At 46.2% G+C, this 71,292-nt stretch overlaps 1 protein-coding gene and 1 long non-coding RNA gene across 2 annotated transcripts; both read left to right on the top strand.

The window, feature by feature from the left end:
- The first annotated feature begins 40,782 nt into the window (after nt 1–40,782).
- PIM1 (Pim-1 proto-oncogene, serine/threonine kinase) lies at nt 40,783–45,627 on the top strand. Its single transcript, XM_032862328.1, has 6 exons — nt 40,783–41,188; nt 41,300–41,406; nt 41,516–41,566; nt 41,658–42,024; nt 43,573–43,749; nt 44,738–45,627. The coding sequence occupies exons 1-6, from the start codon at nt 41,107–41,109 to the stop codon at nt 44,893–44,895; spliced, it is 942 nt and encodes a 313-aa protein (XP_032718219.1). The 5' UTR covers nt 40,783–41,106; the 3' UTR covers nt 44,896–45,627.
- Nucleotides 45,628–47,431: 1,804 nt separating this feature from the next.
- Nucleotides 47,432–49,521, top strand: LOC116870597. Its single transcript, XR_004383254.1, has 2 exons — nt 47,432–47,495; nt 49,149–49,521. It is a non-coding gene; the product is annotated as an uncharacterized LOC116870597 (long non-coding RNA).
- The last annotated feature ends 21,771 nt before the right edge of the window (nt 49,522–71,292 follow it).

The following is a 71,292-nucleotide window of genomic DNA, read 5'->3' as shown; positions in this document are numbered from 1 at the left end:
TAACCAAGTAGGGTCAGGATTGTTCCCAAGGGGAGAGCCCTCGGGTGCTGGGTGGGGCAGGAGGAGCCTCGGATTGGATTCTTGCCCCATGTCTGCTTCTAATTGGCAGTGTGTCCTTGGGGAGGTCGCTTCTCTCTGGTCTCACTAGGAAGTGAAGGGGTGTGGCGGATGGCACAGGCTCAAAACCTGACTGACATCTTGCAGTTCAAGCCCTGGGATGTGAGATTTTACCCACATACTCTGCTTTTCCTCCTGCAGTTTGGGGATAAACCGTCTGGCTCCTATCTAAGGCAAACACCTTCACTGGTCCCTGGATCCCATCCCCTCCCACTAGCAATGCTCTCTCCTCGCCCCTGCATCATCTGTTTTTCCCTCTTCGCTAAATCATTTAAAACACAGCATATCGATATATTTAAATGTGGGCAACTGGGTTGCTCAGTCAGTAAGGTAAGCAATATCACTAATCCCTCATGCCTTTCAGCTCAGGTCATGATCCTGGGGTCCTGGGATTGAGCCCCACGTCGGGGTCTCTACTCACGGAGGAGCCTGCTTCTCCCTCTCCCCCTGCCTGCTGTTCCCCTGCTTGTGCTCTCTCTGTGTCAAATAAGTAATAAAATCTTTAAAAAATATTTAAATGTGCTATAATTCCACCCATCTTTAAAAAAGTCTCTCCTGGGGTGCCTGGGTGACTCAGTGGGTTAAAGCCTCTGCCTTCAGCTCAGGTCATGATCCCAGGGTCCTGGGATCGAGCCCCACATCGGGCTCTCTGCTCAGCGAGGAGCCTGCCTCCCCCCCGCCTCTGCCTGTCTCTCTGCCTACCTGTGGTCTCTGTCTGTCAAACAAATAAATAAAATCTTTAAAAAAAAATAAAAATAAAAAAGTCTCTCCTGATCCTACTTCCCCTCCAGCTTCTCTCTCGGGCAAGTTCAATCACTATACAACTCTGTTCAAACTGCTCTTTGTTAAGGTCAACAGTCCTACCCCCTGCCCCCTCCCCCGCCCTGCCCCGTCCCCCAGTGTGGTTAAACCTAAAGGTCATTGTTACTCTTCATCTTACTTGACTGACAACAAGGATCAGCTGATCATTCCTTCTCCCTTTGACACTTGTTTCTCTTGTCTTCCAAGACACTACATTTCCTAGGTGATTCTTTAGGGTAGGTTCTCCTCATTTCCTTCACCTCTAAATGTTAGAGGCTCCTGCGGCTCAATCCTGGTATCTGTACTCAATCTTCACCAAGCCACCGATGATCTCATTCAGTCCCATTGTGTTAAATGCCATGTGGCTTAGCCTAGGTTCCTCTAGAAGCAGAACCCTAATCAAAGGTTTGCATGCAGGTAGTTTATTTGGTTTGCATGCAGGTAGTTTATTTATTAATAAAATTCCAGGGAGCAGAAATGAGGGACAGGGTGACACAGAAAGAGAGAAGAAAAGATAAATCAAGTCAAGAGTGCATTATTGAGCTGACTACCACCACTATAGGATATAGACTTTTTCTCCACAGACGCTTCTAAGGAGATCCAGAACTGTCTGTCAAGGGATAAAAAGGGATCCACACTCACCCATCAGCTTCCTTTCACCACTGGTTAAGGGCGGCCCCATGAGCATCAATGCCCTCATAGTTCTGAGTTATACATATGGCGGCACTGAGGGAGTTTCCAGGGTTATCTTACAGTCACGCTTGTACAGGTAGCAAGAGGTACACAGAGAGGTAGGGGTGAGGCACTTGTCCATTCATACCCGTTGCAAATCTGCATGATATCAAGCTGGAGGAAGACTCAGGGCCAAGAGAATTTAAGGAAATGTCTGAAATGCCACCTATAACGCAATGGCTCTCAGCTTTCTATCTCTAGCTGGAGCCTCCCCCCTTAAATTCCAGACTCATGTATCCACTGCTTACTCCAGATTTCCACCTGGTTGTCTCCTCAAAACCTGCTCCATTCAGTCTCCCCCTCATTCTCCACCCCCCACGCATTTTCATTAATGGCAACTCTATCCTCCCAGATGTTCCTTCCTTCCAAAGCAAAGACCTTGGACTCATCCTTGAATCTGCTCTACATACAATCCATCAGTAAATTAAGCTAGCTTGACCTTCAAAATATACCCAAAATCAGACTACTTCTAACCTCTACTCCTTGACCAAGCCACACCGCCAGCCCTTGAGGGGATTGCTGTCATTATCTGCTCATGAGCCTTCCTGCTTCCTCACTTACCACTCACATCTCTTCTCCATCCTCAGCAGCGGCTAGTGAGTCTTCTAAAATACAAGTCAGATAATGTCGCTCCTCGCCATTTCCTTTCCTCTTCCCTGCTCTGTATTTCTCCATCACACTTATCACTATCTGACATAATACAGACCTTCCCTATTTACATATTTACTCTACTGTTGTCTCCTTCTAATAGAATAACAGCAAGCATTTTTGTCTATTTTATCCCCAGGACCTAGAAAGGTGCCTGGTACCTGGGGGGAGTACAATAAATATTCATTGACTAAAGATCATCTAGTTTAAGCCCATGCACTTGGCACATGAGAAAACTGTAGCCCAGAGATATGACTAGGCTAATTACACTGCACAGCCTTTTTTTTTTTTTTCTTTTTTTTGCAAGGCCTTCTTGATGCCTCTACTGGTGTTCTGAATAACTGGTCTCCATTTTCAGCAACATTAATCCTTAGTTGTTATTATTATGGATGTTGCCATCTAGCCAAACTGAGTAGCAGTCTGTAGTCAGGCTCAAATGCACCTCCACGAAATCACTAGAGAACAATCCCAAGGCATTGGAAGCATAAGTAATCCAAGATCATACAATATAAAGGCAGCAAGCAACAACTGAGGGGATTCAAGGTGAAGGAGAGTCTCAGGGGTGTTTTGAGAGAGAAGTGCAACACTGAGATTCCTGAGGGAAAAAGTGAGCACTTCAGGTGTGGGAGAAGCAAGAGCAAGGAAGACAATATCACTAACCCCTCATGCATGCCATTATCTGCCCCTCTGTTCAGCAGGGTGCAATGGCCAGTGTGAGATGACTTTGGCATTGAGCTGGCGGGTTAGTTCTACTCAGCTATGTTCTAGCTGTGTGATGTGGGCAAGTTACTTAACCTCGCTAAACCTACAAAATGAGGATGATGTTCCCGACCCCATTGTGCTGTGAGCATTACATGGAATAACATAAAAAGGTACTTAAAGGGGCACCTGTGTGGCTCAGTGGGTTAAAGCCTCTGCCTTCCACTCAGGTCATGATCCCAGGGTCCTGGGATCGAGCCCCACATGGGGCTTTCCGTTCAGCGGGGAGCCTGCTTCCCTTCCTCTCTTGCTCTCTGCCTGCCTCTCTGCCTACTTGTGATCTCTGTCTGTCAAATAAATAAATAAAATCTTTTTTAAAAAAAGGTACTAAAACAAAAAAAGTACTTAGTAGAATGACGTGGACAAGCAGTAAGTAAGTAATATCAAGGTTCTTGCTACGACTCTTTGAATGGAATCATGGGAGTGTGCAGCAGTGTCGGGCCCAATCAGAACATTGTGACTGGCATCAGGCACCATTAAGACGCAGAGGCCAGATAATGGAGGACACTGAATACCAAGCTGGAGTCTTGGCACTGTGATGTTACTAAAGGATCTTTTTTTTTAATTGCACAAGGACTTTTTTTTTTTTTTAAGATTTTATTTATTTGAGAGAGAGTGAGCGTGAGCGGGGGAGAAGACGGGCAGAGAGAGAGGCAGAAGCAGACTCCCCGATGAGCAGGGAGCCTGATGCACAGCTCGATCCCAGGACCCTGGGATCATGACCTGAGCCAAAGGCAGACGCTTAACCGACTGAGCCAGCCAGATGCCCCCATTACTAAAGGATCTTGACCAGGGAACACACAAGACTCAGTACGGGTAATAAAGACAACCTGATGTCCAGAAGACCAACAGAAAGGAGCAGCCTGCCGTCACCTAGTCCCCCGCAGGGCCCTGTTCATCTCCACCACTGTTCTTTCTCATCTTGTTGCAGGGACAGGTTTCAAGTCTTTGTATCTCCTGAAGTTCAGGACACAGTCATTCCTACTGTCAGAGCACAAGGCCTGGCCCATAGTCGGGCTGCCGGAGCATTCATTCTAGTCTCACTAACCTACACTGACCGCTATGGGAAAAATTCAAGTGTGTGATGATGGAAGCCTGAGTGGGGATTGTGGCCATGAGAATGGGCAGGGTCAAATCACAGAAAACCCGGGGGAGAGACAGTGATTGTTGCAATTCTTTTTACACAGAAATTCAAGAAAGCACAAGGGCACGTGTGTGTCTCAGTCAGTTGCAGAGTTAAGTGTCTGCCTTAGGCTCTGGGATGGAGCCCTGAATCAGGCTCCCTGCTCAGTGGGAAATCTGCTTCTCCCTCTGCCTGCGGCTCCCCCTGCTTGTGCTCATGCGCTCTCTCTCAAATAAATAAACAAAATCTTTTAAAAGTAATAGGCTTGTGATTAATTCCCCCCATCCTATTCTGGTCAATTCTTCATTTAAAATTATGAGGGGACTGTCTCTGAAGTTTTCCCAAGCTAAGTCACTTCATAAACACTTATACAAGTTTTGTTTTTCTTTCTCTGTAAAGAGAAGAATCAAAGACCTCAGGGCCTTAGGTCAAGTGATTGGTAGACAAGTGGCTGGTCTGCAGCTCCCAGGCCATGACAGAGAATAATAGCAAGAAACTAGAATGTCTAGGTGCCTGAGTGGCTCAGTTGGTTAAGTGTCTGCCTTCGGCTCAGGTCATGACCCTGGAGTCCTGGGTTCAAGTCCCATCTCAGGCTCTCCCTGCTCTGCAGGGAGCCTGCTTCTCCTTCTCCCTCTGCCTGCCTGCTTGTGTGCGCTCTCACTCTCTCTGTCAAATAAATAAATAAAATCTTAAAAACAAAACAAAACAAACAAAAAAAACCAACCAGAATGTCTGAGCCAGGCCTTCACCCCCAAGGTGAGTGAAGGTGCCCGTGGTGAGATTTCGCCCCCTTGCTGCTTTAGGAAGCTACCACCAGGCGCTCCACTCCTCATCCAGGGACTAAAACAGAAGATTGCCCATCTGAACATTAAATTATAAATTACCATTGTCAGAACTAGAGCAGAGATAAGAAAGACATTCTTTTAAAGGGCTCAGTGGCTCTGGGAGGCTAGGTAGTCCTGAAGGAATTTGGGCATACATTAAAATTGCAAGTTCCCAGGCCCCACCCCAAACCTCCTGAATCCCGATCTGTATTTAACAAGATTCCCAGGTGATTCTTGTGCAGATTACAATTGTAAAGCTGCCATGAAAGGGAGGGTCAGAGGCAAGGAAAAGGAGGCATTACGAAGGCTCAGGTGGCCCGTGTGTATCTAAGCACCACCTGGCCAGAGAAGGGGGTCTTGGCCAAAAGGCTGGGGATATTAAGGTCCATTGGCAAGGTCATCCCTGTTGTGGGGATGGGTGAGTGTAAATACCCAGCCCAATGCTCTTCAGCTTCCAGGTCATCTGACCGCTCCTCACAATCAACCTGTGCTCCCCAAACCCTACTCCAGTTACCACTTGGCTTCATTCAACCCCTAGGACACAACGTGCTAGGCATGTTGATGCAAAGATATTTTTGCATCTGACAGACATTTTTCTAGTTGAAAACTAAACCGGCATCTTCGATATACAAATCAAACCAAGTCAGAGGAGGGCACACTTCTGGAGTCTGATCAACGAAACTGGGTGATAATTAGACAGCCCGGTCCCAAAACAGCCCAGTCAGCCAGCAGGCTTCTTCCAATAACCATATCTCATCTCCACCCTGCCCCGATCCTAGAATTTCTACCTGTATCACATAATTTGGCTCAGCTAGTCCTCTGGCGTCACTGGGCTGAATTCTGCACTACCATCTGCTAAGTTCCCTGAGGGCAGCCAAGGTCCTCCACAGAAAACAAACCTGAAAGGATCGGTGGCCTGGGTGCCAAGAACTTAAACCCAGAAAGGAAAGGAAGTGCCTGCAATAGAAGAAACCACCATTTCTTGTCTGGGGAGTATTTCGCTGAGGTTTTGGCATGGAAAAAAACGGGAAGCAGAGTAAATGTAGACCAGTGAGGGAATCGCTAAGTGAATTAAGGCATAGGTATACCCCGAATATATCCAACACGGTGCTATGCAGTTATAGTCCACGCAGATTGCGTGTAGTAATCTGGAAAACACTCCTGATATATATTCTGTGACCATCAGAGTCTCAGCAGGAAACAGATGGCGCAATCAAAATGGGGAACTTTGGAGAGAGCTTAATAAAGGGACTATTTGCAAAGGTGTGAGCCGCATTTGGAAAAGCAACAGAGCAAAGGGGAGCTGTTTCCACTTCCAGGCAGTGTCTGAAGGGGTAAATGGGGCCCTTAGAGGAACAGGGAGAGAGAACTACCTGGAGAAAAGCCTCGCGGGGCCCCAGCCAGGAGCTGTGGCCTTCTTCCGTGGACTCAGCTCGTCTGCGGGGACCTGGAAGGGAGGGAGGTGGGGAAGGAATAGGTCTCAAACCCAGCCAGAAGCCAAGGAGGCAAAAGGGCACCCAGCAGACCGCTGGAGTGCAGAGCAGGGTGAAGGCGTTTGGTGAGAAAAATCTGCAAGAGCAAAGGATGGAAGATGCCCAGCACGGTGAACTTCTGGGGAGGGAAAGCAAACCACGAGGCGAAACTGCAGTCCGGATACTCCAGAGATGTCAACACCACATATGCATCAGAGAGATCGAAGGGAAATCTACCCAGAAGGCAATCATTACCGTAGGAAGGCACTGGGGACCGGACTGCGGATTTTGGTAAGATGGAGAGTTGTTGACTTTCAACGACTGAGAACGCGGCTACGTTCCTTTTTTAATCAAGCGCAGTCAATAGAGGCGAGCCGAGGAAGAGTGTCTAGGGAGGGGGTGGGGTCAGGCAGCCCCTGGGGGCACCTTCTGGTATCCTTCCAATCGCTTCGCTGAACCAGAGGGAGAACGGACTCGTGCAGAGTCAGAGAGCAGGTTAATGGCAGGCTGGGAGGCAATCCGGATGGGCTCTCCCCAAACCCACGCAGGCTTCCAAGCGCTCCTCGCCTCCATTCGGCCCCACGCCACCCCTCCGCGCCTACCCCCTCCTCGGCCCCCTCCCCCCTTCCTCTGCTGCAGCAAATCCTTGAGCTACTCGGAGACTCAGAGACTCGAAGCAGCTCAACAACCTCACACCCTTAATCTCACTGTCTGAATGATAAATCCTGCAGGACAGCTCGTTCCATTTAAGCCCTTCACACTCTCCTTTGAGTAGCTGGGTGGTCTCTTCCGCCGAAGCGGGGGCTGCTTGCCCTTCCTTCCACTTAGCATTCCCCCAGGAGTCGAGGACTTCCCGGGAGCCAGGCATTCGCCTCCAAAACAATATCCAGCTACGACACGGCCCTCCCAGCCTCCTTTCAGGGCCAGACCATAAAATAAAGCCGCGTGGGCCTTGCACCCCTGGACAGAATCCTTTGTCTGGGTTGGAAACAGCCTGAAAAGATGAAAGGGGGCCTCCACTCCGACCTCTTCACCTCTTGTTATCTTGTGCCCACTCCGTTTAGACTCTCTGAGGCAGACAGCAGCATTTTCCCATGGTCGCCGGGGTTAACAACGTCTTAGCAGCTAGCAGAGAGCGGAATGTGAGGAATGTACCTGCCTAAGGGGCGATTATTTTCATCAAGGACAGGCTGAAATGGATAATGAGGTCAAAAACAAACGCCATCTCTTTCTCAAAGCACTCTGTAAAGAGAGGCTATTAGATATAGTTCATTAGCTAGGGGGGTGGGGGGATAGAGAGCTACTTTTTCGACTGCCGCTTGAAGAGAGAGGAAGGCATTTTGCCAAGCTCAGATTCTTTCCAAGTGGGGGGGGGGTAAGTTTAGATGCAGATTCAAGCCTTTATAGATCCGAGTTTCAGGTACCGGCAACAGGTGACATCTGGACTAGAAGGGAAGATTTGCGGAAGAATGTGTCACAATGACACAAGTGGGGTCCATGGTAAAACACACACACACACACACAAAAAACACCTAATACCCCAAAATTGAATTTGGAAAACTGACGAACCAGAGTTTACGTGTCAAAATACATGTATCATGTGTTAGCATCTTCCTACAATGGTCCCCTTCTCCATCATCGCAATTCAGGCACTAACTCCCCACCCCGCACCCCCAGATTTTATCATGACTTGTAAACTGGAACCTCCTCAGCCCTTTCCCTTCCAACCCATCCTGCATCCCCACTCAGGCTCATCTTAAACCACATGTTATCTGCACCCTCAAAAACCTTCATGGCTCACCAAGGCGGAATATGGAAAAATGGTATGTGCTTCCCTTTTTCTTGATATCACCATAAAATGGAAATTTAAACTCTAGATGCCATGTAAAGCTTTTCAAAATCGGAGCCTAAGTAACTTTCAATTTGGAACAGCACCCCCCCGCCACGCTATCCCTCCACCACACACATATTTCAAAGACCACTTGCCCATAATACTCCCCAGCTTTGCGACCGAGTTCTCAAGGCAAATGCCCTGGGCTGTGTCAGTGGACAATTAACTCTTCTTTGGGGTTAATTTTCCCATGGCAAAAAAAACAACACACGGAACTTCAGGCTCGGCTTAATTTACGCACATTCACTTGCTGGAACGCCGTGGGGAGGTAAAGGCTAAAACCAAACGGGGTGGCCTCCCAAAACTGGCCCTTCAGACAGGAGGGGGCCTGGACGTGAACACACAAACACACATGTGAGAAAAATGTGCACACCTCCAAAATACAAATCCACAAAGTAAAGGGAAAGAAACCAATCAGGAAGATAGGCTGCAGTGGGTAAGAGTGCAGGTGTTTCCTAACCTGGGCGAGTCTCTTCACGGCTCCTGGGCCTCAGCTTCCTCACCGATAAAATGGATTGTTGTTTTAAAATAGGAGATGTAGGGGACGCCTGAGTGGCTCAGTTGGTTAAGCGGCTGCCTTCGGCTCAGGTCATGATCCCAGCATCTTGGGATCGAGTCCCACATCGGGCTCCTTGCTCAGCAGGAAGACTGCTTCTCCCTCTGCCTCTGCCTGCCACTCTGTCTGCCTGTCCTCACTCTCTCTGACAATAAATAAAATAAAATAGGAGATGTAGGAGCGCCTGAGTGGCTCAGTCATTAAGCATCTGCCTTCGGCTCAGGTCATGATCCCAGGGTCCTGGGATCGAGTCCCATATTGGGGTTCCTGTTCTGCGGGGAGCCTGCTTCTCCCTCTCCCACCCCCTTGCTTGTGTTCCCTCTCTCGCTGGCTCTCTCTCTGTCAAAAAATAAAATCTTAAAAAAAAATAAAATAGGATACGAGTAAAGCACTTAGCAGGCTGCCTGACATACACAGTCGGTAAGTTCTATGAATGTTAGGTTTGATGACGATGATATAGACGAACACTTGCAAAAGTTCTTTGCAGAAAAAAACAAGTTCCCTGACCAGGCTTGTGCTCACTCAGGCTTTGTACCTTTGCCCCAGCTCCTCTCTGGGTTTGGAATGTACTCTCCCCTCCTCCTATCTCTGTTCAAAGGACACCTTCGTGGCCCAGCCCCTCACTCCCAGACCAGCCAAAGGAATTCCTCCCCCTATTAAGGGACCATAGCTCCATGATGGCATTTCTCACTTTGTATTAATAATGACTTGCCTCGATGTTGGTCTCCAGAGTTAGAATATTAACCTCTAACCCTATTATTAGCTTTGGAATTCTCAGTGTCCAGCACAATCCCAGATCTAACTCGCCCATATGGGTGCTTTGAAAGTATCTGTGGAAGGAATGCACAAAGAAAGAACAAAGAAGTGGCCGTACATTGCGTGGTATCACACCAAATCCCAGCCACCTCATCTCTCCACTGTCAGATTCCTGCAGACACCTGTTTGAGAGAATTCCCGCTCCTAGAGGCTCTCTGGGACCTAGGAGGGCATGACTGCATTTTCAGCTGTTGCCTCCACCCACCTTGCGTGACCTGCTGACCAGCTGGAGATGCCACAAGGAGCATGACTCAGGGTGGCCAAAAGATGGTTTTGTCCCAAATGACAGAATTCAGTTACAGGTTAGTGCCCAAGCTGCTACTGTAGGAAGTGCCTGCAAATCGATCTGTAGAACGTAGTTTACCAACACCAACAACTCGGTGGGCTGGCATTCTCTTTAGCTCCCAGAAGGCTCAGAGGAAGAAGGTGATAACTGATCGCTTTCCATTTTTGTCCACTAGTCACGAAAGGCACAAACGATCCTGGTTCTTCTCCCTAATTCCAAGTATTCATCAAATTCAAGGGGACGGACAGTCTGTGGTCTTGCAATAGGACAAAGATACTGGGTCCTCACGGGAATAAAGCCAGTGACCTCCAGCTCATTAGCACCTGTGACATCAAAGCAAACTTAATGGGCCCCAGCCAGAGCTTTGGGGCTGCTGGAGACCTAACACAGGGAGGTAATACTGGAGAGGGGATATAAGAAATGATTATTATGGGACACCTGGGTGGCTCAGTTGGTTACGCACCTGCCTTCAGCTCAGATCATGATCCCAGGACCCTGGGATCAAGTCCTGCATCAGGCTCCTTTCTTGGCAGGGAGCCTGCTTCTCCCTCTGCCTGCTTCTCACCGTGCTTGTGTTCTCTCTCTCTCTCATTCTGACAAATAGATAAATAAATCTTTTTAAAAAGAAAGAAATGATTAGTTATGAAATTATCCTGTTAGATTCACTTTGGAAATTTACCACATATTCACTGTGGGAATATGCAGGTATGTAAAGGTAAATCAGAGGATGGCGGTAGGAGGATTAAATGTGACCATGTAACCTGCATGTAGTGAGTGACACCTTATTAAAAGGTAGTGGAAAGCTCCAGACATACAGCCGGAGTAGTGGTGGTCCAGTAAATAAGCAGAAATTAGGAAATGTGCATGCCTGTGGGTTGGGAAGGGAAGGGAAAGGGGAGGATCCCTGCTCTAGGAAAAATGTTGGTCTCCAGGCAAGGCAGGGGGAAGGACTGAAGTGAAGAGATGGGTGTCAAAGGTGATGAAGTCATCTGTCACAAAGTCTGGGAGTTCCCTGCTCTCTAACAGTCCCCACCTTCCTCTTTTTTTTTTTTTTTTTTTTTTTTAGGATTGTATTTGTTTATTTATTTCTCAGAGGGAGAGAGAAAGCCCAAGTGGGGCCGCAGCAGGCTCCCCACGGAGCAGAGAGCCCGATGTGAGACTTGATCCCAGGACCCTGGGATCATGACTTCAGCCAAAGGCAGACACTTAACAGACAGACCCACCCAGGCGCCCTATATTTTAAGTTCTTGAGGGAAATCTTGGACATCATTAAATCCCACCACACCATTTTTTCAGGGAGAGAACTGGGGCCCAGAGAAAAGGATGAACTTTGCCCCAGGTCATGGTTCTAGTCCTACCTCTGCCACCAAGGAGCTGTGAGGCTTTGGGCAAGTCACTTTCCCTTTCCCAGCCTGCACTTTCCTCCTCAGTAAAAGGAGAGGTTTGCAGTATTTAGAGATCGAAGTTGCCGCCTACTGACTTTGGCTGTATTAAAATAATAGTTCTGGGGTGCCTGGGTGGCTCAGTGGGTTAAAGCCTCTGCCTTTGGCTCAGGTCATTATCTTAGGGTCCTGGGATCAAGCCCCACATCGGGCTCTCTGCTCCACAGGGAGCCTGCTTCCTCCTCTCTCTATGCCTGCCTCTCTGCCTACTTGTGATCTCTGTCTGTCAAATAAATAAAATCTTAAAAAAAAAAAAAACAACAATAAAATAAAAAATAAAATAAAAGTTCTTTCTACCGCTCTCAAGTGTAGACATCGGATCCCTCCCTCCCTGTTCCCCAAACCCCCCCCCACACACACACCCATCTCACACACAAAAAGTCAAGAAAGACATGTCTGGATACCTTTTGAGCTTAATTTTAACGGAATGATAGTTTTCAGTGGGGGTAAGGACAAGAAGAGAGTGGTCCCAGAGAAGAAAGTGCCAGATGCTGAGGGCTCCTGGGCGCGTGCCCAGTCAGCGTGCCCAGCCCCTGTGATCCGGTCCCCGCAGGGCCAAGTGCCGGCAGCGCAGCGGGGATAAATAAGGCCAGCGATCACCCCTTACATGGCCATCCCCGAGCTGCCCGGAATCCCTGCGATTACGCAGACTTCTGGAGGACTTGGAGCAAGTGCACATCACCTGCTGTGGCCACAAGTGTGCCTGGACTTCGGCAGCCTCCGTCTTGTGACTGAGGAATCTTTAAATGGAAGCTCTGAGCTCACAAAAAAAGAACATGTCTCCCTGATGTCACACAGTTGCTGCCAATTCATCAGCTCCAGTTAAAGGTCAGAGAGGGGGAAGCCACTGCTCCAGGGTCCTGCGGCTGCTCCCTGGGATGGGGCTTCCCTTCCAGCAGGCTTCCCGCCAGCCACCCAGGCCTGGCCAGCGGTGGAAGCCAAGCCGAGGGCTGTTTGCATTTCCAGGGCACGCACAGAGGCAGTCCTAAGGCCACTTAGCTGCTGCTGCTGCCTGTCGTAGTCCTGAAGCCCTTTCATCTCCACTGGGCCGCCCGGCCCGCTGTGCTCTCCCACAGTCAGGGCACACCCTGGAACCTGAGGGGCCTTCCCTGGGATCACTTCAAGGATAAAACCAATTTGGCACAGAAGTTCCTGGGGTATTTGAATAACTGAAGGCAGTGTTCGAAGAGCAAAGAGTAGGAGTCCCCGGATTTCAGGTGACAGCTCGCTCCCATGGCTTCCAAGGAGCGAGCTCTTTGCAAGTTCCTTAACCTCTCTGAGCCTGCTTCCTGACCTAGAAAATGAGGCCAAGAATACTTAACCTCACAGGGTTTTCCTGAGGAGTCAATGTGAAGCTTGGCTACAGGGCCTGGCATGTTGTAAGCGCTCAACAGATGTCAACTTGGAACCGAGACACGCAGCGAGAACTGGACAAATCATTTCATCCCTGAGTCCTCACTTCCTCATCTGTCCAATGGGGATAATAAGCATATGTAAGGGACAGGGTCGCTGCCAGGATTCAGGGAAACAAACACACAGCAATGAAGGGGTTAATAAGCATATGTAAGTGAGAGGGTCGCTGCCAGGATTCAGGGAAATACACAGCAATGAACAGAGCACCCAGCACTGAAAACAATAGACGTTGGAACTCGCCTCTCCATCAAACTGGGATCCTCAGGGAAGGCCTACTGTAGTCATGATAAAACACCTTCTCCATGCCTGACACAATCCTCGGCCCCCTACGAGTCATAATCCAGAGTTAAAGATGAGACATGGAAAAAACATGTATATGGTTCAATCATGGGCACAGAAAAAAAATTTTAATTCGTTTTTAGAGTTTTCCCTTTTGGGGGGACTGTTTTCAAGTGTGGCCCAAGTTTCTAAGGAGAAGAGAAAGATGATAAAACTTACATGGGTGCAAGAGAGGATTCAGTGGGGCGACCACAGGGAGCCGGTAGATGGAACCGCAAGTGACATCAAGGAGGAGGAGGAGGCTAAAATAACTAAGTAATAAGATAGCAGTAGATTTCTCTAGAATTGGAAGGGACCCCAGACTAGTTCTCTACTTCAAATGTAAAGAACGGGGCACCTGGGTAGCTTAGTCAGTTAAGCATCTGACCTTTTTTTAAAAAAGATGTATTTATTTGAGAGAGAAGGAGAGAGAGAAATAATGAGCAGGGGGAGGGGCAGAGGAAGAGGGAGAGAGGGGAAGCACACTCCCGGGTGAGCAAGGAGCCTGATGTGGGGCTTGACCTCAAGACCCTGATATCAGAGGGCACCTGGGTGGCTCAGCTGTTGGGCGTCTCCCTTCGGCTCAGGTCACGATCCCGGGCTCCTGAGATCAAGCCCTCCATCGGGCTCCCTGCTCTGCGGGAAGCCTGCTTCTCCCTCTTCCACTCCCCTTGCTTATGTTCCTTTTCTCGCTACCTCTCTCTCTTTGTCAAATAAATAAATAAAATATTAAAAAAAAAAAAGACCCTGATATCAGGACTTAAGCGAAAACCAAGAGTCTGAGGCTTAACACACTGAGACACCCAGATGCCCCAGGCATCTGACTCTCATTCTCAGATCAGGTCTTGATTGCAGAGTGGTGAGTTCAAGACCTCCCTGGGCTCCATGCTGGGTGTGGAGCCTACTTTTAAAAAATATGTATTTTTTTAAAGTAATAAAGGTAAAGAACAGACCTGGAAAGACAATGACAACAGCCACAGCCTGCTCAGAGAGGGTCACCGTGCTTACCCGATGCTGACTGATTGTGGTTCTCCTTCTTGGGCACCCTGGGTGCCCCCAAACACAGACTGCTGCCTCAGTGACTGACTGGAGGCTGCCCTCTCCTAGCCAATCTGCTGCCAACCCGAGATCCCCCTCCTCCCTGGCATCTCCCATCCTTCGCTTCTGGCACAGGGATGTTCTGGGTGAGGCTTTTCTTCAGAGCTCCTCAGTCCCTCTCAGGATGCTCTCACAGTGTCCCCAACAGGTGAGCCCTGGCAGTCTCTTCCCGTGTCTTTCCTCTCAGCCTTAAGACAAAGGCATTCAAGGCTCTTGGTTTCATATTTCCACAGGCTATTAATATTTTAATGACAAGACCTAGAGAGTCAACATAAATATATCAAATTCTGTAAACATTTCTTGAGCCTCTGCCTAATTACCAGACACTACTCTAGTCCTTCTGCTTTCTCACAGCTAGCCTATCAACTTCCCAGAGGCCTCAGATAAGAAGCCCTTGAGAATCACAGCACGACCCTCCACATCCTCCTATCCTTCAAATCCCGCCCAAAGACCAAGTATTGTGAGATCCTTTTTCTGTCTCCCACACGTGCTTCTCCCTCCCTGTTTCGACTGGGCACCTCACCTCAGCCCTTCCTAGTCTGTACCCCTGCATAATCGCATCCTCCTCGAAAGCCTCCTTCATCACATTATCCAACCCCCCCCCCGCAACTCCATCCAAATCCTTCGATGGCTTCCCCCCAGATTTCATTCAAGGTTTTCAAACTCTCTGGAGAGGGATTTACTCAGAGAGCCCTGCTTTACCCATGCCAGGGGTATCAGGGGAGGAAGGAGGAGGGAGTCTGGGTATCTGTGACTAGAGGGCTGTGTACCCAGCAGGGCTTTAGCGCAATGTGGCCAGGGCGAAAATCTGAATCATAGTCAATGAGGGCAGCCAAATTCCTATCTGGGAAATCAGGGCAGTCTGAAGGGTGAGGCCAAGCCGTAAACAGAATGAGTAATGAGGTCAGGAGCTGGTGGGGACCAGAATCATGTCTAGATGCAGTTTAAGGAAACAGAAATGGTACAGGACTGAGGCTGTGGATTGAATTATAAGAAGGTATGCTGCTCTATGTGGGGATGGGGGCAGAAGGAGCAGTCCTCGAAGTCTCCCCTTCCTCTGGCCCTGTTCTTTGGGTTTCCACGTGTGTGGAAATGCCTGTCTTCCCTGCTGCCGAAGTTTCCCACGCTTCCCAGGGCCCCAGCACTGCCAAGTGACTTGTCCAAGGTAGTGTGGTGGCGGAAGGGGAAACAGAGCTCCGTCTCCCACCTCACAGGGGATGTGCTAGGGAAGCAAGCTTAATCTCATATTCCTGGGTTAGCAGACTGACCTCACCTCTCCATGTCTCAGATGCCTCATCTGTAAAGCGAGGACAGTAATAACACTACTTTGTAATAGTGTTACATAATAATAAGACTACTCTGAGGATTAGCCAAGCAAATATTTGTAAAACGCTTAGAACAGTGCTTGGCACATAGTAAATGCTGTATAAGTGTTAGTTAAGTAAAAATAAGGTGCACAGCTGGTAAATAGGGCCAGTACTCAAAGTCAGTTCTAATTTTAACATTCGAGTCCTTAGATCCTCCACTCAGGTCAACAGCAGGTTATGATGGACTAAGCTGACTATAGAGCTTTCAAAAATTAGTTTTTGTGTCAACTGAGAATAGAAAAACACGCTGTTGGCTTATTTTACTTGGGCACAACGGAAATATCACTCGAGTTAGTGCCCTTACCTGTTCTAGGAAACCACTAAGAAATCCAGACGGACCAGTTCAAATAATAGTTTCCATCCCAAAATTAATAAACCTTTCCAAAAAAAAAAAAAAAGTCAAACTCAGAAAACGACTGTGAGTTCAGAAAAGAACAGCATAGGAGCACCTGGCTGGCTTAGTCGGTGGAGCGGGGGACTCTTGATCTCAGGGTTGTGAGTTCAAGTCTCAAGCTGGGTGTAGCGTTAACTTAAAAATTAAAAAAAAAAAAAAAAGATCAGTGTATACTAGGGAAGCTGGGTTTAGTCTGGCAAGGGTCAAGGCTACAGTTCTCCTAGGAGAGGTAGCCAGAGAGCAGATAACACAGAGGAAGAAACACTGTATTTATTTTCCAAAACTGTGGGGGGGAAGGGGTATGGAAAAGAGAAAGGAGAGGGAGAACATGAGTGTTTCCTTTGCAAGATGATAAAAAAAGGGACTGAGTGTATTGTTCTATAGCTCAGTAGCAATTCAAAGATACTGCAAACGGCTGCTTGCTTTACCAATCTATCAACCAGAAATCTTTATTAACTGAGCCTCTCACACGACTACAATATGGCACTAATAGATGTTTGAAAATGATGACCCTGATAGAAGGCAAAATCCTAAACAGCTTTCTGAAACAAGAGAGAGAAGATGAAATGAAGCTTGGTATGGTTTGTGACAAGTATATTTTATTGTATTCTAATTTTTCCCAAACAAGCAATATTTTTGTCATTTTGTATGGGGTGATTTATACGCCCTCTGATAACTCTCTACCCACCCTAACAATAGGTTGCCTGATTAGGGTTGGTATCAGGGTTTAATAAATATTCCTTTTCTCTGAACACACTTTCCCCAGTACTTGCTTCCGTGTTCTCTCGCCCTATCCTTGATGCCTGTCTCCGCCAGAACGTGCCCAAAGGGTCCTCCACTACCTTGATTCTTCCCCAAAGGAGCTGTCCCTGGCCTTCCCAACCACTGACCCTGGCTTTGCACACTTTCATGCTGGGGTGGTTTTGAGGAGGGCGCTCTCTTTCTCTTAAGAGCATTAGGAATGACAGCAGGCTGGGTAGAATGCAGGGGAAGAGCTCAGCTCTTGGGAGGTGAGGCCTCGGGGCGCGGGGCGGCGACAGCTGAGTGGCAGGGAGCACGTGGCTGTCCTGGAACAGAAACAGAGCCGCAGGGACCGCCCCCGGGACGCCCGAGACACAAAACAGAACCCAGCTCGTGCCCGCCGGGCCCCGGATCGCTCAGGCACGGAGGAGGTTCTCCCGCCTTTTCTAATTACCTTCCCATTCCTGTCGCGCCCCTCCTCGGCCCGCGCTTCGGGCTCCGCATACCACAGGGGTTAGACACAAATAAAATCCATACATGGACTCCATCCTCGGGTCACAGCGCTTGCTTACCAGCGCGGACCGCTGATGGCCCGGGCGCTCACCTCCCTTCCCCACCACCGACTCTGCTGGTAAACACCAGTCACTGGGTAACACCCTCAATCAGAGGCCTTGGGGCTATTATTCATCACCGACTAACCTTCAACCAACTCCATCTTCACAGGCCTCCCCCCAGAAGAGAGGAAATTCCACAGCTCTGAGGTGATGTGAAACGTGTTCTGCACGCCCCGGCTCTCTTTCTTTCTCACTCTCCCCAGCCAGTTCCCAAAGTGGGTTTCCCGGGCCCCCCTGGACGCGGCCTTCCCCGGTTTCCCGCCCCCCTCAACCCCCCTCACTTCTTTCCCTCTCCATTTTACACACTGTAACCTGATAGGCTGGAAATGCAGCCTCTTTCATCTTCCATTTCCCACATCCTGAAAGTCCGGAGAGAAGGAGCCCACCCAGATAAAGGCATTCCAAGTATGTGCATCCCCCTCCCCCTTTAACTCCATTCACAAAGCAGATTACTAAAGGCTCGGGGCTCCAGGGAGGCCCTACGCCCCTCCCCCATCCGGGCGCCCCAGCACCCCCCCACTCCCACCCCCAAGAGTTTACTCATTCCAGGCCCTCACTCCTCACCCGCACAAAAATCTAAGTCCACAGGCCCAGAACCAAAAATTAACTTTTCCCTGGACTCTGATCCTAAGGGAAGCTTTCAAACTTCACTCTGATTGGGACTGCAAGGGCTGGAGGTTCTGCTGCCTACCATTCATCTGTCCCCGAGTTAGCATTTCTAGATAAGAAGGCTCAGGGAAAATGTGTCTTTGGACCAGGGGGAAAAGATACAAGCTTAACATGTGATGTTTCAAGAGGACTAACTCGTGTCTTCCGGAAAGATCACAGACTGTTCTAATCCAGAGACATTTCCTTCCAACAGAAATTGTTTGGAGGCCAGAGGAAAAGATGCTTTATTTGAGGGGATAAGCAGAGAATGGGTGTGTGTGGGTGTCTGTGTGTCTGGGGAGGGAGGCTCTGGTAGCATTTTTGTTTAGAAGTGTCTTGAGTCCAAATATCCTACTATAGTTCTTCACTACCTGAAATGAGTGATTATAAAACATGCCCCCAGCTCGCGTCTTTAGTTGCCCTGTCCTGAGTTGTCACGGATGGGGAAAGGGAGGGCAGGAACAGCCTCTCTGACCTTAACCACAAAGGTTAGGAAGTACCCCCCCCACCTTACCCCCAAATACCACCACCACCACCACCCCGCCCCACCCAGCCAACAAGCATCCCCTTTCACTAAGGATGATAAATTCTCTTATGCGTCCTTCAGAGAGAGTGGGAAAAACACTTGACTCTGTACCAGGTCTGGGATAATCAGTTTTCTGAGTTTACCAGTCATTGTGTGAAACAGGATTTCCCTTGTCAAAGAATGCTCCCCAATCCTGGTACCACGGAGTATATTTAATAAATTATAAACCATATTGTCTTTGCAACTCAGGAGAGCTAACGTGCTTGATGCACTAGCATGGGCCCGAAAATACGCTCAAATCCTGGCCCATGTCAGTGTGTTGGGTCATGTATTCAACAGATCTAATGATTACTCAAGAAGTCTCATGGCATTCCAAGAAGAATTCAAAAGCCCAGACCTGGGAGATGCAATCATGATGATAAGAAATAAGACTGTGGCGGAATAGCCACATGGCCCTGTGGTGCTAAGAGGAAACATGTACTGCTGCCCAGCTCCGGGACTGGCCCACGTTTGCAATCTGCAGTAAGGCAACCTGTTCCCTGTACCATGCTGCTAAGAGGCCAGCTCCACAGGCTCAGCCTCCTTAACCAACAGCAACACAAAGGGGTGCACTGGCCGCTTGCAGCTCTGAGCAAGTATTACTCTCTCAGAGCCTCGGTTTCCTTCTCTGTAAAATACCAATGCCTGCTAATCCAAGTGTGAGCCCCAGTCCCACAGCCAGGCTTTACCTAGGAGCTAGCTAGCAATGCAGAATTCCACCCCACCCCAACCGATTGCATTTGAACAGGATCCTCTGGTGATTCCTGGGCACCTTGCAATTTGAAATGCTCTGGCCTTAGCCTCAGGACCTCGAGGGTCCTCTTTCCAGTTCTGGAATTGTCCAATCTCATGAAGTGGTTTCCAGAGAAGTTTTTCTTCGCTGATAAATGGTTTTTCTTCTTTCTTACAACTCTGCTCTTGGCGTTAAGTAAGTAGGTCTTGGGAGACTTACTGTCTCCCCTGCCAAGGAACTCCAGTTTCAGTAGGTATTGGATGTGCCTGAAGAGCTTATATAAAATGCAGATTCCTGAGCCCCATCAAGAAACACCGACTCAGTGGGGGCCAGAGAACCTGCATTTCCACCAGTTTCCTCCAAGCGGTTCTACAGATTCTGGTTCCCGGATTACATTCCTTTCTTTGAGTTTTTATTATGGAACATTTCAAACATTTAAAAAATAGACAAAATAGTAATAATGAGCAATCGTGTTTCAAAATCCAGCTTCAACAATGATCAACTCAAGGTCAATTTTGTTTTGCTCAGATCGTATTTAAAAAACGATTGCATCTAGACCTTCCCGGTTTTCTGAGCTCCCCCTCTCACCTAACTACCTCTAGTCCATTTTTTTTTTTTAAGTAATCTCTCTGCTCAAAGTGGGATTCAAACTCATGACCCTGAGATTGAGAGTCACGTACTCTGTGGGCTGAGCCAGCCAGGTGCCCGACCTGTAGTCTCTTAAAGCTCAGCTTCTTTTCCTCGAGGACAAGAGTTGTGTGTGTCATATTGTCTTGGAGTCCCTAGTGCCCGACACTGCCTGGCACATGTAGGCACTCAGAAAATGTACGCAATAGTGCATTAAAAAGAACCTTAAAGTAAAATATATTACCGTCTACCTGGATGGTTTAAGATGGAAATAATTGGGATCACCCGATCCCCCATTTCTTTTCAATTATTTGCCTGTGATGCCTTTTTCAGTTCGAGAAATTAAGGCCTCAAAATACATCTCACCAAAGTGAAAGAACTGGCGGGAAGTTTCCAGAAGTCCTTGTTGACATCCCTTTCCTTCTGGTTTCTACATTGCATAAACAATTTTTGTGTTTTTGTGTGTGCGCGGTAGGAGAAAAGGTAGGAAAATAGCTCTGGGGAATGAGGATATCATCTCATGGCCTGTTTTACTCTTTAACCTGGTAATACATCTCTTTAAAGCTCCTGAGGTATTCAGAATACCCTGTCCGAGGCAAGGTCTCCCACAGTGGTGAAAGGCATTCACGTTTCCTAGGTGGACAGAGCCATGAGATCCCAAAGGTACAGTCCTGCCCTTTCCGACCATTTGTTAAGGGTGAGGCTAGATCTGCGAGCTCTCTCGGACTGGTGTGCTAAATAATAGGAGGGAGAGTGCGGGAAGAGGCAGGACCCAACGGAGAAAAGCTCGGCAGTTCCAGAACTCAGCACAACAATCAAGGGATAAAGCAGTAATTAGGCCTGATTATCATGCAAGGCAGCCCCGGTTAAATTGGAATGTAGCCGGAGAGACGAAAGGCTGGATGGAGAGTTTGCTATGCAGGAGACATGCTTTGATGTCTGCAGGGAAGGTTGTGTTTCATTCAGCCCTCCAACCAACCAAAAAAATGTTGCAGGAGCCATATGAAGCCTTCTAAAATGCAGCAGACGGGAAGCTGGAGTGGAGAGCAAGGGGCTGGGTCCAAGTTCCCCTCGTGAGTTTGTGTGTGTGTCTACTTAGATGCCTCTTTTCTCAGATTGACTGCTCCAGCCTCTTGGATATGTCAGAAGATGGGAAAGGAGAAAAGGAGCACACACTCCAGCTACTAACTCACCGTCCGGGGCTTAGCACAGTCACATGCCAAGGAAGAATGTGTCAAAGCTCGCGGAAGCCTTTTTACCTGCTGTGGGGAGAAAGCAGAGGAAATGGGGGTAAATGACTCTGGGTGTCCGGAGAGGAGGCCTTGAACTCTGCTGATCGTGGCAGGTGGAGTCATCTGAGTCTGCCAGACACCAGAGCTTTGCACCAACTGATGTAGGAAGAAGAAAATGAGCCAAGAAAGTAGGTTAATCTCCCAGAGAAACACAAAATAGGTAGCAAGTACCATTTTTACACCTTTCCCTCTTTAATTGCTTCCAACCCAGAGCTGTGAAGCCCAAGGAATTCCTTCTGTGTCCTTACCTTACCTTGTAGGGGTATCCCCGACCTAATATGGTGTTTTTGTACCTGGGCTTGTTGCTCAGCTAGGCGCCCTCCCCAAAGCAACCCACAACTTTCATTTCCGTGCAAGGGATTTTCCGTACAACTTGGAATTGGGAGAGAGCAGCTTTTTATCAGCTTTTGACTAAATCACTGACAGGAAAACAATAGTCATGTTATTGTTCTACTCATTCACGAGGTGTTCACTGGAGGAAGTGGGATGTACAACCTTGATTTTGCATGAAGACGGTCCGTGGAAATACAAAAATGCAACATGGGAGAGTAGATGCAATTTCTTCTTCTCAGAGGTTTCCAAAATAAGATCCTCTCGCCGCTATGGCATACCACCCAGACACGCAGTTCAATATTTCTTTTCAAAAGAGATGAAGGAAGTTGCTGATCAAGTCATCTTGAAGGAACCAAAGGAGCGTGGATTCCATATGCAACACATTGCTTCTTCGGTTTATCTCAGTTTTTTCCTCCTCTGTTCCAAGAGACAACCTACAGAATCAGCTGTTTTTGCTGTGATTTCTTCTGTACCCCAGTTTACTCTTAAGAACTGTATAAAATAATAATGACATGTATTTACCATGCAGGAAAGAAACCATGAATAACTACAGGCACAACACCTATTGCTTCTATCACTACTGGCATTGCTACAATACTTGAGAAAGTGTGTGAGTGAAGGATGATGCTCTGATGTAACAGGCTGTTCCTTTTGTCCCCATCCCCCCTCCCCCCACTACCAAACAGTGTCACTTGATTTAGGAGAAACTTTACTCCATCCCTTCTATAAAATTCCCTGAAATTACTCTTGTGGTGTGCAGCATAAATTTAGGATAAATAAATTGCACAAGATTGAAAATACCCTTTCAGCTATCTTATTTCGTATAATAAATGAAAATGAATTGTGGAGTTGTGTTTTTACTCAGCATAAAAATTAAGAGAGAGAGAGGGGACAGGGAGGAAGAAAGAGTCTTAGCAGCTGTGTGTTTTGTGTTTTGTTTTGTTTTGTTTTTTTTTTAATAAGAAAATAGCATTCCCCAGAATTTCCAGTAAAACCCTTAAGATTTAGGCAGTTCATCTCTAAAGTATGTGTGGGATGCTGGGAGCTCCCGGCTTTTCCAGGCAACCCCACCCCCCCCAAAAAAAACACCCCACAAAAAACAAAAGCAGATGGCCTGCATCTGAACGGATCAAACTCCCCAGGGGCCAGAGCTCTCGGCTCTAAATGCTAATAGAGTGAGTAATCAGAAACCTACATTTGGTAAATTATTTATCTTATCTCTGGAACTCAGCAAAGCATAGAAGACAGCAACTTCTGTAGAAAGATGTTGTTGGTCAAGAACTCCAGCTGGAATTTGTACTTTTACTAGAAAAGGGAAAAGTTCAGAGACCAGTGTGGCTCATGAAGCAATACTTTTTTTTTTTTTTTTTTTTTAATGACCAAAGGCAAAGCCAAGGAAAACTGACATCACAGTTCTGTGGAACAGGTCTGGTTCATGTTTTGTCTAATGGGCCTTACGTTCCATCTGTATTAGGGTAATGGCAAAACAAACCAACAGATATTAAGGATCTTTGAAGAGAGGGGAGTAGGTTCCTGCACTCCCCATCTCTGCCGGTCCCTTGTGAAGGGCAGCCGGCCAGAGTAACTAGCATCTGAAACTTGAGCTTCCGGCATCAAAATCACCTGGAGGGCTTTTAAAACTCAGATTGCCAGGCCTCACCCTCAGAATTTCAAATTCTGTAGGCTTGCAGGGGTGGGGCCTGGTAATTTGCATTTCTGCACTTTTGAACAAATCTCTGTACTACATTTTGAGAAGCACTGGCCTGGGGGGCAGGGGGTGTCTTTCTGCAATCTGGTTTGGTTCCTGTAGAATCCAAGCACTCTTCCTCAAATGAAATGTGTAGATTTGCAAGCTTCAGGGCTATAATTGGGATTTTGACAGTGGAATTAACCCTAGTAATGAATCTTAGCCCTTTCAATTATATTACAAAATATATTAACTTGATAAATCCATTCTATCCATGATGAACATTATACTGATAGCATATACACTTGTTTTGTGTCCTCTGTAGTCCCACGCACTTTGGGGTTCAGTAGAACCGAACAAATGAAAATCTAAAGGCTTCCTGTGAATAAATATGGTTGCATAATTTACATTCATAATTATAAACACCTTAAAAGTTTTGTTTTGTCTCTGGATACAACTTCGATGTTTCGTCCACATTGTGAACTCAGTTCCGATGGACTGAATTGTGCAATCACAGGAACTCAAACAATTCCTTTGCCTTTGCTGCTCTCCTTCACACAACAATTACATTTGGAGCATGTACTGTAGGTATGGATACCAGACGACAAAAACATAACACAGGGTATCGAATCTAAGGAGAGATGAGACCAAATGATACAAACCACATGGATTAAAGGAATTCCCCACCAAGTGTTATAGTCAGGTAATGCTTTCACAGAAGGAGGCACTTGAGTTGGGTCTGTTCACAATCCTTCTATGGCTTTCAGTCACCCTTCAGATAAAATTCATATTTGACAGAATGGCATACACAACTGTTTATGATCACCTATGGTTAGCTGCTCAATGAGATTTCTCTCCACTCCTTTTACATCCCAGGGGCCATACTCAGCAGCAAAGTTCAAGTCTGACAATGGGGGGTGCCTGGCAGTCTCATTCAGAAGGCCATGTGACTCTTGTTCTCACCGTCCTGAGTTTGAGCCGCATGTTGGGTGTAGAGATTACTTACATAAATAAATAAATAAAAACTTTAAGAAGCTAACCAAAAAAGTCTTTTCTTGTTAAAATTTTTTTAAAAGTTGGTTATATGTAAATTTCAGATGTAACTGACAATTAATCCTCTGCCAAGCACCCTCCCACTTTCTTATTCCCGGGCAGACTAAACTCTTTAGAAGGAGTGTTTTGGGGGGCAACTGCAAATGACTGCCTCATGACCCTTTGAACATGGCTTCAATGAGCAGTTAGTTGTGTACACAATGAGTTTCACCATCCTTACTCTGTGCTTTTCATGACAGTGCAGATCCAACTGAAAAATAACCATTTTTCTTAAACCTCATGGCAATGCAAACTTTACCTCTATTTTAGGCTTCTAAAATTTTGGACCCTACTCACGATACGTTGGGTTTTTTTCTCTCATGCAAATTCATGACTCTGGGTGTTGACACATGCCGTTCCTTCATGCTGAAATTTGAATTTCCCTATCCTGTCCTTTGACTGTTGGATTCCTCTATTCTTATTTATGTTTCATAAATAGAAAAGGCTACCTCCTCTCCAAAGCCTTCCTCGACCCTGGAGATAAGGTTTGGAAGGTGCCATAACTTTCTCTGCAGACTGTGTCCTAACTCTAGTCACTATAAAATAAGTGTTTGACCGCGTGAGATGTGCTTTTTAAATGTTTGTGAAGAAACAAGCCAAAATAGAGAGAGGCAGTGTATAAGCAAAGAGAGATGGGAAAATGCAGGTTTGATTCTGGGGACAGCAAGTTCCATCCTGCCCTTACCGTCTCCTCACATCATTGGAAAAGAAAGACATGGAATTACAGCCAGAAGACCTCAGCATTGTTGGGTTTTAGTTTCCTCATCTGTAAAACTGGGATAATGATAGTACCTGCCTCACGGAGTGGTTGGGTTGGGGGTGGGCAAAGTGTTTGTAAGGCACTTAGCACTATTCTTGGCACATAGAAAGAGCTCAGTAAATGTCAGCCATTATTGGCTCCATTAGATGAATTCCGTACTTTTGTGGAGCAGTCCAACGGCTCACTAAGGTGATGTTTCATAGGTACCTGAGTAAGTAATTGGGATCAAACCTATTACCCAGATTTAGACCCAAGACATAGGTGGCACTTTGGGGCTTTTCCGTGTTACTGATGATTCTGAGAGTGAACAGTTCAACAATGACATCTCCTGGGACAGAGACTACCCCAAAGATATGGGTGGGGGAAGGAAGGGGTAAGGGCATGATCTGTCTTCATATCAAAATGGCTTCCTGGAGAGAAATAGTTTTGTTTTGAGCTCTCCAGGGGCCGTGATGAAGACCAAATGAAGGGAAGTTCCAGAGAAACAGATTTTAATTTAACATTTAAAAGCTTCCCAATAAGTATAGCTGTATGGCACAGGCTGCCTTGTGAGGTAGTAAGCGCCTTTTTAGTGAGGTCAGCAGGGTTTCAATAATCAAAAAGGATGTTCAAGGATCTTCAGCTTTAAGATTTTTTTTTTAAGATCTTATTTATTTATTTGACAGAAAAAAGTCACAAGTAGGCAGAGAGGCAGGCAGAGAGAGGGAGAAGCAGGCTCCCCGCTGAGCAGAGAGCCCAATGTGGGGCTCTTGATCCCAAGGCCCTGAGATCATGACCTGAGCCAAAGGCAGAGGCTTAACCCACTGAGCCACCCAGGCACCCAGCTTTAAAATTCTCGATTCAGGAATACGAAAGGCTATTAAGTTTCTGTTCCAACCATGAACTTGGGAGTCAAAGACTTGCCTTTAAATCTCATTTCCTATTTGGCTGTGAGATACTTGCTTAATCTATCTTTGCCTCAGTTTCCTTATCTGAAATGGGGATAACAACACATATTTTCCTTAGTATCAGAGGATTAGATCTTTTTAAATATGTTAATACTTGAGCACAGTTAATATAGTTCACACCTGATAAAAGGCAGCTATTTTTATTATTAGGTTCAGTGTTCTGTCATGTGTGTGGTCATATAAATTTATATCAATATCTAGAATCTTTTTACCTGAGAAGCTTAATTGTCTATTACCAGTCCTTTCTCTGTGTTTGCATGTCCGAGCTCACTCCTTTTGGTTAATCTAGGCACTAGCCATTCAGCTATTCCCAGAGATTAGGTAGAGAAGAGTTCACCTCTAAACCCAGAGAATGTGTGCTTTCTGGGTAGGTTCCAGAGTAAATGCCCTTTTCCTTTAAGTGACATAAATAGTCCAGTCACTGTTTCCAAGCTCTGCTAAGAAGAGGAACAGACCTGTTTCCTCTAGTGTTCCCTGAGTGCTGATAACTGGATGCCAAGGAGTTGGTCAGATCATGTGGGATGGGCAGCTGTCTACATGGTGTAATTTGAGGGGTTTGAGGAAATCCCCCTGCTTAAAATATCTTCCCCCAATGGCTGGGACACATGCCTGAAATGTATGACTTACTCTTCACAATGAGGTGCTGCTGAAATCAATTGTTATCCAGGAGGAGACTGACATTCGGCCATTACCATTCATTAGCACCTCAGTTTAAATTAATTTATCAGGGGTGCCTGGGTGGCTCAGTGGGTTAAAGCCTCTGCCTTTGGATCAGGTCAGGACCCCTGGGTCCTGGGATTGAGCCCCAGGTGGGGCTCTCTGCTCAGTGGGGATCCTGCTTCCCTGCCCCCCCCGCCTGCTCTCTGCCTACTTATGAGTTCTGTCTGTCAAATAAATGAATAAAATCTTTTTTAAAAAATTAATTAATTTATTTATCAGATTAGTTGGTTGAATATCCCAAAGATAAGCAGGCACAAGACGAGTTAAGTTTTAGTGAGGGAAGCTGATCCCAAAGGGTCTGACATATGGGGCACTGGGCCATTTACACGAGGGGCTGTGAGGATGGTCAGAACAGTTTGGGGACAGCAAGGGAGGTCCGAGGTGAAAGGCAGGAGAGGTAAAATGTTGATGGGGGTTGGAGAGGTTCCAAGCACTATTCCAGGATTTCTCAATTTGAATATTACTTCAGTAGAAGACATGTTTATTATTTATTTTTAAGTAATAGCTATACCCAATGTGGGGTTTGAACTCACAACCCCAAGATCAAGAGTCATATGCTCCACTAACTGAATAAGCCAAGTGCTCCAAAGACATTTTTTTTAAAGACTTTATTTATTTGACAGACAGAGATCACAGGTAGGCAGAGAGGCAGGCAGAGAGAGAGCAAGGGAAGCAGGCTCCCTGCTGAGCAGAACCCAGAATGGGGGCTCAATCCCTGGACCCTGGGATCATGACCTGAGCCTAAGGCAGAGGCTTTAACCCTCTGAGCCAACCAGGCATCCCTCTTTTCTTTTTTTAAGATTTTATTTAAGAGAAAGAGAGAGGATGAGTTCTGGGGGAGGGGCAGAGGGAAAGGGAGAAGCAGGCTCCCCACCCAGCAGGAAGCTGGCTGTGGACCCATCCCAGGACCCCAGGACCATAACCCGAGCTGAAGGCAGATGCTTAATCGACTAAGCCATCCAGGTGCCCCTAGGATTATTTTCTTAGATTATTTCTGCAATATGAAATTCCCAGGTTAAAAATTAAAAAATTTGGGGATACTTGACTGGCTCAGACAATGGAGCATGTGCCTCTTGGGGTCGGGGTTGTGAGTTCCAGCCCCAAGTTGGTGTAGAGAGGAACCCCCCACTCAGGGACTCCCTGCGCAGTGGGGAGTCTGCTTCTCCCTCTCCCTCTGTCCCCCACCCCAACTCACGTGTGTGCGTGTTCTCTCTCTCTCCCCCCCAAAAAAAAAAAATCTTTAAAAATAAATAAATCAATAAAATTAAAGGTAACATTTTGATCACACAATGCCAAAATGCTATAGAACCCCCAGTTTTTTGTAAGTGTACTTGGCCTAAAATGTGTTTGTATAATCTATATAATTGTCCCTGCAGAAGGTCATTCATTCATTTATTCGACCGAAAGTTGTTGATTTTACAGCAGATGCCGGGTGCCATATTAGGCAGCGGGGAGGCAAAACAAAATCAGCAATCCCTACCTTCATACAGTCTAATTGCATATCAATTTGAGATAATTTAACTAATCTCGGGTGTTGCCTCTTTCCACTGCATTCCAGACATTCTTATCCTTTTATTCCCCATGACTCTTCAAATTCTCCTGAAAAATACTTAATCTGTCTTTTTTTTTTTTAAGATTTTATTTATTTATTTGACAGAGATCACAAGTAGGCAGAGAGGCAGGCAGAGAGAGGAGGAAGCAGGCTCCCTGCTGAGCAGAGAGCCCGATGCGGGGCTCGATCCCAGGACCCTGAGATCATGACCTGAGCCGAAGGCAGAGGCTTAACCCACTGAGCCACCCAGGCGCCCCTTAATCTGTCATTTTATACAGTCTTATGAAGAAGTACCATAGCACTATGTTTGTTACGCCAATTCGAACATTACAGTAAAATGTTGCTGTAATTCTCTCTCTCAGAGAAGGCCAATCTGAATAATTTGGTTAATTATAATTTTTAAGTCACCATATACTGAGGACCTATGAAATACTTGCCAATTATTGAGTTATGTCTAGGAGGGAGCTATTATTAGCCCCAAATTACAGACAAGGAAACTGAGTCTTTAGAGGTTAAGATTACACAACTTCTAAGTGGCTGAGTCAGGGTTGAAACCCATCTCTGTCTGACTCCAAAATCTGGGCTCCTATGGAGCATGAAAGGGTAATTCCTTAAACAAACACTTTAATGGCTAACATCTAAAGATGGTTATAGAGTCATCTAAAAATAAGATTGTCTTGTCATAGGCTTGGATGGGAGTTCCTGGATTTCAGAGCCAATATTTTTGTAAATTTTTTACAAAGTATATTGTCTGAGAGGCGCCTGGCTGGCTCGGTCAGCATGGCAGGCAACTCTTGATCTCCGGGTTGTAAGTTCAAACCCCACGATGCGGGTAGGTTTTACTTAAAAAATAAATTAAATTAACTTTTAAAAAAAAGCAAATTAGTTGTCCAGGTTTGTCATAACAAAGTATCATAATCTGGTGGCTCAAGCAACAAAAATTCATTTTTATCATGATTCTGGAGACTAGAAGTCTGAGATCAAGTTGTTGACAGGGTTGGTTTCTTCTGAGGCCTCTCTTTTTGGCTTGGAGATGGCCATCTTCCCTCTTTGGCTTCATGTGGTCTTCCTTCTGTCCCTAGGTCCTTATCTCTCTCTCTCTCTCTTTTTTTTTTTTTTTTTTTTTTTTGGTCCTAATCTTTATCTCTTCTTAGAAGGACACTACTCATATTGAACTAGGGCTCACCCATATGACCTCATTTTACCTTAATCACCTCTTTGAAGGTCTTATTTTCCAAATACCCATTCTGAAGTACTGGGAGGTTAGGAGCTCAACATACGAATTTTGACTTGGGGGAGACGCCATTCAGCCCATAACATAAAGTAAACTAAAGGTGCGAATCATTACATGAAGAGAGGTGCTTACCATGCCTTTTATCTTACCTTAACTGTGTTCATTCCTATAGTTGTTTAAGAAATATTTATGAATACCCACTATGTTAAAAAATGGATACTAAGCTAAGAAAAATAAACCTGTGGAGGACATGGTCCCTGCTTTCCAGGAGTTCACAATCTCTCTGAGGTACCATTTAGAGACCATAGGTTCTCAAGCTCAAAAACACATCAATGTCACCAGGAGGGTTTGTAAAAATACAGATCACTGGACCCCGCCCCTAGAGTTTCTGATTCAGTGGATCTGGAGTGGGCCCAAGAATTTGCATTTCTACCAAGTTTCCAGGAGCTGCTGGTTTGGAGAGACCACATACTTTCAGAACTACTGAGCAAGACATATGAGGATCACACGTGACGTATACAATTGAGGCAGCACAGGTGCTCAGAGGGCAGAGAGGGGCCATTTTCTGTTTTCATGCTAAAATAGCTGAGGAGACAACTGGGAAAGTCCCTTTGCACCTGAAAATTACCCAGAAAAAGTTTTAGCATTGAGACCTTGACCTTGGAAACATATTATGGTAAGAAGAGATGCATTGTCTACACCATTAATTTGCTACTAGGTAAATACTACCTTTTATTACTAATTATATCTCTATAAGAAAAGAGAAAGTGCCTAGGGGTAGCAATCAAGGTTGGGCTCTATCTTCACTCTGATAATGCTATGGGAACTTTGGCAAAGTTCCTGTCTCTGAGATTTGGTTTTGGTCATCTAGAAAACTAAAAAGATTTTATGAGAAGATATTTAAGTTTCCCTACAGGTCAATCTCTATGATTCTCTATCTTGCCTTACCACAATAAAAAGATCCTTAACCAGGAATTAGGACCATACCTTTTGTCTCTATGCATCTCGGTGGTACTTAACACAGTACCTTGAACACAGTAGCTGTTCAGCGAATGTCCTATTGACTAATTGACTGAATCACTCAGAACCAAAGCAAGACCCAAGAGATTCTTGTCTCACTGCTATAAAGATGATAGCTTCCCCTTACCTTAAGACTAACCCTTACCACACAAGCTTCGCTGTCAGAAGCTCTGGTTTTTAGCAGCCATTCTTCTTTGCCACTACTCACTTACAGGGTTAATTTTCAACATTGTTTCAATCCCCATTCATTTATCTCGGGCGCCATATTGAAGGAAATTATCCACTGATTCCATTGTCTTCCATTCATTACCTTGCTTCCTGATTTTATTTAATCTGGCTCATGGAACTCTGCTTCGCGTATCACCTGTTATGCTCAAAGAGCTGCCCCTAACATTGTCTATCCTCTTAATCAGCATATTTTCCATGAATTACGGCTTGTGACTCTCTCACCTGTGGACCTTGAACAAGTTATGTGACTTCCTGGGTATAATAATTAAAAGGATTAAAGAAAAAATATAAATATGTGTACCATATGAATATCTATGATACATACTATGTATGGGCCATATATAGGGCATATGTAGTGATTAATTAGAATAGTCCTTAGCACATAGTAAATGCTTGATTAATATTAGATATTACCTCTGTACATTTGCCTATACCTATTTCTTTAAGCCTTTGGTTTAGGAACCTGGCAACCTTAATTTATAAAAGTGCTTTTCTGAGAGGGGTGCCTGGGTGGCTTGGTTATTTGGGTGCCCAGCTCTTGGTTTCAACTCAGGTCGTGATCCCAAGGTCATGGGATCAAGCCCCACATTGGGCTCTGTGCTCAGTGGGGAGTCTGCTTGAGATTCTCTCTCTGTCTCTCTCTCTGCCTTCCCCCCGCCAAAGTAAGGGAATACATCTTTAGGAAAAAAAACTACCTTTCTTTTTTAAAAAATATTTTATTTATTTATTTGATACGGGGAGAGAGCAAGAGAAGGAACACAAGCAGGGGGAGGGGGAGAGGGATAAGCAGGCTTCTGGCAGAGCAGGGAGCCTGATGCCCCAAAAAGTACCTTTCTGAGAAAGGCAAAAATTTACTCTGAAGTCTGTATTCTCCAAAGAGCAAACAGCCACTTGTCTTTTCATTATAATACATAGTAAAAGTGGCAGGGGCAGAGATTAAGGCAGGAGACATTCACAGGATCTTATGTGTTCTCTTTTGGGTTTAATTCAACTTAGTTTTTTAAAAAAGTGTCTATTTAGGGGCACCTGGGTGACTCAGTCGGTTAAGTGTCTGCCTTCGGCTCAGGTCATGATCCCAGGGTCCTGGGATTGAGCCCCACATCGGGCTCTCTGCTCAGCGGGGAACTTGCTTCTCCTCTCCCTCTGCCTCCAGCTCTGCCAACTTATTCTCTATCTATCAAATAAATAAATAAAATCTTAAAAAAAAAATCATCTGTTTAGTACCTCCCGAAGGGAGGTGCCTGATCTTAAAAAGTTTAAAATGTAGTCTCTGCACTTGAAGAGCTTATGATTTCATTGGGGAAACATGGGTCCTTTCATGGCAGACACTCGATGCTCCCTGCTTTTAAAGATGATGCTGTGATGACAATCAAAGCTTAGATAAAAGAATATGATTCTGTCAGGTCACTGGTACAAATAATTGCTGTGCGTTTAAGAACTATTGACTGGAAGATCAGGAAAAACTGCAGGAAGTCCAAATGGACTTGAGTCAGTCAAAAAGGATAGACTGAACTTGGGGATACGTATGTAATTTGGGCAAAGTATGCAATCGGCATTGCCTTTACAGCCCTGCACAAGAGGACTGGCTTTTGGCCAATAGAAATCCCATTCATACGAGTGACTTCAGAGATAACCCTCATGACTGCCAATGATAAGTTTGAGTCTCAATTAGTGAGTGGCTATCTCTCTAATAAAGTAGCATCACTGAATACAGAAACAAGCTGAACCTATCCAGGGAAAAGTAACATCATTTCTGTAAAGAGGACAACACAGCTGGGGCACCAGGGTGATGCAGCCAGTTGAGGGAACCAACTCTTGGTTTGGCTCAGGCTCTGATCTCAGGGTCATGAGAACAAGTGCCTAATAAGGCTCCATGCTCAGTGTGGAGTCTGCTTAAGATTTCCTCTCCCTCTTCCTCTGCCCTTTCCTTAATTATGTGCATACTCCCCCCAACCCTTCTCTAAAACATAAATAAATAGATCTTAAAAAAAAAAAAAAGAGGACAACACAGCTCATCCTAGAGTGAGCAAGGCTGTAGTTAGACTTTTTTTTTTTTAAAGATTTTATTTATTTATTTGACAGAGAGAGAGAGACAGTGAGAGAAGGAACACAAGCAAGGGGAGTGGGAGAAGGAGAAGCAGGCCTGCCCCTGAGTGGGGAGCCTGATGTGGGGCTCCATCCCAGGACCCTGGGATCATGACCTGAGCCTAAGGCAGATACTTAATGACTGAGCTATCCAGGCACCCCTGTACTTAGAAATTAAAAAGAGTTTTTAACAAAGTTATACATTGAGGGCCATAAAAAATGGTTCCATGTTTGTAGTACAATTCTGGGTTTGGCTGTGGTGAGCTTTCCATGTTTGTTTTAGCAGCACCCGACCTAAAAAAGAGAGCTAAAACAGAATTGGAAAAGAGGAAGTATATGTTGAAAATGTACGTTTCTCCAAATTGTCAAGTGGATTTCATCCAATCGTGTTAATGCATGTCTTCTTCCTCATGTGGATCTTGAACACCTTATGTGTCAGCCACAGTGTAAGTTATTATTCCCAAACCATCAGCTTTAAGAGATGATTTGAATAGAGAATCTTCCTGGTTTCTTCTTCAGTAAAGGCTGAAATAAAGTCTACATCTTTTTCATCTCTCTCTTTCACTTTTTGCAGCATGAGGAGGCCCTACTGATTTCTCCCTCTGGCTTTCTGCTTTTGATTTAAAGAAACATTTTACTTTAAGATTTATTTATTTATTTTAGAGACAGAAAGAGTATGAGCAGGAGGGGCAGCAGGAGAGGGAGAGAGAATCTCAAGCAGACTCTGCTCTGAGCACAGAACCCAACAGGAGGCTCAGTCCCGGGACTCTGAGATCATGACCTGAGCTGAAACCAAGAGTCCAACGCTTAACTGGCTGCACTACCCGAGGCACCCCTGACTTATTTTTATTTATTTATTTTTTAAAGATTTTATTTATTTATTTGGCAGACAAAGATCACAATTAGGCAGAGAGGCAGGCAGAGAGAGAGGAGGAAGCCGACTCCCTGCTGAGCAGAGAGCCCAATGCGGGGCCCGATCCCAGGACCCTGGGATCATGACCCGAGCTGAAGGCAGAGGCTTTAACCCACTGAGCCACCCAGGCGCCCCACCCCTGACTTATTTAAAGACACTTTTTAAAAAAAATTTTTAAAAAGATTTTTATTTTTATTTATTTATTTGAGAGAGAGAGAGAGAATGAGAATGAGTGGAGAAAGGTCAGTGGGAGAAGCAGACTCCCTGCCGAGCAGGGAGCCGGATGCAGGACTCGATCTGGGGACTCCAGGATCATGACCTGAGCCAAAGGCAGTTGCCCAACCAACTGAGCCACCCAGGTGCCCCTTAAAGACACTTTTATTCATTAATTTCTCACATTATAGGGAATGCAAAAGAGCAAAATACAAAGCATCTTTTGCTTCAGTTCCTGACGTTACTGAGCCCATTCCCTCTCTCCTTCCTACTTGTCCATGTCTTACTCATCCTTTAAAGATTTTTTTTTTACTTGACAGACAGAGATCACAAGTAGGTAGAGAGGCAGGCAGTGAGAGAGGGGGAAGCAGGCTCCCTGCTGAGCAGAGAGCCCAATGTGGGACTCGATCCCAGGACCCTGAGATCATGACCTGAGCCGAAGGCAGAGGCTTAACCCACTGAGCCACCTAGGCACCCCTCTTACTCATTCTTTTAAGTCCACACTAAGTTCCACATCCTCCTGGAGCCTTCCTTGACTTCCACCTCCTCTGAACCCTGCCCCTGTGGATGATACTCTCAGAACTTAATCATAGAATACCTTGTTAAATCCCTTAAACTAATCTTGCGTTCTTTAGAAAAGTGGAATGTCATGGCCAGTAAGAGATGGTTCCACCATGTGGCCTTCAGCAAATTACCTTTCTTAGTTTCTGTTTATCTGTAAGCCAGTGAGGACAGTAAAACTGCCCATGCCATAAGATTTATATAAAGATCCACAGAAAGTGCTTAGAAAAATGCCTAGGACATCTTTGACGCTCTAGTGTGGGGTGCTATTCAAGTGTCTTTTTCTGTCCCTTTCACCAAAACTGTGTTCAGCACTTAGCCTTCATGTTCAGTGAAAAGGTGGTTTCGGGATGCCTGGGTGGCTCAGTTGTTAAGTGTCTGCCTTCGGCTCAGGTCATGATCCCAGGGTCCTGGGATCAAGCCCTGCATTAGGCTCCCCACTCAGAGGGAAGCCTCCTTCTCCCTTTCCCACTCCCCCTGCTTGTGTTCCCTCACTTGCTGTGTCTCTCTCTGTCAAATGAATAAAATAAATAAAATCTTAAAAAAAAAAAAGAAAGAAAGAAAGAAAGTGTGGTTTCTGCCCTTAATATGTTTATAATCTATTTGTACAGACCAAACACAGAAAAGTAAGGCTGTTTACTATTAAACAACAAATGAGATATATAATAAACACGCTTTCACTGGGATCTCTCTGAATGTTTAACAAGATGTAACACGAAATATTTTTTTTAAGATTTTACTTATTCCAGAGAAAGAGAAAGAGCACAAGCATGAGCCGGGGTGGGGGAGACAGGGAGAAGCAGACAGCCCCCCTACTGGTCCCATCATGACCCGAGCAGAAGGCAGACGCTTAACTAACTGAGCCATCCATGTGCTCCTATCATGAAATCTTTTTGAGCAACTTTTTTTTTTTCCACTTACCTAGATGCACTCTGGCTTTTCCAATTTTTAAAAAAGCAATTTAATTCTTTATAAAAGATGGCAGACAGGGTGCCTGGGTGGTTCAGTGGGTTAAGCCTCTGCCTTCGGCTCAGGTCCTGATCTCAGGGTCCTGGGATTGAGCCCCGCATGGGGCTCTCTGCTCAGCGGAGAGCCTGCATTCTCCTCTCTCTCTGCCTGCCTCTCTGCCTACTTGTGATTTATTTCTCTCTCTCTGTCAAATAAATAAATAAAATCTTAAAAAAAAAAAAGATGGCAGATAATCCCCTCACCAACATCCAAATATGTGACATTCTCTCTCTTTCTCTCACAAACACACACACCCCCCCCCCACACACCCCACACACACATGATGGCCCATTTTCTTCATCAGTTAGACATGCAGGATTTTTATTCGTGTGCTTGTCTTTTTGATCTGAGGCATACATTTTCCTGGTCTTTTAATAAGGTATTTTATAACAGTTTCCAAGCTTCCTGTAGTCTTTATACATTCTTAGCTACTCTTTTTTGTTTTGACCTATCCAGTAAATACTCAGGAACTATAAAATCTTTGTGTACAGTGCCTTCAATAAATATTGATTATTTTTACTCAAATTTTCAGTGCTGAATATGTAAAATTCCAAAAATAAATCTAGGTTATTTTTATTTCTTTAAAAAAATGAATTGGTAATGAACTTAAATATACTTTGCCAGATAATAAAAACACTTTGTTTCTTCAGCTTTGCTAAGGAAACTGAAAACTAAGAGATTTATAAACTTGAAACAAATGTCACATCCTATCAAGGACAAGAACCAGTTCTAACTTGACTGCATAGATTTCCTGACCCTTCTGAAATTGGGACAGTCTGGATTTCCCAGCTGTCCACCACTACCATGATTATTACAACTTTAAAAAGAGGCTTTACTTCAGTCTTAAAATTTAGACTGTTCCATGACTTACAGTTTATAGTAGATTTTTACACATATTCCACACATATGAACTATATGTGACATTTAAATTTTTCTAAATAACCTTACTACTGTTGATGTAATTGGAGTTATTTTTTTTTAAGATTTTATTTATTTGACAGACAGAGATCACAAGTAGGCAGAGAGGCAGGCAGAGAGAGAGAGAGAAGAGGAAGCAGACTCCCTGCAGAGCGGAGAGCCTGTTGTGGGGCTCGATCCCAGAACCCTGGGATCAGGACCTGAGCTGAAGGCAGAGGCTTAACCCACTGAGCCACCCAGGCGCCCCAGGGTACCCCTGGAGTTATTTTTAAGTTATAGGAAGCAGTTGGGTTTCTCCAAATTTTTTCCTTTCTTTTTATTTCACCAAATGAGGAGAGAGTAAAATAAAAAATAATGGTGTTTCACAGTTAAACTTAAAAAAAAAAAAGTAATTCGTACACCTGAAACTAATGTAACATTGTGTGCCAACCACAGTACAATTAAAAAAAAAGTGTGTGTGTGTGTGTATATATATATATATATACATATATATATATATATATACATATATATATATATAGTAATTCTTTTTTCAGGAGAGAAATGAGATGCAGATCCAAATTATTTCTACCCGATTAATTGCAAATAGCTCATAGAGAAAATGCTATACAGACCTAGTTATTATATGAGTGCTTCAACTAGACTCAGATGTACTTCAAAAAAGGGTATAGGCATCCCTTTCAAACTTACTTCTTCTAAACTTCTGGGATTACAGAAATTGCTTAAGTCATTCCTTTGTCAATGACTTGATTAAATCTGTATCAGGTGGACTATGAAAACCACTTAAGGATTAATGTGGCTATTGTTCAAATTAACATTAACAAATTCTTCCCTTTCCAGAGAATTGTAAGCATGATTATGGCCTTTATCTTTCCAAAAGCACTTGTCATTTAATTATTAGAGGGTTTTTCTGATTCTTTGTTAGATTCCTTGAAACAGCAAAAGCTGTGATTGTTTTTATTATTAAAACTACATTTTGATGAATAAAAACATCAAGTTCCCTACCCTCAAAGAGTAATTTTTAACACAAAACATACTTGAATGTTTAATAATTATCTTTAAAAGCAGTTTTAAGTAAATAAAAGCTCTTTGCCAAGCAAGGTCCATGTTTTGTAACTTCCAGCTGTGAAGCAGTCACCATATAAAGCAGACATATTAAATGTTAATCACTTTAGCTCTACCTAATTAAATATTTAGCCCTACAAAGATCTAGAGAAAGTGAAAAAGGTTGAACTTGATTTAATGTATACAATTATTTTGAATCACGTTCTCTCCCTGGATGATTACAATCAAGTGATGTACCTAGTATTTCACCTTTGAAACCTCCAAGGTGCAAGACCATTCTCAAATCATTATTGTCACAAACACAATCATCATTATTGCCATCACAGCTAATACTTATTAGAAGCTTACTCTGTGCTAGTCTACGAGCTTTACATGCAGACTTTTATTTGCTCCTTACAACAGCCCTATGAGGTAGGTGTTATTATCTTCATTTAGAGTCTAAAGCTTAGAAAGGTTAAGCAACTTTAAAAAAAAAAAAGGAAAAAGAAAGGGTTAAGTAACTTGACGAATATCACATAACTAGTAGGTGCCAGATCCCAGATTTCAAAGCAGACTAAACAGGTTAAACCTCTTGCTCCTAACCTCTCCTTTATTTTGCCCAAGCCCACTTAATTCACTTAAATTTGGTATAAATTGACTTTAATCATGACCTGACTTTTTTGTTGGGACTCATTTTGGTCTTTCCCTTCAGTACACATGTTGTCCAAGAAATGCTGGACAAGAGAAACATATATCAAAGCATAGGGAAACATGGTATAAATAATTGAAAAGTTAATTAACAAAGATTTAAAAAAATAAAAAGCCAAACCCATGATTGTCAGATGAGTGGAGTAGATGGTGAAGAATGCTTGGCGTTATTTAACAATCAGGTCCTCCTCAAGGCTGGAAAGGCTTTAAATAAAAATGAGGAGGTAAGGGCATCCTCAGAACAGGATGAATGCCTCTGCAAAGGCAGAATGTCTGGAAAGTGCTAGGTGAGTGGGAACGTGTGGGGATTGCCCAGTAGGGACTGGAAAAGGAAAGGGAGGGTAGAGGGGATTGGAAGTGCTGGGTCACATACATTTACACATGATGTCTTACTCAGTACTAAGGACAGTTTTAGACCCTGACAACAGGAAATCTTTGAATACTCTGAGTTGAATTTGGGTCATTTCATCTCTTCCTCCTCTAGCTGTTGTATGACCCTCTGTCATCCTACTTATGTTTCATTTTCCTATCTGTAAAAAGGGAATAATTCTTTTTTTTTTAATATTTTATTTATTTGACAGACAGAGATCACAAGTAGGCAGAGAGGCAGGCAGAGAGAGAGGAGGAAGCAGGCTCCCTGCTGAGCAGAAAGGCAGATGGGGGGGCTCGATCCCAGGACCCTGAGACCATGACCTGGTTTTAAGGCTTTAACCCACTGAGCCACCCAGGCGCCCCAAAAGGGAATAATTCTTGTTCTCTTGGGTTCTCTCCTAGTCATCAAAAATGAGAGTTAGGCCATAGTACACAGACAAAAGGAAAATGTACTATTTTATAAGATAGATTCCTAAAAGCTGTGAAATATCTGGACACATCTTTATAAAATGAGCACCGTAGAAAACTTTTAATGAAACATTTAAATTCATTAATGATTGCAGCTGTAACAGATCCTGGAACCTCATTTCTCCTTTAAGTGGTAGGAACTTGAAAAATATTAAAATGGGATGCAGTAGGCTTTCAATTACTTAGGCCACTGACAATCCAATTTATGGATTACATAGAATTTTAATTTACTCATTTCACACGTCGTTATCAACTCTACATGAAGTTTAAAAGGACAAAGGATGAAAATGGAATTGGCCAGTTTTCCATGTTATTTCCATGGTGGGGCAGAGAGTCGGGGGATTTCCTTTGAGACAAGCCTCGGTGCAGCCAATAATTGCTAGTATTGCCAGACTGGTAATAACAGGCTGATGAAAAGGTGAATACAACGCGAAAACTCTGATTAAATCAAGCGCACCCTCCCACCCTCGGGTTACAGGAGGAATTTTCCTCTCTCCCGCCCTCACAGAAGGGGCTGAGACAGCATCTGGCATCATAATACCAACATTTGTTTCGTGGTTCCTCTTTACCGGGCACTCTTAACGCACACCACTTCTTAGGAACCAGGATTCACTGGTACTTTTCTGCATTTTTTACAAAAACGTCGGCTTGAGAATCTGGGGTTGCTTTTTCACCAGCTGTAAGAACCGCGATCTGGACCCCTCCCCCGAAGAAGCCGAGCTCTTCCCCAGTTTTATTCCAGGCCTGTGACACCTCCACTCCCTCGGTGAAACCGCCGTGACTCACATCTTGCACATCCTTCGCCCCCCACGCGCCCCCAACACACAAACCCCGAGAACCCAACCCGAACCCATAGCGCCTCGTGAAACCCGCCCAAGCCGACTTGGAGGTCTCGGGTCTGAGTCACACAGAAGGACCACCCTCGTCGGCATTCGCCACCCCCCTCCCCACACAGCCCCTCACACCCCGGCGCGCCGGCCGCCCCATCTCCCCGGCTGACACACCGACGCCCGTCGCCTCTGCGCAACTTGTTATGCTCCAGCTCAAGCCCTTGACCCAAAAACCTTCAAGAAATAGAGAGCCGCAGAGCCGGCCTCGGGCGGCCTTTGATGGCTTTGTTATTGTTTGGGTTTGAATCGATACGCCCCTCCCCATCCTTCCTCCCTCGCCGCCCGACACCCAGCTCCCGCCTCCCCTCACGCCCCGCGCCCCTCCCCCTCCATTTTGGCGCCTTTTCCTTCCCGCCACGTCGTGGCGGCGTAGAGACCATTCTGACCGCGAGAGCGGGGCGGGGCGTGGGCGTGGCGCGCCGCGTTATGCAGATCAGTCGGCTTCTGGTTGGCTGGACACGGGCCGGCGGGGGCGGGGCCGGGGCGCGGCGACGGAGCGCGCGGGGCGGGGGCCAAGGGGAGTCGCCCTGTCCCGCCGCTTCCCCACCCCCTCTCCTCCCTCCTCCGGCCGGGCAGCCCCGCTCTCCGCCTAGGCCTCCCGGAGAGGCCCCGCCCCATCCCCGCCCGCCCGTGCGCCCCACCACCCGCCGGCGCGCTCCGCCCCTTTACTCCTGGCTGCTGGGCGAGCCGGGCGTCTGCTGCAGCGGCCGCGGTGGCGGAGGAGGCCCGAGAGGACTTGGCGGCAGCGGCGGCGGCGGTGGCGGGACCGGCAGCAGCAGCAGCAGCTACAAGCTCTCAGTGCCGTGGCGCTGCCGCACGAGCCCCACGAGCCGCCCACCCCGCCGCCCTCGGCGCTGCCTGACCCCGCCGGCGTGTCCGCCAGCCGCCAGCCCCGGCAGCGCCCCCAGTCGTCCTCCGACTCGCCCTCGGCCTTCCGCGCCAGCCGCAGCCGCAGCCGCAACGCCACCCGCAGCCTCAGCCCTAGCCTTAGGCACAGCCACCGGCACAACCCCAGCCCCAGCTCCTGCTGCAGCTCCTCCAGACACAGTTCTTACGCCGACACCCTGGAGGTTGGGATGCTCTTGTCCAAAATCAACTCGCTTGCCCACCTGCGCGCCGCGCCCTGCAACGACCTGCACGCCACCAAGCTGGCGCCGGGTGAGCACCACCCCCCCCCAAGCCCAGGATGGCGAGGCGGCTGGACCCCCAGCGTGGGAACTGGGAGCTCTCGGGCCGGCACTGAGTTTCCTGTGCTTCCCTCTTTACTAGGCAAGGAGAAGGAGCCCCTGGAGTCGCAGTACCAGGTGGGCCCGCTACTGGGCAGCGGCGGCTTCGGCTCGGTCTACTCAGGCATCCGTGTCGCCGACAACTTACCGGTGAGTGGGCGCCCCGCCGTGGGGAGGGCGCGCTGGGCAGGGGGGCGCCCGGGTGTGCTTTGGCCCCGGCGAGAGGATCTCATGGAGACTCTTTGGGGGGGGGTTTCAGGTGGCCATCAAGCACGTGGAAAAGGACCGGATTTCCGACTGGGGAGAGCTGGTGAGTGCCCTGGAGGGAGCGACCCCTAGGATGGGTGGGGTGAGGGACACCCTCCGACTCCCGCTCTAACGCAGCCCCCTCGCCCATGCAGCCCAATGGCACTCGAGTGCCCATGGAAGTGGTCCTGCTGAAGAAGGTGAGCTCGGGCTTCTCCGGCGTCATTAGGCTCCTGGACTGGTTCGAGAGGCCCGACAGTTTCGTCTTGATCCTGGAGAGGCCCGAGCCGGTGCAAGACCTCTTCGACTTTATCACGGAAAGGGGGGCCCTGCAGGAGGAGCTGGCCCGCAGCTTCTTCTGGCAGGTGCTGGAGGCTGTGCGGCACTGCCACAGCTGCGGGGTGCTCCACCGCGACATCAAGGACGAGAACATCCTCATCGACCTCAATCGCGGCGAGCTCAAGCTCATCGACTTCGGGTCGGGGGCGCTTCTCAAGGACACCGTCTACACGGACTTCGATGGTGAGCCAGGCTTGGGAGGGAGCTGCCGGGGAGGGATCTGCCCAGGTGACTTGGCCTTGCCTGGAGGCCTCGGCCGTCTTTCCTCTCCGGCCCTTTGTAAAGGTCACCGGGCCGTCTGGCTCGATGCTAGCAGGGGTGGGGCGAAGGAGAGCTTCCCAGCGTAGTAGAGCCGGAGATTTCGAGCCAGCTGAACCTGTCATGTTTCTGGCATGATTTTATTTTTTAAGTGGAATTCAGTGGGTTCCAAGCTTTCCCGATGAATAAGAGGTTGTGGGCAACCGGCCTTAGCCCAGATTTCTGAAGTCTGACCCAGTTTCCCCGCCAGTAAAAGGATGGGGGGGGGGGAGGGAGGAGAGAGCGGGAGAGATGAAAATTGATGCCGGTTTTGTAATTTTTGTTTTGTGCTAAGGGAGTTTAGTTTTGTGTAAGGTTAGTTTTTAAAACTGCAGTTCTTCTACCCCTTTGATCTAGGGCCGGGTAAAGGAATAGAAACAGTAGTTTCACTAAATTATTTTGTTGGGCTTATTCTTTATTTTTTGGCGTTGCGGGGTGAGGGAGTCGGGAATGAATGTTGTGAAATAAGATCTCTTGTTGGTTTGAAAATTAGTTGGGTGTCTCCGCTGAAAGGATGAAAACCTATCCTAGGGAGGGGCTTGGAGCGGGTTCTTTCAGAAAAGATGGAATTGAGAGCCAGAGATCAAAGCAAAGGAGGGTGGGTCATCATTTGAGCGGCTTAACCTAACAAACGACAGCCTTTCAAAACTTGTGACTGGGGCTTGTGGTTTGTGTTTATTTGCCCTTGGAGGACGCTGGGTTGGGCTGCAATTTTTTGTATTTAACAGTTAATGGCTGGCCGGGTCCTCCCTTGTTTTTTCCTTCGAGTCTTTGCTGCCCCCTGGTGAGCACAAGCGGGATGGCCCCCACTTTTTTTTTTTTTTTTTACAACCCAAAGTTTGTAAACAGGAATCACGTGGTCTGAAACCCGCTCTGCCGCTCTATCTTCCCAGTGAGGGGAAGAGAGAGGGTGTGGGTGTCTGCCTCTGCACGCACAGGGTGGGGAGGAAGGCCTCCTAAAGGGCACCCGGACTTAAGATACAGTATATTATGTAAGTGCCCTGCACTGGATCATATCTGAGATCAGAATCTCAGCCAGGCTCCTGGGCCACCTTAGTGCAGTTTAAGGATAGTCTGTGGGCTGTCTCCCATGATTGTGTGCAGACACTCATCCCTTCACCCCATTGTGGGTGGTCCTACCACATACACCCCTCAGGCTTTGGGTTTGTGGCCAGCCCTGTTTGTTTCTTGGAGCAGTTTATAAAGAATTTGGTTTATGGTCTGGACTGCTGGGTGGGTAATGCTTTGGGTCGGAGAGATGCCACTCTTGCACTCCTTTTAGCCTAGGGGGAAAATGGAGTTAGCCTAGACCCTGTCCTGGGAGAAGTGAAGTGTTTTGTTTCAAGGAGTCCGTGTACCACTGAGTGTGTGAGTTGCTTTGTTTAATTTTTGCTCAAAGCTTGTGTTTTCCTTTTTTATTCCCTTGGCTCACAGGGACCCGGGTGTATAGCCCTCCAGAGTGGATTCGCTATCATCGCTACCACGGCAGGTCGGCAGCCGTCTGGTCGCTGGGGATCCTGCTGTATGACATGGTCTGTGGAGATATTCCTTTTGAGCATGATGAGGAGATCATCAGGGGCCAAGTTTTCTTCAGGCAGAGGGTCTCTTCAGGTAACTTTTGGGAAGCGCCTTGTTGAGGAGAAGCAGGAGTCACAAAGCCGGCAGTCCTCAGGGGATAGTCTCTGCGTTCTGGACAGCTCTGCCTTTCCAGGGGATGCCGCTGCCCTTGGCTTAGCAGAGTCCTGGCCCAATGAATCTGGAGAGCCAGTCCTCAGAAATTGAATGGTTTGCACTTGAGCATTCTTTGAGAGGTCAGAGGAAGAGCATATGTGAGAATATTAAAAAAAAAAAAAAAAGACCATTTAGTTTCACTGAAAGATTTTTTTTTTTTTAAGATACTTATTTATTTGACAGGCAGAGATCACAAGTAGGCAGAGAGGCAGGCAGAGAGAGGGGGGAAGCAGGCTCCCCGCGGAGCAGAGAGCCCGATGTGGGCCTCCATCCCAGGACCCTGGGATCATGACCTGAGCCGAAGGCAGAGGCTTAACCCACTGAGCCACCCAGGTGCCCCTCACTGAAAGATTTTTTTTTTTTAAGTACCCACAGTCCTCATCTCTCAACTCCTGGCTGTTTTGCCAGGGAGTGAAAAGTTGAGGGTTCTTTGAGCCTTCCCCCTGAAGGCAGACTCTCTAAATACTGCGGTTCCCGTGACCTCATTGTGGGTGGTGTTCATATTTGTAAGTTGTAGGTGAATTGAATCACCTCATCATGCTCACTGATGTCTCATCAAAATCCTTTGTCGTCATTCTTCCTATTTCTGGTGAGTGGGTGTCGTGGGAAAGGCCCCGGCTATTGAAGTTTAAAAACCACAGGTTTAAGAGGGGAGCTATTTTTTTTTTTTTTTTTTTTTTTTTTAAGCTGAAAGCACCTTGGAGGACCTAGATCTTAGTGAATATCTTCCATTGAAAAATAGAGTTCTAGAAGGTTCCTGGTCTCTTTTGGACGCCAGACTTGTTGGCCCCTGGGAAGCAAATTAGCAAGACCTTTGCATTGCAAAAACGAGTTGAGTCATTCATAATCTCTGTCTTGCTTTCTGCAGAGTGTCAGCATCTCATTAGATGGTGCTTGGCCCTGAGACCATCAGACCGGCCATCCTTCGAAGAAATCCAGAACCATCCCTGGATGCAAGATGTCCTTCTGCCCCAGGAAACAGCTGAGATCCATCTGCACAGCCTGTCACCAGGGCCCAGCAAATAGCAGCTTTTCTGGCAGATTCTCCTCTCCCCGTCAGATGCTCGAGGGAGGGGAAGCTTCTGTTTCCAGCTTCCCGAGTACCAGTGACACTTCTCGCCAAGCAGGACAGTGCTTGATAACAGGAACAACATTTACAACTCATTCCAGACCCCAGGGCCCTGGAGGTCGCCTCCCAACAGTGGGGGGAAGAGACTCTACTCCAGGTGTCCTAGGCCTCAACTCCTCCCGTAGATGCTCTCTCCTTCTCACAGAACGTCCAGCAAGCACTGCTGGGCTCTGTAAACTCCCGGGGGTGGGGGGTGGGGGGGATCAGAACCCTGCCATGGAACTGTTCCCTACATCACGAGTTCTGCTGAATGCCGCGATGGGTCGGGTAGGGGGAAACAGGTTGGGGTGGGATAGGACTAGCACCATTTTAAGTCCCTGTCACCTCTTCCGACTCTTCTGAGTGCCTTCTGTGGGGACTCCGGCTGTGCTGGGAGAAATACTTGAACTTGCCTCTTTTACCTGCTGCTTCTCCAAAACTCTGCCTGGGTTTGGTTCCCTATTTTTCTCTCCTGTCCCCCTCTCCCCATCCTTCATATGAAAGGTGCCATGGAAGAGGCTACAGGGCCAAATGCTGAGCCACCTGCCCTTTTTTTCTGCCTCCTTTAGTAAAACTCCAGAGTGAACTGGTCTTCCTTTTTGGTTTTTACTTAACTGTTTCAAAGCCAAGACCTCTCTCTCTCTCTCTCTCTCTCTCTCTCTCTCTCACACACACACACACACACACACACACCACACAAAATGCACAAACAATGCAAATCAACAGAAAAACTGTAAATGTGTGTACAGTTGGCATGGTAGTGTACAAAAGGATTGTAGTTGATCTAATCTTTTTTAATTTTTGCCTTTAAGTTATTTTACCTGTTTTGTTTTTGGTTTGGTTTTTTTTTGTTTTTGTTTTGTTTTGTTTTGTTTTGTTTTTGAAAAGATGCGCATTCTAACCTGGAGGTCAACATTATGTATTTATTTATTTATTTATTTGGTTCCCTTCCTGCTCCAAGCTTCCACGGCTGCTGCCATAGTTTCTTTCCTCCTTTTCCTCCTCTGACTTGGGGACCTTTTCGGGGAGGGCTCGCTCTGTTCGTAGGGTGACGGGACTCAGGCGGGACAGCTGCTGTGGCTCCCTGACTGCTGCCGGTCCCCTCGCTGGCCTGACCTGAGCGGGGACGGGTTCCGAGGGGCACGGGGAGGGGCATCGCTGACTGGTGTATATAGGATAGCTATATGAAAAGCAGTTCTGGATGGTGTGCCTTCCGGATCCTCTCTGGGGCTGTGTTTTGAGCAGTATGTAGCCTGCTGGTTTTATCTGAGTGAAATACTGTACAGGGGAATAAAAGAGATCTTATTTTTTTTTTTTTATACTTGGCGTTTTTTGAATAAAAACCTTTTGTCTTAACTTGTGGCTTTTAAGTGTTGTCCGTGCAGAGGCAGGCTCACTTTACTGACCTGCTGGGAATCTCCCACAGGACTTGAAGCCCAACTCTGGTTCCCTGCACCAGGCCACCTGGCAGCCTGGGTAGCCTATACCTTTCTGAAGTCTAATGTGTGGCCTAAGGGTTGCGGGGTGGGGTCGGTGGGCAATCTTGGTTGGACAGAATTCGGCCCGAGTGTTCAACCTCTGTTGCCCCATGCAAATTCTAGAACTGCAGTAGTACAGCAAAGGTGGCTGTTTCCCCATGGCGCGAGTCGCATTTCAGGGGAGAGCCACTTGTCAATGGGGTAATGGAACTATAGAACATTTCCATCCCTGCGGAAAGTTCCATTGGAACAGGGCTGACCTCGAGACAGCAAACAGCTCTATTGCTAAACTGACAGTGGAAGCTTTGTGCAGCCATCTTTCCCACCAGCAAAATGTTTGGGGCGGATAGACCTGACACGTGTTAAGCTTACTGAAAAACCAGATACCTGTATTACTCTCAGTTCCCGATTCAAGTTCCCTTCACCTTTAGTGTGGGGTTGAGTCATTAATAGCAGATGGGTGGAAATGTTTTTGACCTAAGCAGACCTGGGTTTTCCCCTCCCATGTGCTTTACACAGCTTATAATGGGGAGTAGATGAAATAAATGTTAGCTCTGCCCTCTTCTTACTGCTTGTGCTGGGATTAGTAATTTTGGTCTGTGGTTTCTCTGCAGGAATCTGTTGAAGGCCCTTGTTTTTTTTGTGAGAGTTTATTTTAAAAAATTTTTGAAGTTGGCCCCACCCCTAATGTGGGGCTCGAACTCACAGGACCAAGAGGCGCACGCTGTACCGATACCGCCAGCCAGGGGCCCCTGTGAGGGTTTAGTTTAAACTGAATGGGGGAACCTGTGAATCCACTTTAGTGCACATGGCCTAACTGCATGCTGATAGGCAGCATGCTAGAGCGCGTACTCTGTTAGTTTGCATATTAAGTATTAGTAAATGTTGGTTTCTTTTTTCTCAATAAGCCTCAGTAGCAGTTCTAACATTTTTCCTCTCCTACGGGTCATCCGCGTCCCCCCCTCCCCTGCCTCACGCACGCACACACACCCTTGGGACACTGGTGAGAGGCTGTCTGGTCAGGTTACTGGAGGGGCCAGGTAACTACTTCTCACTCGTTTACCCTTAAGTTGGACCGGATCCCAAGCCTAGGCAGGAGAGAAAGGAAGGATTTCTCGGTTTGGGAGCCTGATTTCCCGAGTTCCTCTTTTCTCCCCACCCCCACGCAAGCATACACACTAACTCCCAGTCTTGTGGCACGTGAGTGTTGTATGCCTCAGCCTTTCCAGTAAAGCTGACACTTGAACTATAAAGTTGCTCCAAACTTCTAACGAAATCTTGCAAAGCCCCACCCATCGCTCCCTTGAAGTGAATTTCTGGCAGTTTCCCCATCCTCTTTTGAGACTGCTAGGGGTGATGGAAGACAGCGTCTCTTTGAAAAAATGCATATTGTGCTCCTACTGGGTGCAGGATAATGAGGGGTTGTATGGAAAGGGTGAAAGCATGTTTAGTCTTCTCTCTGCCAGCTGACAATCTAGTGTGGAAAGGGAGTCGATGACTAATACAACTAAGGCCACAGGAATACAGGGGGAAGGGTGGGGGGACCAATGGTTATGAACATTGGCTTGGGACTCACTCTTTTCTTTTTTTTAAATATTTTATTTATTTATTTATTTTTAGTTAGTTATTTTTTTAATATTTTATTTATTTATTTGACAGAGAGAGAGAGAGAGATCACAAGTAGGCAGAGAGGCAGGCATAGAAAGAGGAGGAAAGGTGGCTCAGTGGGTTAAAGCCTCTGCCTTTGGCTTAGGTCATGATTTAAAGGTCACGGGATTGAGCCCCGCATCGGGCTGTCTGCTCGTCAGGGAGCCTGCTTTCTCCCCTCTCTCTCTCTGCCTGCCTCTCTGCCTACTTCTGATCTTTGTCAAATAAATAAATAAAATATTAAAAAAAAAAAAAAAGAAAGAGGAGGAAGCAGGGTCCTTGCCGAGCAGAGAGCCCGATGCGGGGCTCGATCCCAGGACCCCGAGATCATGACCCGAGCCAAAGGCAGAGGCTTAACCCACTGAGCCACCCAGGCACCCCAAGATTTTATTTATTTGACAGAAAGCACAAGCAGGGGGAGCGGGAGAGGGAGAAGCAGGCTCCCTGCTGAGCAGAGAGCCCTGGGATCATGACCTGAGCCAAAAGCAGACACTTAACCAGATAAGCCACACAGGTGCCCAGGACTCACTCTTAAGCTTTGTTTCTACCGCCCTCTGCGTGGATCCCTTGGGCAAGTTCCTAGACCCCCTCAGACTAATCTCTAAATAGAGATATTCCTTGATTGGATTTTTAGGAAGATAGAATTAAATAACGGTGTGTTGCTTGCGAACAAACACTATCATCTCCCACTTAGGGATGCGTATAGCCGTGGTCAGAGGACTGAGATGGAGTGGGCAATAAATTTCCAGAGTCAGGATAGTGGTCATTACTCTGGAGAGAAGGAAGGGAGGCAATGATTTGGGAATGGTTATCTGCACAGGGGTCTTTGACTATTTGGGCAATGCTTTATTTCAGAGGTTAGATGATAAAGATTAAGGTGTTTACATTATTCCTTTTTTTTTTTTTCTTCAGTAGGCTCTAAGCCGAATGTCGGGCTTGAACTTGAGACCCTGAGCTCAAGATTCTCTCATGTTCTACCAACTGAGCCACCCAGGAGCCTCGATAAATTTTAAAAAGTAACGAAGAAATTTGTGTTTATCACCTAGGAAGCAGGAGATGGAGTTATGACTGCCCTTGGCAGAGGTGATCTGGGAAGGCTTCAAAGAGGAAGCGCCATTTCAATTGGCTTTGAAGAATGAAACTCAGTTTGTTCATCTGTAAAGTGAGCACTGAGCATGCAGACTGAGATAAGAAATCCAGAGAGGCCACGTTTTCTCCCCATGAAAGCAAGGATCAGCAAACTCTGGCCTACTGATGGAGCCTGGCACAGCACCTGGGTCTGCACAGCCCACAAGCTAAGACTGGGTTTTATATCTTTAAATGGTTGAAAAGTGATTGAATGAAGAGTAATGTTTTGTCACCTGGAAGGATGACATGAAATGTAATTGTCAGCGATCGTAAATAAAGCTTACCCATTTATGTGTTGTCCAAGGCTGCTTTCCTGCTACAGTGGTAGAGCTGGGTAGTTGTGACCGAGACTTTATGTCTGGCGAAGTGAAAAATATTTACTATCTGGCCCTTACAGAAAAAGTTTGCTAACCCCTGCAGGGGACCTACATTTTTCATATCACTTAGGGATAACAGCTATCCTTCGTTCAGTATCGACTGTGTGCCTGGCACCGTTCCGCACGCTAATCTTACAACTCTCCATGAGGTAGATTACTATTTATCCCCATTTTACGGATGGGGAAAACTGAGGTGCAGAGCAGTGAAGTACCATGTCAAAGGTCACAAAGGAGGGGACAGGTCAGAATTTGGACCCAGGAGATCCATGTTCATTACCATCCTGTGAGACTGCCACTTAGAATAATGTTTGTGTGCTTAGTCATCTCAAGGTTCCTTCAGGACCCAGGATTTGGAGGTCAAGGCAGTTGTTCCCTAGACTTCAGAGAGTCGGGTAAGCAGTTCAATTGTGTGGAAATATTCATTGTTGGCTCTAGTGAGCTCCCCTTCTCTGGAGCCTTGAGTGGGGAGGAAGAGTTGGAGGTGGTAAAAGGCAGAGAAAGAGGAGGGGGGAGGAGGGCGGGTTCGGGGTGGGGCGGGGGCACATTTCTTGTAAATGTTGCTCAGCTCCTTCAACTGCTCTGCTGGTTCTTGGAAACCCTCACCACAAAGGACCTATCGACAACAGTGTTAAAGCAGATATGGCCTCATCCCCCAGTTCACTTCCTGCCCAGCCTTGCGTTAGTAACCCCATTGCCAAGAGCAAGGTTGCAGTGACCCCTCGGCAGCGCTGTGGGAGGAAGTGCAAAAATATGCAGAACTGGGGTCAAGCTCAGGGGACAGTCTTTATTTTTATTTATCATTAACAGGATGTCTGATGCACAGAATTGGATTAATCGTAATCCTTGGTTCATGATATGTTCTCGAGGTCCAAGCGTGGCCTCCTGTTATTATTAGATTTCACTGGACTGGGTGAACCACCCCCCCAACTCGAGAAGCAGACATCCATCTATCTAGATGATTCTCTCTTCATCCCTTCCTTGCCTTTCCCTGATGCAGTTCACTCTCCTAAATTTTGCCTTTAGCAGTCTCTTACCTCTCTTTAAAAATTTTTCAATGTTATGAGCACATGTTCCTACATTATGTAATGTTGAGTTTTAGGTGTTCTTGAACTTTATTGTAAGTATCATGTATGTATGTAGTGATCTGGAACTTGCTCTTTTCACTCAACACAGTGTTACAAAGACTCACGTGTGTGTTTCGTTTTCACTTCAGAAAATTCCATTTTATGGACAGGCCTTTTGATTGTGGTCAGTGGAGGCCACTCTTCTGTTGTTGTTTGTATGCTTTTTGTGTTTGTGCTTGCTTGTTTTTGTTTTATTTTTTAAGTAGGCTCTATGCCCAGTGTGGAGCCCCACATGGGGCTTGAACTCACGACCCTGAGATCAAAACCTGAGCAGATACCAAGAACTGGGCACTTAACTGAGTCACCTAGGTGCCCCCAGTGGAGGCCACTCTTTAGGGGAGCCGTGGGTTAAATCACTTAGGAGGTCAGCACACATAGCTAGGTGTAGCTCTTGCCTAATACCCCAAGGTGAAAGCCAGAGACTGTGTAGCCATTCCAGATTTATCCATGGAGCATCTACTATTGTACCTGGCAGCAGGCTGAGAACTCCTTTCTTACGCATAAGTAGCTAGAACCAGACTTCCCTCCTCGGCCCGCTCTAGGGTTCAACATGATGCCAACAGACAGACGAGTCTCCCAGCCAAGTGGAGATCTGATGCTGTGTGGGATTCCCGTGAGATCTCTGGACATCACAGTGGCTCTTGTGCACGTGATGTGATGCGTGTATGATGTGTGTGTGGCGGGGTTGGGGTGGGCAGTGTAGACGTGGTGTGCGTGTCTGGCGTGATACAGAGATGATGACATGGTGTGGCGGCATTCGTGTGCAAGTACATGTATCTTTGGTGTGTGTGCTGAAGCATGGTGTATGTGTGTGTGTGTTGGTGTGTAAGTACAGTACAGTGTGTGTGATGTGTCTATGTATGGATATGTGTGTGCTGCTGTATAAACACACTCATTCTTGGAGTTGTTACCTGCTTACCCCACCTAGGCAAGAGTGCTGTTTCTTTTTTTCCTTCCTTCCTTCCTTTCTTTCTTTCTTTCTTTCTTTCTTTCTTTCTTTCTTTCTTCTTCCTTTTTTTTCTTTTTTGAGAGTCCCGTTTCTTCCCTCCGTGACCTGGCTGCCTCCTTGATCTCCCTCTGCCTTGAATCTTCTACGCAGGTTTCTCTAACTTCTCTTCATCTTTTATCTTCTGCCTGATCTCCCACTCAGACCCCTCTTCCAGAACCACCCGCCCAACTGTCTTCATTCTTCCCAGCTCTTCCTCCACATGGCCCATCCCAATACACCTTTGAGATCCATCCTTGCAATCTTCATAAAGCTTTTGGCCCCGCCCTCCTCCTTAAGACTCCGCCTCTGGTTTCGTAATCCCTGGTTTGCCTTTGACCTCTCTGCCCCTTCGGCCCAGTTTCCTCTCCTTCTTCCTGCCTTGAAACTGCTGCTTTCTTTCCCTTTCTCACGGCCCTCCCCAACCCCATCCCCCTGTGGGGATCAGGACCCCGGCAGGAAACAGATGGGGGCACATTTGTGTCCTGTGAGGGGAGTGTGAAAAAGATCCATGCAGGAAGGTGTGGGGCAGGTGTTGGGAAAGGTGCACTGCTGTACCCTGGAGCTAGCGACGGGAGAATTACCTCTCAGGCCCAAGGGTAGAGAAGGGAGTGGGCATTGGAACCACACCGGTATGTAGAAAGCCTGCCCTACAGGAGCTGTGACCTTTCTTCCAGAAAAGCGGTCTGCCTGTGGTGACCCCACACGGAAGGCCAGGGAAGTAAAGGCCCTGGCCTGCTCTCTCTTTCCACCCTCTGGTCTCCTACCAGGGCCTCCCACTCCAGTTGGCTGAGCCCCATGGGGTGCCAGAAGGCAGGGAGTCTCGTGTGGGGCAGTCATCACAGGTCAGCCTCTGGGGGTGCAGAGCAAGGTGGAGAAGTGCGTGCAGGGAGCAGCTCTGGAGAAGCGAAGGGAAGAGGACTACAGCACAGTCGAGGCAAGATTATGCTTCGTCCCTGAGCCTCACGGACCACCTTCTCCAGGATGACTCCCAAGAATCCAGCACACACCTCCCTCTGAGCTCCAGGCCAGGGGGTCAATAGCTTCCAGATACACAGTCGCGGGCTCCCAGGAGCCGGACATCTTACATATCCATCCATCCATCCATCCATCCATGTATAATATTTTTATTTATACACACATATTTTAGATTTATTAATTTATTTTAGAGAGAGAGTGGGGGGAGGGGCAGAGGGAGAGAGTCTTAAGCAGGCTCCACACTGAGCATAGAGCCTAGTGCGGGGCTAGATGTCATGACCCTGAGATCACAGACCAGAGCTGAAGCCAGTAGTTGGACACTCAACTATACAGAGTTGAGCCACCTAGGCGCCCCTATATATACACAGGTATTATCTACATATACATCTACAGGGCAGAGCTCAATTTTTGGTAACTCCTCCCTCTACCACTTTAACATGTACTATTGAAAAGTTTCCATTTCAAGAACTATGGATAAATATAATCATTTTGATATGGCCATAATATGGAAATACATTATTAATTTGTGTAATTTCCAATTTTCTACTATTATATATGAAATATTCTGTTACCAGATAAGGTAAGGCTTTGGACAGAGATTAATTGTTTAGGCCAATCCTTTTTCTTCCTTGGTGATAGAACCTCTGATTTTTAGTTCATCATATGGCCTTCCTTTATATATGTATATACATATATATATATATATATGTATATATATATTTAAAGATTGTATTTTTTTATTTGAGAGACAAAGGGAGCATGGGAGGCAGGGGTGGGCAGAGGGAGAAGCAGACTCCCCACTGAGCAGGGAAGGAGACATGAGGCTCGATAGCAGGATCCTGAGATCATGACCTAAGCCAAAGGCTGACACTTAACTGACTGAGACACCCAGGCACCCCAACATATATATATATATATAAAAGATTTTATTTATTTATTTGACAGACAGAGATCACAGGTAGGCAGAGAGGCAGGCAGAGAGAGGAAGGGAAGCAGGCTCCCTGCTGAGCAGAGAGCCCGATGCGGGGCTTGATCCCAGGACCCTGGGATCATGACCCGAGCCGAAGGCAGAGGCCCTAACCCACTAAGCCACCCAGGCGCCCCCAACATATATATTTTTAATTTTAAAGTTTCTTTTAAAGATTATTTATTTATTTATTTGAGAGAGAGAGAGAGAGAATAAGTTGGGAGGAGGAGCAGAGGCATAGGCAGAGAGAGAAGTAGGTTCCCCACCGAGCAGGGACCCCGATGCAGGACTCAATCCCAAGACCCTGGGATCATGACTGAGCTGAAGGCAGATGCTTAACTGACTGAGCCATCCAGGCATTCCTATATTTTAAAATTTTATTTTAAGATTTTATTTATTTATTTATTTGTTAGAGGGGAGAGAGAGAGAGAGAGTGCACAAGCAGGGGGGAGAGGCAGAGGGAGAGGGAGAAGCAGACTCTCACTGAGCCTGGAGTCCAATGTGGGGCTCAATCCCAGGATCTGGAGATCATGGCCTGAGCTGAAGTCAGATGCCCAACCATCTGAGCCAACCAGGTGTCCCTAATTAAAGTTTTATTATTATTATTATATTTAAAGAAGGCTCTCTGCCCAATGTGGGGCTTGAACTCATGATGCCAAGATCTGGAGTCACATGCTCCACCAATGGAGCCTGCCAGGCACCCCGATATGGCCTCTTTTAAGAAGGAAGACTAACTTCTTCAGATTTTCTTGCAGCTACCTGTGGACACATAATAAAGTTATGCCCAGTGAGCTGATTCCAGGAAAATTTATTAAAAGACATCTGGTGTGCCCCTCCACTCCCAAGAGGAACGGAGGAGCCTTGTGACAAGGTGGAGGACAAGGGAGGCAGGTAGGTAGACACATGTGACAGCCTCCCTCAGGCGGCTCCATTCTCTAAGCCCTCAATGCTTTTATTTCACCAGAAAAATACTTTTCCCTTTTAAGTTGGTGACTTGGAGAAAATGTGTGGTACTTTAAGTATACTTTCACTGTGTCTTGGTGCCAGCATCTGTCTGCCTTCACAGGCCTTGTGACACGTCCTCCCAACTTCATAATACAAGTCAGTTAAAAAGAGAGATTTGAGGGGCGTCTGTGTGGCTTAGTCAGTTAAGCTTCCAACTCTTGGTTTTGGCTCAGTTCGTAATCTCAGGGTGGTATTGAGCTCTGGGGAGTCAGAGACCATGGCTCTGAGCTCAGCAGGGAGTCTGCTTAAGTTTCTCTTTCCCTCTGCCCCTCCCCCGCTCTCTTTCTCTCTCTCAAATAAATAAATATAAATCTTTTTTTTAAAGTGAAAGTGATTTGAAAAGAGAGATTTGATATCATATATTTACATCAATCCCAGGGAAAATTATATGGTAATATGAATAATCTAAGATGAAAAATAAAATGTATACTTGGCTCTGAAATGTGTATCATTTTTTAAATTAATTTATTTTTTACACAGAGACAGAGAAAGAGAGCGAGTGGGGGAAGGGCAGAGGGAGAGAATTTTCAAGCCAACTTCCGGCTGGGTGTGGAGCCCGAGGAAGGGCTCCATCCCATGACCCATGAGATCATGACCTGAGCCAAAACCACGTGTGGGATGCTCAACCAACTGAGCCATCCAGGCACCCTGGAACGTGTTCCTTAATCTAACACATTAAAAAAAAAAATTTTATTTATTTATTTGACAGAGAGAGAAACAGCAAGAGAGGGACACAAGTAGCGGGAGTGGGAGAAGGAGAAGCAAGCTTCCCGCTGTGCAGGGAGCCGGACTCAGGTCTCCATCCAAGGACCCTGGGATCACAACCAGAGCTGAAGACAGACGCCCAAAACTGAACCACCCAGGGCCCCCACTTTTTTTTTTTAATAAAGTAAGTTTCCAAGGAAGTTAAAAAAGATTTCATTTATTTATTTGACAGAGAGAGAGACAGTGAGAGAGGGAATACAAGCAGGGGGAGTGGGAGAGGGAAAAGCAGGCTTCCCACTGAGCAGGGAGACTGACGCAGGTCTCCATCCCAGGACCTTAGCATCACGACCTGAGTCAACCAGATGCCTAACGACTGAGCCACTCAGGCGCCCCAATCTAGCACATTTTCACTGATGGAGATAGGAAAAGAATGAACTTTTTTTTTTTTTTAAGATTTTATTTATTTTAGAGGGAGAGAGAACATGAGTGAGGGGAAAAGCAGAGGGAGAGAGACAAGCAGACTCTGTGCTGAGTGCGGAGCCTGACTCGGGGCTTGATCCCATGACCCTGAGATCACAACCTGAGCTGAAATCAGGAGTTTGACACTTGACCAACTGAGCCACCCAGGCACCTCTGAACTTTGCTTTTTTTTAAACTACTGAGAGATCCCTTACATATACTAAATAACACCCTTTTAATTTAACTTAACTTTTTTTTTAAGATTTTATTTATTTATTTGACAGAAAGAGATCATAAGTAGGCAGAGAGACAGGCAGGGGTGGGGCTGGGTGGGGGGAACAGGCTCCCTGCTGAGCAGAGAGCCCGATGCGGGGCTCGATCCCAGGACCCTGGGATCATGACCTGAGCCGAAGGCAGAGGCTTAACCCACTGAGCTACCCAGGAGCCCCATAACTTAATTTAATTTTTTTTTAAAGATTTTATTTATTTATTTGACAGAGATCACAAGTAGGCAGAGAAGCAGGCAGAGAGAGAGAGGAGGAAGCAGGCTCCCTGCTGAACAGAGAGCCCGATGTGGGGCTCGATCCCAGGACCCTGCGATCATGACCTGAGCCGAAGGCAGAGGCTTTAACCCACTGAGCCACCCAGTCACGCCCTTAACTTAATTTTTAAAAATTACTTATTTATTTATTTGAGAGAGTGAGTGAGCGAGAGAGAGAATATGAGCAGGGGCAGAGGAAGAGGGAGAAGCAGACTCCCCTGCTGAGGAGGGAGTCCGATGTGGGGCTCAATTCCTGCTTAACCCACTGAACCACCTAGGCTCCCCAATAGCATCAATTTTAAGTGCGTGATTGAATGTATTTTGACAAAGGTACACACCTGTGTAAACACTGTCACAATCAAGGTACAGAAAGCTTCCACCACCCTCAAAGTTTCCCTCGGTCCTTTGGCATCAATCTGTCCATCCCACCCCCACCAGCCCCAGGCAACCACTGATCTACTTTCTGGCACTATGGATTAGTTTTGCCTGTTCTAGAATTTCATTTAAACAGTGTCATACAGCATGAGCTCATTTGTGAGGATGACCATTTATTGGGTGCCTAGCATGTGACAAACGCTTTACAAGTGTATAATCATTTCCCTTTCAGAAATCAGAAAACCAAAACTCAGGGATTAAATAATTTACCAAGGTTACATGGCTGAGAAATGACAGAGAGTAGAATTCAATCTGTCTCCAAGTTTAAGGCCTTTCCTTATTTATCACACTGCCCCTGCCGTCAGTTTTACAGAGATCCTTAATGATGACTATGTTAGGGGCAGACACAAGGTCAAGGTTTACCATCTTCTGGAAAAACAAGAGTAAGGCCCATGGGACACCTGGAGAATAGACAAGAGGATACACAATCAAATGCTAAAATAAATTGTAACCAAGGACCAAAAATATGTTGTCTGCTTGGAACAGATACAAATAGCTACTGGAGGCCAAAGAAGAGAATGTGGGCTGAGGGTGTCAGGTCAGTTTCCATGAGGCCGAATTACCTATCACCGCAGACATTTACTTCAGACAAAATCTTGGAGCCGGGCTGGGAAAATCTGACTCTGCTAAGGGTGCGGGGCGGGACAGATCTTGGGTCTTCTTCCTTCCTGTCTCATCAAACCCGTGTTGGAATCCGAAGTTTAGAAAATCATCATTTAATAAGGCAAACACAGATCTTGTCCCCAAATCCCAGAACAGTGGCAGGAGGAGGACATCTGGGATATGGCAAGGAGTTTAAGGACAAGGAAAAAGAAGCACAGATAATTCTCCAGCTTCTATAGGGTCATGTTTCAAAAGTTTGTTTGTGTATCGTTTGTTTGAAATTCAACCCATCTTCCCAGAGAAACCGCATTACAGATGGATGTTGGGCACTCATATCTGACCTCAAATGCTGAGTTAACACATGAGGTGGCCAAAATACCACACAAACACTATAAAAACAATGCTGGCCCATTCTAGAACTCAGACAAAACAGTGGCTTGTATAGCCTCGTACACTTGAGCTGTTGTCTAGACCTTCGTCCTATCTGGTCTGGGGATCTACTCCCCCATGTCCCTGGTCCCTGTCCATATGCATTCTACCTCAGCCCCAGGCCACCTCCCCATCCCCGCCTTGCAAGACAGAACAGTCTTCCTTTTTTTCAAGCTGAAGTTTGTCTTCTTGCTCCTAGCTCCGTTCTTAGACTCTGTATGAATGATCACTTGCTCATATGTCAAGCCTTCTAAATGTTTAGCAATGTTCATTTTACTCTTTTTTCAACTTTTCTGCATGTTTGGCCTTTTTTGTCATAAAAAGTTGGAAATTTGGGAACAAATTTCAAGTGAGTAAGTATATTCAGTAAGTATTTTCTCTTTGAAATTGGGAAGGATAGAGTCTAGTCATCGGGGAAAATTATTGGGCTCCTTGAAAAAAATGTGACCGCAAAAGTACCCAGCTAATCAGACATCTGTCAGGGGCTAGAACAGGGCAGAAGAGGCAGCCAACTTCCAACACTTACATGACTCGTAAAACTCAAGACAAAAACTATTTTTTTTAAATTTATATTCAATTAATTAACATAAATGTATTATTTGTTTCAGGGGTACAGATCTGTGATTCATCATCCTTATATAAAACCCAGTGTTCATTACAACACATACTCTCCCCAGTGTCCATCACACAGTTACCCATCCCCTCACCCCCTCCCCTCCAGCAATCCTAAGTTTGTGTCCTATGATTAAGAGTCTCTCATGGTTTGTCTCCTTCTCTGGCTTCACAAAACCCTTTTTTCTAGGATGTTGTAAGGAATATTTGAGACCATGTCAAAGAAGGCATAAGGTGGGCCAGACATGCAGAAGGTGCTACTAAATACTTTTTCAGTTCTCAGTTTTCATAGTAGCTGTGTTCTGCAAGGTCACTGTGAACGCTGAACCACACCGCTCCTAGGTGAACACAGAGTCAGGTTCCTGTGAGCCTCTGGTAACCAACATTCTATGTGTGTTTCTGTTTTAAGATATCTGATTTGGGGCACCTGGGTGGCTCAGTGGGTTAAGCCTCTGTCTTCCTCTCAGGTCATGATCTCACGGTCCTGGGATTGAGCCCCGCATCGGGATCTCTGCTCAGCAGGGAGCCTGCTCCCCTCCCTCTCTCTCTGACTGCCTCTCTGTCTGCTTGTGATCTCTGTCTGTCAAATAAATAAAATCTTCAAAAAAAAGAAGCTTAAAAAAAGATATCTGATTTCATATATGTGTGTGTATATATATATATATATATATATATATATATACTCATTCACCTTGAACTCATGGCCAACAATCTCGTAAATCATGTCTGAGGGAAACTTATTTAACACGTGTGTTTCCTACGTGAGGCGTGTCACTTAGGGACACTACATCACCCCAGCTGGGACAGATTTAAACAGCGAAGTCACCAATACAAAGCACAAAAATGTGAAAAACACAGCACTAAATAAATATACCACAAGTACTGACTTGTTATTGTATTGTTTTCTTTTTTTGCATGTAACCTTTCTTTTTTATGTTTTATTTCTTCAAAAAAAAAGTGAGGTAGGCAAGGGAAATGGTTTTTTTCCTTCTTTTATTTTGTTTGTTTTCTTATTCTTTTTTTTTTTTAAGATTTTATTTATTTATTTGACAGAGAAAGAGTACAAGCTGGGGGACAGGCAGGCAGAGGGAGAAGCAGGCACCCCGCTGAGCAGAGAGCCCGACTTGGGGCTCCATCCCAGGACCCTGTGATTGTGACTGGAGCTGAAGACAGCCGCTTAACCAACTGAGCCACCCTGGTGTCCCTATTTTCGTTTTCTTTTTTTCTTTTTTAAGTAATTTCTACACACAACATGGGGCTCAAAGTCGTGACCCTGAGATCCAGAGTCACACGCTCCACTGACTGAGCCAGCCTGGTGCCCCAAGGGAAATGGTCTTATCCCTGTGTTATAAAGGTTTAGGGTGACAAGACTTAAGTGACAGAGATAAGACTAGTGCCAGAACTTCTCCCTTCTGTTCCAGGACTTGTCCACTGCAAGTGGGTTTTGGTTTCAATTCCCACAAAGTTTCATTATTCAAGCCCACCCACCTAAATTTTGAAATACTTATAATTCCGGTCATCTACATCCTCGGTGAAGGAGGTCATTTGTTTCTGCAATGGTTGATTGATCTGATTTGATCTGATTCTATTTTAATTAATTTATTTTTTAAAGTATTTTTAATTTAATTTTATTTTAAAGATTTTATTTATTTATTTGACAGAGAGAGCGAGAGCATAAGCAGGGGGAGCAACATGCAGAAGGAGAGGGAGAAGTAGGCTCTCTCTGAGCAGGGAGCCGGATTTGGGACTCGATCCCAGGACTCTGGGATCATGACCTGAGCAGAAGGCAGACACTTTAAGCAACTGAGCCACGCAGGCATCCCAGCAATGATTGATTTATATCAATATGTTCTCATGGGTATTTATTTTACTCCATGGGTTATAAAATCCAATAGCATTGTTAGTTATTTCGTGGCTTGAACTGCTCTAGCCTTGGTCATTGGGAGGGCTTTCAGGTTAGTTCTTGGTATTTTCCATGAGCCTCCCCGCCATCCTTTCCTGGGCACTTTTTTCTTTTTTAATATTTTATTTATTTGAGACTGAGCAAGTGAGAGCAGAATTGTGTGTGTTGGGGAGGTGAGGAGCAGAGGGAGAAAGAAGCTGATTCTCCGATGAGCAGGGAGCACGATGCAGGACTCGATCCCAGGACCCGGGGACCATGCCTGGAACCGAAGGCAGATGCTTAACCAACTGAGCCACCCAGCCGCCCCTCCTGAGCACTGTCTTACTTTCTGTCACCAGAGGATGCTCCAGGCTCACCTGGGGCTTTCCGTTCCCAGCTCTGGAATCAAGCACTGCTCCAAGGAACCTTGGTTTCTTTCACTGAGGAAAGGTATTTAAAACACAACCTGGGCCCTGTATGTGCTCCACTGTGACAGGGGCGTCACTGCTTCTACACCTCCTCAGGGGTCAGAGCTTGGAAACACACGGAGGCAACCTCATCCACACATGGACACAGAGCCACGCTCACTTTGTGTCTATCTACGATCCCAGTTAAGGAGCTTTTCAGGAAGGTCGTTCCTGTCTTCACAATCCAGTATATGGTAGGTTTACAACAAATAAGTTCTTTTTAAAAAAAAAATTATTTATTTATTTGACAGAGAGAGAGAGAGAGAGAGAGACAGCGAGAGAGAACCCAAGTAGGAGGAGTAGGAGAGGGAGAAGCAAGCTTCCCACCAAGCAGAGAGCCCGATGCGGGGCTCGATCCCAGGACCCCAGGATCATGACCTGAGCTGAAGGCAGATGCTTAACCGACTGAACCACCAAGGCATCCTGACAACAAATATTTTTTGATTTGAATTGAATTAGATAATTAGAGAATAATGTGTTACAGAAAAATGTTTGAGAAATGAAAGAGAGAGCAAGATAAATGAATCCTGGCTGACTGGCGACATGGAAGGGGTCCTAATCTGGGGGTCCCTGGCTGGCTCAGTGGGTAGAGCATGTGACTCTTGATCTCAGGGTCATGAGTTCAAGCCCCACACTGGTTGTAGAGCTTACTTTAAAAGAAAAAAAAAAAGTCTGGAGGGGCCCAGGCTTGGACAAAGAGATCATAGTTCGAGGACCAGCTCTTGCCACTTAGCTCCAGGACCTTGCACCAGTTACCTAACCCCTAGGGCCCTAAGTTTCCCTATCAATTAGAAGAGGGAGTAAGTGGGCTAAGTGATCCTTAAGCTTCTTTTCAGTTTGGGAACAGAGAACTTATCACATTTCTCACTTGCTTAAAACAGCTTTTAAGGATAGGGAGTTTCTCTCTCTCTCTCTTTTACCACAAGCCATAGTAATAAGTATAATTTACAATATGGCCTTGTGTGTGTGTGTATAGAAACATATACATATATGAACACGTGCATATATGCACACATATATGTGCACTAGGGATTGGTCTGAGATAATGTAATAAAAATGTTAGTGTGCCTTAAATAAGGTAGATATTAACTTCTCTTTCACATAACTTGACTTCTCTTTTATAGTCTGGGGATGTTGTGCTTTTCAAGGCCCTAACACACTCAATGCAGAGCTTCTAACTCTGGGCGCAAGGTGACTGCTCCAGTTCCTACCATCACGTCTATATTCCAGCCAGTGGGAAAAGGGAAAGGCACAAATAAGTCAATTCTTTTTTGGAACATGCTGCATCAGCCAGAACTTACTAACATGGCCAAACCTGACAGCAAAAGAGGCTGGAAAATGTAGTCTGGGCAGGCAAGTGTCAACACTTGAGTATCTGATATTAAAATTCAAAAGGAGAATGGATTGATGGAAAGCTTAGGGTATCTGCTACTCTGTATACAATTGAAATAACATTTTCATGAAATGGTACTTACTCTTTTTAAACATTTTTAAAATACCCCTTTATTTTTTTAAAGTAAATTCTACCCCCAACATGAGGCTCAAACTCACAACCCCGAGACCAAGAGTTGCATGATCTACTACCTGAGGCAACCAGGCACCCCTAAAATGGTACTTACTTTTAAAAAAAAATTTTGGTATAGTCTTTTTATTTCTACTTTTAGAGAAAAAGAGGAGTGGGGAGAGAGGCAGAGGGAGAGACAGTCTCAAGCAGTTTTCACATCTAGCGTGGAGCCCAGCACAGGACTCAATCTCATCACCCTGAGATCATGACCTGAGCCGAAATCAAAAGTCAGACGCTTCACCAACTGAGCCACCAGGCAGCCTGGTACTTACTCTTTTTTTTTTTTTTTTTTAAGATTTTATTTATTTATGTGACAGACAGAGATCACAAGTAGGCAGAGAGGCAGGCAGAGAGAAAGAGGGGGAAGCAGGCTCCCTACTGAGCAGAGAGCCCGACTCGGTGCTCTATCCTGGACCCTGGGATCATGACCTGAGCCGAAGGCAGAGACTTTAACCCACTGAGCCCCCCCAGGTGCTCCCTGGTACTTACTCTTAATACAAAAAGTATTGTGTCTATTTATTCTTGTCTATTTCATTCAATTTTCTTTTCATTTTTAAAAATACTGGTCTTAAACTACTAAATTGATTTCACATACTCAAATGGGTTACAACCCTCGTTTTGAACAATGTTTCCCCAGAGCACGAGAGCCCAAACTCCTTGGCACAGCATGGTGGTCTCTTCAAGACATGCCTGCCCCTCCCTCTGCAGCCTCCCTTCTGGCTGCCACCACCGGCTCAGCCCAGCTGAGCTCCCACACCCTCAGACACATCTTCGTGTTCCCCACCTCCTTGTCTTTGCACTTGCTGTTCCCTCCATCTGGGATGCCTTCTGCCCTTCCCTCAATCTGCGCCCACGCCAACCCCACCCAAACTATCAGCCTGGCAAACCATCTTCATTGTTCAAAGCCCAACTGGAAGAAGACTTTTCTTACCCGGAAGTCCCCTGCGGGGTTGGCACACCCTTGGGCTATCTCTGCTTCCCCCTGCTTGGAAGCCCTTCTTATCCCCCATCACAATTCATGTTCTTAGCTGGCAGCTTCCCCTCCTACCTATGAGCCTGTGAAGGGCAGGAAGACAGGTCTCGTTCACCTTTCTAAACCCAGCACCCTTCCTGACAACCTGCACAAAATCCAGGTCTGATGCACATTTGCCGGATTGACCAGAAGATGGAAGATTTCTTTCAGAGGAGGGGAACCTGCCCCGACCCTCTTAGGCTGAGTGACTTCTGTCTTTGGTTTGCTCTCATAACACTTTCATGGAGCCTCACACACTGCCCGGATGCCAGTAGCTTGCCCCTAGAGGTTCTGGAGCTAGGTTGCCTCGGTTCAAATCCTGACAGTGCACTCTAAGTGTGACTCTGGAAGAGTGACTTACCCTTCCCGGGCCTTAGTTTTCTCATCTGTAAGATGGGGAAAACAGTATGATTCATGTCATAGCATTGTTGTAAGATTTCAGTTAGTTCATTCATTTGGAGGCGTGCCTAGGAGATACTCTTCCGGCATTCACTATTTGGTCTAGTGACTATTTGCATCACTCTTTACTAGACTCTCAACCTGGAGGGAAGCTTTGCATCTCCTTTGGTGCTTTTTGTACAGGCTTGCCTAGCGTAACACCCCATAAGGCTTGATTTTAACTGGCAAGTCACCTGGAAATTCAGAGACATATCATTTCCCTATCTGGTTAGCCTGTGGGAATTGTAATAATGGGCAGGTCAATGAACATCTAGCCAAGTATAACCTACTCAGGGAAAGACAGCCAGAGGAAACCAAGCCTGCCACATCTACTTACATTTTTTTTTTTTTTTAAGCAATTCAGCAAGCACGGCAGACAAAAGGAAACTTGTGGACTTGTTTATTAAGACTGCCAACAACTGGGTACCTGGGTGGCTCAGTCGGTTAAGTGTCTGCCTTTGACTTGGGTCGTGATCTCAGGGTCCTGGAATGGAGCCCTGCGTTGGGCTCCCTGCTCAGTGGGGAGCCTGCTTCTCCTTCTCCCTAGGCTCTTCCCCCCAATTGTGCTCTTTTGCTCTCTCAAATAAATAAATAAATAAATAAAAATAATAAAAAGATTGCCAACAATTCTTTGACCAAGTTTGCACTATCCTGAGGTGGTGAAGGGACATGTTTAGTCACAAGCAGGGAGTTGGCTCTGTGCTGGGAGACAGGACGCAGGGTCTGATGGGCACTTGTCTGTTAATGGAGGGATCTCTCAAGGGTGAGCGCTGGGTCTCCCAAACCCCAGATCACTCAGGACCAGCTACAGGAAAGCAGAGACCACCACTGATGTTTGAGGCAGAAAGGAATTGCGTATAAGGTACTGGTTCCTTCACAGTCTTGGACGGGTACAAGAGGTTTGGTGCTGGGTCTCTAGGATAACCTCTGGCGTCACCCTGCTAAACCTCTGGCCAAGGGAGCGGCTGCTGCTGCCCCCTCAGGGAAGTGGGGATCAAGAGAGGACCCTTGGAACTGGTGATTTCCAGAAAACACCAGAACTACAACCCAGGGACCGGGATAGCAAAGTTTACTTTGTTACTCCATAACCTTGTGGACCAGCAGCACCTTTAATTAATTAATTAATGAAATCTGAGTATAGTTGACACACAATGTTATATTAATTTCAGGTGTACAATATAGTGATTCTACACGTTTTCCAGGGCGCTACGCTCACCATGAGTGGAGCGACCCTCAATCACCATACATTGCTCTGACAACATCATCGATTATCTTCTTTGTTCTATGCCTTTTTTATCCATGACTTATTCATTCCACAACTGCAAGTCTGTACCTCCCTCTCCCCTTCACCCATTGGTCCATTCTGCCATCCCTTTGTCTCACTTCTGTCTTCCCAAGACCACACTCTGGGTCCAGTCTCCAGGACTATAGATGCAAGGGAGTCCGGAACATTGGTTTTGGGGTTCCACTCTGAGACACAGGAAGGCACATCAGAGCAGTTGAAAGGAACCTAAGACCAGTTGAGCCACCATATTCCTCCAGGCCCTCACACGCTATGCTTCAGTCACTGGCCTTCTGACTGGTCTCTGAAGGTACTACACTTGTTCCCCTGGCTTAGAACTTTGCATTTGCTGCTCCCTGTGGTTAGAATGCCCTTCCCACAGACCCTCCCAGTCCTTATTCAAAGGCCTTCTAGGTGCCCCTCTCCCCTGGGTCTCGGGGCTGTTCTGGAAACAATCATAAGAGGCAGCAATTCCTAGGACTGGTGAAATCTCACTAACTGGGATGAAGGGCTGTTCTATCACCTTGTTTCATTTTCTTCTTAGTACCCATCACTAGCTGAAATTATTATTATTGTTATTTTTCAAGATTTTATTTTTAAGTAATCTCTACACACAAAGTGGGGCTTGAGCTCACAACCCTGAAATCAAGTCATACACCCTTCTGGCCAAGCCAGCCAGGCACCCCTGAAATCATTGTAGATACTTACAAGGTCACTTGTGTATCACTTGTCTTCCGTCCTTAGAAGTTTCGTGAAAACAGCAACTTTGTTTTCTTCTCCCCTGAAGCTCCAGCATCTAGAACAGGGCCCGATGTGCAGCACATGCTAAATAAACATTTGTTGAATGACCCACTGAGGATAGAGATAACATAGCACTTTGCACTTATCTCCATTACCTGACTTATCATATCATATCATAATTACTTCCTTGCATGTCCCCCTTCTTGCTTCAGGGCTGGGACTGCATCTCCTTTTTTATTTTTGCCACACTTCTTGACACAACGCCCAGCATACAGTTGGCAAACCATGCATTTTGATGAATGAATAAAAGAAGAAAGAAAGAGAGAGGGGGAGAGAGAGAGAGAGAGAGAGAGAGAAAGCATGAATGCACGTGTTTAGGGAGCATTGAGGTGTGTTCCAGGATGTCTGTGGGTGGGGAAGGAGGATACTTTCTGTACAAGGTGATACAATGATACGTAAAATCATCTCAGTCAGGGGCACCTGAGTGGCTCAGCTGGTTGAGCATCCCACTCTTGACTTTGGCTCAGGCCGTGATCACAGGGTCTTGGGATCAAGCCCCTTGTTGGTCTCTGAGGTCAGCGGGGAGTCTGCTTGAAGATTTTCTCCCTGTGCCTGTTTCCCCCCATGCTCTCTCTCTCTCTCTCTCTTTCTCTTGAATAACTAACTAAATAAATCTTTAAAAAAAAATAATCTCAGTTAGTTCAGAAAATGCAAGAGATCCTCAGATCAGAGGGTGGAGGAGGTGGGGTTGGGCGGGAGCTCAGCCTGGACTGAGGAAGGAAAATGGAAATGGATTGGAGTCGCAAAGTGTCTACTTACAGAATTGAGAGGATTTCTGGTGGCTTGGGCACTTTTTACAACTGCTTTCTCCCAATCCCTCTGAAAGGGATCATTTTTTCCCCTAAAACTCTGAGAGGCAGGACGGCTCAAGTTCTGGTCTCCACATCATTCCTAGACTATGTCTTAACAGCATCATGCCATTGGGGCAAGAGAAAAACCAAACATCCCCTCATCCCCTTTTATTTTATTTTAAATATTTTATGTATTTATTTGACAGAGAGAGACACGGCGAGAGAGAGAACACGAGCAGGGGATGCAGGAGAGGGAGAAGCAGGCTCCCCACTGAGCAGAGAGCCTGATGGGGGGGGCTCGATCCCAGGACCCTGGAACCATGACCTGAGTCGAAGGCAGATGCCTAACAACTGAGCCACCCAGGCGCCCCTAGTTTTTTGGGTTTTTAAAAAATTATTATATTAAAGATCTTATTTATTCATTTATTTACTTACTTATTTATTTAAAGGTTTTCTTTTTAAGCAATCTCTATACCCAACTTGAAATCACAAGCCTGAGATCAAGTCTCACATGTTCCACTGACTAAGCCAGCCAGGCACCCCTAAACATCTTTTACAGAAGATGCCTTCTAGTGTTTCGCCTTTTGGGATGTATTTCTTTTTTTCCTTTTTAAAAATTTTTTAAAGTTTACTTATTCATTTGTCAGAGTGAGAGAAAGCACAAGCATGGGGAGCAGCAGAGGTAGAGGGAGAAGCAAGCTCCCCACCGAGCAGGGAGCCAGATGTGGGGCTCAATCCCAGGACCCTGGAACCATGACCTGAGCCAAAGGCAGACACGTAACAGGCTGAGCCGCCCAGGCATCCCTGGGGATGTACTTCTAAAGAGGAAAGGCAGCCTTGGTAGGAGGCAGAAGCAATTTCTAGAAAAGCACAAAGCGTTTGCCTTTGATTCAGGTCCTGATCCCAGGGTCCTGGGATGGAGCCCCACAGCAGGCTCCCTGATTGGTGGGAAGCCTGCTTCTCTCTCTTCCACTCCCCCTGCTTATGTTCCCTCTCTCACCGTGTATCTGTCAAATAAATAAATAAATAAATAAATAAATAAATAAATAAAATCTTTTTTAAAACATGGAAAAGCATAAAGCCTGAGCACTTTCTTACCTTTTTATATCCTTTTTTATTTTTTTATTTTTTTTATTCTTTTAAAGTAATCTCTACACCCAGCTTGGGGCTCAAACTCACAACCCTGTGATCAAGAGCTGCATAGTCCACTGACTCAGCCAGCCTGGTGCTCCCAAACCTTTTTATGTCTTTAAGCTATTTCTGGGGTGCCTGGGTGGCTCAGTTGGCTGAACCTCTGACTCTTGATTTTGGCTCAGGTCATCATCTCAGTGTTGTGAGCTGGAGCCCCGCAGGGGGCTCCTCGCTGGAGGTGGAGCCTGTTGAAGATTCTCTGTCTCCCTCTCCCTCTGCCCCTCCCATTCCCCTTCTAAAAAAAAAAAAAAAGAAAAGTAAGTTATTTCTAACAATCACCAGATCATTGTTTGACTCAGCCTTTTACATATACACAAACACACAACATGTCACAAACACAGACGCATAAATATGCACACAAACCACAACATACACAAACACACCCGAATATTCACATACACAAATGCGGATACACAAACACACACAGTCACATGCAAAAAATACATACACAGAAAGCCCTATGTTTGTGAAACAAAATTAATATGGTCAGAAGGCATTTGTAAAACCTATGTCTAGGGAAGAAAATCATTATTCATTTATGAAAAAAAAGTCAGCATTTTAAATTTTTAAAATTATTTTTTGTTTTTATTTTTTTAATTTTTATTTTATTTGTTTTTTTTTAGCAATTTTTTAAAAAAGATTTTATTTATTTATTTGACAGAAAGAGATACAGCAGGAGAGGGAACACAAGCAAGGGCAGTGGGAGAGGGAGAAGCAGGCTTCTTGCTGAGCAGGGAGCCCGATGCAGGGCTCAATTCCAGGACTCTGGGATCATGACCTGAGCTAAAGGCAGACGCCCAACGACTGAGCCACCTCGGCGCCCCTAGTTTTTATTTTCTAAAAAGATTTTTATTTATTCATTGGCAGAGAGAGACAGTGAGAGAGGGAACACAAGACCCTGTAAGCATTTTTTTAAAAGATTTTATTTATTTATTTGACAGACAGAGATCACAAGTAGGCAGAGAAGCAGGCAGAGAGAGAGAGGGGGAAACAGACTCCCTGCTGAGCAGAGAGCCCGATGATGCGGGGCTCCCAGGACTCTGGGATCATGACCTGAGCTGAAGGCAGAGGCTTTAACCCGATGAGCGACCCAGGCGCCCCTGTAGGCATTTTAAAAAACATTTTATTTACTGAAGTAATCTCTATACCCCATGTAGGGCTCGAACTCACAACCCCAAGATCAAGAGTCACATGTTCCTCTGACTGAACCAGCCAGGCACCCCAAATTTAAGCAGTTTTTTAAAAATATTTTTAAATTTATTTGACAGAGAAAGAGATCACAAGTAGGCAGAGGGAGGAGGAAGCAGGCTCCCTGCTGAGCTGAGGGGGGTTTCACTGAGCAATCTACCCACCTGAAAGGCTCAAGCGTCAGGGGCTGGCTCTCAGAGGCGTTTATTAACCTCTTATCGGGTGGGCAAAAGGATTGGGAAAATCAGCAAAGCATCAGGCCATGTGTGAAGACTAGGGGTTGGAAGACACCAAAGAAAGGGAAAGAAAGGGCTTTGAGGGCTGCCTAGGTGGCTCAGTGGGTTAAGCCTCTGCCTTCAGCTCAGGTCATGACCCAGGGTCCTGGGATTGAGCCCCACATTGGGCTCTCTGCTCAGCAGGGAGTCTGCTTCTCCCTCTGCCCCACCCTCTGCTCATGGTCTCTCTTTCTCTGACAAATAAATATTAATTTCCTTTTTTTAAAATTTTAATTATTTTATTTTAAGATTTTATTTATTTATTTGACAGAGAGAGAGGGAACACAGGCCCATTCCTGGACCCTGAGATCGTGACCTCAATGGAAGGCAGAGGCTTAACGACTGAGCCACCCAGGCGCCCCTCTAACAAATAAATTAAAAAAAAAAAAGAAAGAGAGAGAGAGAGCGAGGTCTTCAAGGGCTGAGGAGAGTATCAATTGATGTGGACAGTTGTGGGGGAAAGGAGGCAGGGGGAATGGGCACCTAGGCCCTGAGGAAGAAAGAAGAAAAGCAGATGGAAACATCTGACATGTCTCGAAACCAGCGGGGAGATGTGAATCCAGAAAGTCTGTCCTCCATGAGCCATGGCTGCTAGGAGAAACTCAGAGTTAGAGGTGACAGCAGTGGGGTGGGAAAGATGCTTAGAAATATCCAGTGGTTGTGTGCTTAAGAGCAAATGCCTTCCGGGAACAGCCAGCAGGGACCGTGGGAAAAGGGGAGACCCTCTTCTCTCTGGGGAAGTTTGTTTCTGCTTGCTTCCTCTTGACACTATCGTCCCCCATGCAGATCTGCTTCCTTCACCCTGAGGTAGCTCTACTATCCCAGGGGTATATCTGTACCTTCTCAGGCTGCCACCCTTCTGGGGTTTTTTTCCTCTCTTCTCACAGCTGTTCCAGCTACAGCTTAAATGTCTCCTCCTCCAGGAAGACTTCCCTGACTCTCCAATCTCCAAGAGTTAGGACTGCTCCTATGGCCCCTAGTGCTTCCCTCAGCACCCACCATATGGGTCTACATGGCCCTGAGTGACTCAGTACTCCCTAGGCTGGGAGCTTCTTGAAATGCAGGCTGTGTCTTACTTTCTAGGATATTCCCCAGTTCCTCGCTCAGGGCCTGTGACACAGCAGATACTCAGCGAACCTAGAGAAGCAAGGGAGGATAGAAGGCTGGAGATCTTCACAGCGCTGGGGCAGGAGGGGGCGGCAGTGACAACTCTTGGAATAGGCCCTTCCCAGCGACACCTGCGCTGCCTGAAAGGCTTGTTTTAGGCTTGGTGAGGTGCAGCTGGAAGATGAGGTGGTATTTCTAGTGTCAGCAGGCGGTGCAAAGGAAAAGAGGGAAGGAGGAGAGGGACAAGGAAGCTGAAATTGTATCCCTTGTGACTATTTCCCACCTGTAACTTTCTGCAGGCTCCAGAAGTAAGAGAAGAAAGGAGAAGGAAGAGGAGTCCGAAGAGCAGTAGAACTTTGCCTGTAGACCATAACCACCAGGTGGAACATGGGCGATAGTCGCTCGTTCTATTCTGCTGCGGGTCTGAGTCCATTCGTTTCACAAATATTGATCAAGCACATGCTATGTGCCAGGTGTTGTTCTAGGTGCTGGGAAAACAGCAATGAGGAAAATATGGTGCTCATATTTTGGGGAGTAGAGGAGGTAACTATCTATAGTAAGTCAGGTGATAATATGTGTTATGAAAAAAAATAAAGCAGGCTACAGAGGGAGGACGTGGGGAGCGGCTGGGTTCATATAAGTTGGTAGGGAGAACCTCTCCGATGACTTTTGAGCAGACATCTGAAAGAAACAAGAGAGGAAGCCAGTGGGTATCCAGAGTGAGAACATACCAGTCTGAAGGAACAGCAGGTGCCAAGGCCCTGAGGCTGCTGTGTGCTGGGTGTGGAGGAGGACCTACAAGGAGGCTAGTGTGGCTGCAGAAGGAGGAGGAAGGAGGGAGGAA

Source organism: Lontra canadensis, unplaced genomic scaffold (genome assembly GCF_010015895.1).
Source record: "Lontra canadensis isolate GAN:19392208 unplaced genomic scaffold, GSC_riverotter_1.0 scaffold23, whole genome shotgun sequence".
NCBI lineage: Eukaryota > Metazoa > Chordata > Mammalia > Carnivora > Mustelidae > Lontra > Lontra canadensis.
Note: the sequence above shows the minus strand (reverse complement) of the source record. Positions and strands in the feature narration are given on the sequence as shown.

Bases quoted from the DNA above. Each gene is read 5' to 3' on its own strand.
- PIM1 (XM_032862328.1), top strand. From the start codon at position 41,107: ATGCTCTTGTCCAAAATCAACTCGCTTGCCCACCTGCGCGCCGCGCCC. The intron at 41,189-41,299 runs GTGAGCACCACC...CCTCTTTACTAG, and splicing joins CGCCACCAAGCTGGCGCCGG to GCAAGGAGAAGGAGCCCCTG. The intron at 43,750-44,737 runs GTAACTTTTGGG...TGCTTTCTGCAG, and splicing joins CAGGCAGAGGGTCTCTTCAG to AGTGTCAGCATCTCATTAGA.